The 60,948-nt window shown below is 41.6% G+C and overlaps 3 protein-coding genes across 5 annotated transcripts in view; 2 read left to right on the top strand and 1 right to left on the bottom strand.

Moving 5' to 3' along the window:
• Positions 1 to 2,099: 2,099 nt before the first annotated feature.
• LOC136707126 (zinc finger protein 239-like) lies at positions 2,100 to 6,126 on the top strand. Of its 2 annotated transcripts, XM_066681036.1 has the most exons (3): positions 2,100 to 2,285; positions 2,476 to 2,580; positions 3,508 to 6,126. In XM_066681036.1, exon 3 carries the CDS (start codon positions 3,587 to 3,589, stop codon positions 4,274 to 4,276), a length of 690 nt encoding a protein of 229 aa, XP_066537133.1. In that variant the 5' UTR covers positions 2,100 to 2,285; positions 2,476 to 2,580; positions 3,508 to 3,586; the 3' UTR covers positions 4,277 to 6,126. The 2 variants fall into 2 exon arrangements, with proteins under 2 accessions (XP_066537133.1, XP_066537135.1); XM_066681038.1 differs by lacking the exons at positions 2,100 to 2,285; positions 2,476 to 2,580 and adding an exon at positions 3,046 to 3,137.
• Positions 6,127 to 9,389: 3,263 nt separating this feature from the next.
• Positions 9,390 to 30,841, top strand: LOC136707072 (NACHT, LRR and PYD domains-containing protein 3-like). 2 transcript variants are annotated; one of them, XM_066680947.1, is made up of 8 exons: positions 9,390 to 9,462; positions 11,409 to 12,816; positions 14,446 to 16,749; positions 22,120 to 22,293; positions 22,495 to 22,668; positions 24,580 to 24,753; positions 28,675 to 28,721; positions 28,808 to 30,841. In XM_066680947.1, exons 2-8 carry the CDS (start codon positions 11,576 to 11,578, stop codon positions 29,422 to 29,424), a joined length of 4,731 nt encoding a protein of 1,576 aa, XP_066537044.1. In that variant the 5' UTR covers positions 9,390 to 9,462; positions 11,409 to 11,575; the 3' UTR covers positions 29,425 to 30,841. The 2 variants fall into 2 exon arrangements, with proteins under 2 accessions (XP_066537044.1, XP_066537045.1); XM_066680948.1 differs by having other exon boundaries at positions 9,428 to 9,462; positions 11,412 to 12,816.
• Positions 30,842 to 58,452: 27,611 nt separating this feature from the next.
• LOC136707117 (zinc finger protein 214-like) overlaps positions 58,453 to 60,948 on the bottom strand; it is a 4,107-nt gene continuing 1,611 nt past the window's right edge. Inside the window, exon 2 of the mRNA XM_066681022.1 lies at positions 58,453 to 60,948. This exon is cut by the window's right edge and continues 180 nt beyond it. Within this exon, the coding sequence (XP_066537119.1) occupies positions 60,047 to 60,948 (902 nt within the window). The 3' untranslated portion in view covers positions 58,453 to 60,046.

Here is a 60,948-nt window from a genome sequence, read left to right as displayed (position 1 = left end):
TGACTGTCTGTGAGAAGTGTGGTGTGTTCTCTCTGTGTCTGCGTGGGTTTCCTCCGGGTGACTGTCTGTGAGGAGTGTGGTGTGTTCTCCCAGTGTCTGCGTGGGTTTCCTCCGGGTGACTGTCTGTGAGGAGTGTGGTGTGTTCTCTCTGTGTCTGTGTGGGTTTCCTCCAGGTGCTCCAGTTTCCTCCCATGGTCCAAAAGTGCTTACAGACAATGAATGAATGAAATTTAAATATTCCAAAGTGTTTCTCAAAGATTTTTTGACTTAATTCCTGGAATTCATCTTTTCTTTTTTTGCAGTATCCCAAACAGGGTTTTCTCTAAAATTCTTGTCTCGAGTGGCTTATTGCATTTATAAAACGGCAGTCAACATAGCCAAAATACAATAAAATACACACGTTCAATTCATATACGTATTTATTCATAAACAAACATTCACAAGAAAGTATTCCTCCGCCACACAGTGTAGCCAGTTAATCGCGAGATCTGTTGCTAAGCAACGAGGGCAGTACATAGCTACTCAATTGAACAAAACAATATGTTCACATATATTCAGGGTTTTTAGTCAAGTAGAAATACATCTGTCCTCCCGCGACCCGGTCCCGGATAAGCGGTGGACAATGGTGGCATTAGCTTAACCAAGCACTGTATTCAAATGTTGAGGCGGTCATAGGCGTATATTTACGGTGGTGTATCGTGTACTTTACAATGGCTTCGAACCGACACGGCTCAGCCAATCAGATTTTAGGATCGGAACTATCCGTTTAATATAAGATTTGTTTTGGTAGGTTATAGCTAGTACTATAAAAAGCTATAAACAAAACATTTAGCCATGAGCTATTATTACATTGTCTGGTGCGTGGCTGACGTATTTTTAGTTTTAAGTGCAGGATTTCTAGGATATATTTCTACAAAAAAACCTAACACAGACAGCTTTTTGAGCTGAGTTTGGTGATGGATTGTCTCCAAACCCACACTTTTCCATTCTGTTTTTCATTCTGCAGGTCGGTTTGAATGCAGTTAAGAATTCGGAGTTTTCCAGCGGTGAGAAAAACAAGACCAAACTGTCAGTGATAAACGTTTCCCCCGCTCAGCTAAGTTTCAGTATAAAATCAGAGTGTAAACAGAGACAGGTGCAGATCTTACTCTCAGACCCGCTCCAGCTTCTGTTTCTCCGCTGCATTACACTCGCACAACAGCTGTAGAAGCAGCGCCGCCTCCTGGCCTGCTGTGGGATTTACACTGGATGCAATATTTCCAATCGCACTCGTATTCCGTCAAGACCCGCCTTTGACGCTGATTGGTTGGTGCATATCAGCTGTTCACTCATTGGTCAGAAGAGAACTTATTCATTTCGCCATAGCAACAGCCACACAGGGCAGTGGAGACTCCAGTGAAAAACACTGTAAAAGTTCCGTCCCCATTTTAACCCAATCACATTATATCTTAATAAAATATTACCTGCTATGGAATACCTCCGTTAAATTAATATAATTTAATTATTTAGTCACGAGTTCATAGATATACTTGATAAACACACAGACACACTGAATAAAGCAAAGAGTATAACAAAGTATATCCTCCATTTTGCAACTTGGATACATTCTCAGCCCTGGTCCTGGAGGTCCCTACACATTTTAGTGGTTTACTGGTTAATAATTAACAAATTATTTCAATCAGGTGTGTTGGGGGAAATATGCAGGACAGGGAGTTTCCCCAGTGGAGAAAGGTTTGAATTTACAACACTGACCGTCCATACCAAGTTAAATGTTTTTGTAATATTGTAAATAAATGGGGGGGGGAAAAAAGAACTAAAAACATAAGGTGTTATTAGCAATGTATATCTTGGGACTATATTCTGATTGATTGATCTGTTGAAGGCTTTTTATCTGACCTAGTTGCTTATTAGCTGTAATTACTAGCTTCAGGTGTGGTTTCTGCTTAGCCCTAGATGTGAAAAGGGTGCAAGCATAGGATTGGCCTGATAAATTAGGAAGATGACATTTGTGACTTTCTTCAGTAGTTTTTATCTCAATCTATCTTTATTTAAACTTTCTGGTTTGTTTTAAGTTATTATCTGAGCCACATAAGTACTGAATGTTTGGCGTGACAACCCTCGCATTCTCAGATCCTCACTTTCTCCCTCACCCCACAACCAAATGTTTGCTCCATCCAACACTTTTCTCTTGCTTTTCAATTAACCTTTTGGGCCACATTTGTAAGGAACATGCATTTGTGGATGAGCAGTAGAGCTGAGCACCTATGAAAAAATCTCTTTCAGAAGTTTGTGAATTTATAATGATATTTTTCCCGCATTGGTTTAATAGTCGTGTATCTATTACATTTTATTAAGAATAATAGAAAGTTTACTGCTGAAATGTGTCTTATTTGTTGTATTACATGAACGTAGCTGTGTGTCTTGTGTTGTTTTGAAGCCCATTGGCTGCAGTCTGAGTGCGCAGTGTTTCAGCAGGGGGCGCTAGTGTTCAGTCCGGGGATGTGATCCACAGAAGAAGACTAAAGAACAGCTGCGGCTTCCTTGTTGTTTTTGAGAAAATCAGGAGCGTCACTCTTTAAAGTAAGAGCTTGTAAATGTGCTCGGATTATTTACTGTCTGTTTTACACTGGGCCTGGGAAAACGTGTCGTGTGTGTGTGTGTATCATGAGGGTATTTATAAATGTGTACAGTATGAGACCAGAGACTCGGAGGAAGACCCTTGGGTGAATTCTGTAGTGTCTCTGTGTTTAAATGCTGTCCAGAAACCGGACAGTGCTCCGATTCAATTAAGAATTATAACATTTGTGTAACTTAAAACTTTGCCAGTGATTGTTTCTAAAGCCATACCTGTTCCCAGCCAGCCAACACACCTCAGTGTAGCCCACCTGGGCTGAAGGTGGGCCAGCTGGGTTCAGTGTGGGCCTGGGCTCTGGGGTAAATGTGGACAGCCCAGTAACTCACTCTATAGATATGGCTCCACATGGTCCTGTAGTGGGTTACCTGTGTTTAGAGTGATGCTGTTCTGTCAGGGGGGCTGACCTTGTTGGTTCTATGTCTGACCCGTCCTGGTCCTGTCACTCACCCACGGGAGCATCTTAAACCATGGGCAAATCTTGCTACCTTGCTCATATGTCCAGGTAAAACAAACAGAGGTTTAAAAGTGCCCTCAAATTATTAAAATGTTGATCCCTTACAACACAGCATAGGACACAATGTAGAATCTGAGCTACCGTTCGAGTATTGTTTTAAAACCGTGAATTGTTTTTATGGAAGAGAAATATAGGTTTAAGTGGATACAAAAACTGCTTTGTGAGCTGATTTTTAATTTGTGTTTTTATTTATTTTAATATTTGAATAAACTGTAATGTCTGGATTGATTTACACTGAGTTTCTTGTTTTTTTGAATCATACACTTTATTTTTTGTTACTATCTAATGTAATAATTCTGTTCTCTGATATTGTTCTATTATTCTCTCTCTCTCTCTCTCTCTCTCTCTCTCTCTCTAGGGATGAATTATTTCTAGGTGCAGCATGACTTCTGTAAACCTTCTAATGGAGATGAAAATTATTGCCACAAAAACATTCCATGAATAGAATACACCACACTGCTGAAATAGTGACAGTGATTGGATTTGGGAAAATGGCGTCCGTAAGAGGCTCAAGCCCTCAGCCAGTGTCCTCCAGCACTTACCCCACAATAATATACCGCAGACCAACGCAGAAGAGTGAAAACACGGAGAAAATTCACCACTGCTCCGAGTGCGGAAAGACTTTTAACCAGCTGAGTAATCTCAACTTACACCAGCGCGTTCACACTGGAGAGAAACCGTTTCAGTGCACAGAGTGTGGGAAGAGTTTTAATCAACAGAGCAATCTCAAAGCTCATCAGAGAATTCATACCGGAGAGAAGCCGTACCCCTGCTCGGAGTGCGGGGCGAGTTTTACTCTTCTGAGTAATCTCCAAACCCACCAGCGCATTCACACCGGAGAGAAACCATATCAGTGCTCCGAGTGTGGGAAGAGCTTTAATCAAAAGATCAGTCTCCAAACCCATGAGCGAATTCACACCGGAGAGAAACCATACATCTGCTCAGAGTGTGGAATGAGTTTTAATCAACAGGGCAACCTTCAGCTCCATCAGCGAATTCACACCGGAGAGAAACCGTATTTCTGCTCGGAGTGTGGAAAGAGCTTCAGACATTCGAGCACTTTAAAGAGGCACAAGTGCATTAAGAGTGAGCCTGAACTCTATGACATTTGTGTGCCCATTGTATAAACGTGAGTTATTCTTAACACACATGCCTTTTAAATAGATGCATCAGATATATATATATATATATTCCTCATAATATTCATAACTATGTGATGTTTTCAAGATCTATTTATATTAGTCAGTTTTCATTAATTGAAAGTGTTCAAACGTTGTCAGTCCAATCCTTATATAGACACACCTTATGAGGAGAGATTTCAGCTGCATACACTGTGTGTCAATTAAATTGGACACACTGGAGTACCATGGTCACCAAGGCCAATGCAAAGTCTTTGCTAAAGGGGTATAAAGCCCTCACGCACTGGACTTGTGGAACTGAGTTCTCTGGAGTGATGGGGCTCTATATAGTACCTTGGGAACGAGTTGGACTGCTGTGTGTCCTCCACAACTAATCACCGTCATCAGCACCTGACCTCACAATTGTACTAATGGCTGAATGCCATCAGGTCCTCACAGCAATCTCATTCTGAAATGTTGGACAAACAGTGTGTAGGGGGTGGGACTGTTGATGCAAACACTCTGAGTGTGTCTAATGATTAGTACATTTCCATCTGCCATGTGCCATTTGGAAAAGACCTTTAAGATATTTACGTTGAAATCTTTCAGACATGTCGTGGTTCGGCAGCTGGCCACTCGCCTTCAGAATCATCTGGGAGATTAGTGTTTGAAATGGTTCATTATTGTTTTTTTTTTAAACTCCATACTTTATTCACTGAAAATTTGACAGACAGGAGAATGATGGCCTTCAGTCAGTGCTAAAAAAGACTGATATTTGTTGCTCATGATTGTTTTTGCAGTAGGGAGCAATTTTGAATTCTGGTTCTGTTCATTTCTGAACCATCTTAAGCGACCCTTTTGTAGTTGTGACTAGAGTTGAAAGATGAAGTGTCTACATCAAGATCCCAGTTTAAAAAAGTGCAATTTTCAAAACACAAGGGCTTCAGTTTTCACTCTTATCCATATCAATGTCTTGAACTTTTAGCTCATGTAGCAGAGCAGTCAGAAGCCGCCGAACACTACTTTACATTCAGAGCTCAGAATAACAGCCAGATCTTCTTGGTCTTCGTATAAACACAAATTGGACCTTCACTTAATTTATGAAAAAAGATGAATATAGTTTAGATCACAATCACAAATCATTGCCATTTGATATAATTAATAATATTAATCAATAATTATATAATATTAATATATCATTGTTTAATGAGCTTGTGAAAAACAATTAATCATATCCAGACATATTAATTTTGTTTGTTAATTAAGGTCATCTTTTTTGTTAAGGTGGTGATTTGTGAACTTGGTAAATTTTATATTATTTCATAGCCTTTTTTAAATCAAAGAAATATGTATTGTTATTTAGTACATTGTTGCCTGTCTTTGTTTTTATTGCCTCTTTAAGAGCTGTTTCTTTTTCAAAAATGCTTCCGAGTATAAATGATAATTACCTTAGAAATCCATACTGTATTTTGTTTTATTTAAAGCTATGCCTGTATTAATGCAGTGTAAAGTTGTGGTCAGAGAGCACATGCACAGTGAAGTGGCTCATTAAATATTCCTATTTATAATCTGTGTTTAATTGGCAAAGTGTTTTACCTTTTTCTTTGATAAAATAAAGATGCATTTCATTATTAGTTCACTGATATTGAAATGTGTTTCCTCCTCCACATCAACACTTGTCTAAACAGCTACAATGACTTTGTCCTAAATGTAACCAGTTCAGATGCTGTAGTTTTTTTTAATGAAATGATAGTGGAACCAGTGTGAAACACAGATAGGAAGTAGGGAGTGAATATAGCAAAATATTTTTCAAGCCAAGATGAACTCTTTATTGGTTTACTGTGTAAAGTAAAGGATATTTTTCTGTGAATTAAAATAAGTTCATATTAAACTGGGTCTAATTTATTTTTAATTTGACACTGAAAATGTTTTATTGTACATTAAAAGAATAAACAGAACAATAGCTTTAACTGTCAATTTGGGCTTTGTCCCAAAAGGCTGTGAGGTTTTTAAGGTGGCGCACTATGAGGATTACAATGAAATATAAGCTTCTCCACACAGAGTGCACTGATGTCTGAACACCAAATGATTCTTGTGTGATTCATTATACACAGTGTGTAGGAACTCATTACTTTAAAACCCAAACAGGGCACTATTTAGAGTGGAACTTCCTTTTAGAGAACCTCCCCACCTGTGGCGTGTTTACACTTTTATCACGTTTGTAGATACATCAGGGATTCCTGTTTTTAGTCAGGAATGGAATCCACTGGTTTGGATGGATGAAAGAAGTGTGTATTAAAATGGGTTCAATAATAAAAACCCATGTAGTTCTGTATTTTTAAAAATGTAAAAATATTCATTCAGACTCCTTTCATAAGTTGGTTTATTGTAAAGTGAACGAATGGCCTATTCTTAATTTTCTAAATTTTAAAGAATAATAAAAAACAATGCAAAATATTTTATGATAAATAATATGCAAACACACAGTAACAAGAAATAAATATAACAAGCAAATTAGTGCTTTAATATGTAGAAAAATCTCAGCTATTTTGTAATTAAATTATAAAGCAACAAAAATGTTCCTTCTTTTCAAAGTCTGCTTCAGTTTGACTAAAAACGTCAACAATCTTTGCCTCAACTTACAATAAACATGTTTTTAACTCAACTTTTCTCAGCTCTGAGCTCTGAGCGGTCAATAAACGGAAACTTTTTACACTACTATAACAGTTAAAGAAACCAAAGAGAAAAGCTCTACTCAAATACTGTAAGGTTATATATATATATACTTCTGCTCATTAAAACTCATTGTTTGCAAGAGGTTATACTTTTTTCATTCTGTTAATTTCACTTTACTTCTAACTGCACACTATTTCACCAGATCAGAATCAGTTAATTTACCTGAAGAATACTCTTTCAAATGATTTTGGGAGTTGAAGAGTATGGATGGGAACGGATGGAGAGTGCCCTCAGGGAAATGAGAAGTTTATCTATGCTGCTGATAATTATTAATTCATTCATTCATTGTCTGTAATCGCTTATCCATTTCAGGGTCGCGGTGGGTCCAGAGCCTACATGGAATCATTGGGCGCAAGGCGGGAATACACCCTGGAGGGGGCTAGTAATAATTAATATAAATTAATATAAATATGTATTTTGAAGGCGGCACGGTGGCGCAGCAGGTAGTGTCGCAGTCACACAGCTCCAGGGGCCTGGAGGTTGTGGGTTCGATTCCAGCTCCGGGTGACTGTCTGTGAGGAGTTGGTGTGTTGTCCGCGTGGGTTTCCTCCGGGTGCTCCGGTTTCCTCCCACAGTCCAAAAACACACGTTGCAGGTGGATTGGCGACTCGAAAATGTCCGTAGGTGTGAGTGAATGTGTGTGTGTCTGTGTTGCCCTGTGAAGGACTGGCGTCCCCTCCAGGGTGTATTCCCGCCTTGCGCCCGATGATTCCAGGTAGGCTCTGGACCCCCCGCGACCCATATTGGATAAGCGGTTACAGATAATGGATGGATGGATGTATTTTGACAAGCAGCACTATTGTAAAATTGGTACAGTGTGAGATTAAAGTAGAATTTAACTGCATTTATTTCATGCATCTCACAGAATATTGAAATAAGTGTTTGTAATTTCTATTAAACTACATCACGTTCATTAGCATCTGTGGCTCCAATGAAGTATTCACCTCAGAAATGGAGTTGCAAATGCTTTTAATTTGAAAAGCGGTGTGTGTGCAGCTCATTTCCTGATGCTCAGATAATTGTTTTACCAATTTCACAAAAATTATATTCTCTGAACATTTACAACCAATACGGACACTTTTGAGTCTCCAATCCACCTACCAACGTGTGTTGGGAGCATGGGAGGAAACCAGAGCACCCGGAGGAAACCCACGCAGACACAGGGAGAACACACCACACTCCTGACAGACAGTCACCCGGAGGAAATCCACGCAGACACAGAGAGAACACACCACACTCCTGACAGACAGTCACCCGGAGGAAATCCACGCAGACACAGAGAGAACACACCACACTCCTCACAGACAGTCACCCGGCGGAAACCCACGCAGACACAGGGAGAACACACCACACTCCTCACAGACAGTCACCTGGAGGAAACCCACTCAGAAACATAGAGAACACACCACACTCCTCACAGACCTGCATTTGTGTGATGTCCTGAGATGGACCGGTGCCATGTCCAGTGTGTCCCTTGCCTCCAGCCAAATGATTCTGGATAAGCTCTGGACCCCACTGGGATGAAGAAATGAAAGCATGAATGAACGATAAACAAAGAGGCTGTATTGTGATTTGAGCCACGGTGAGTACATAGTGAAGTGAGACACGTTCCTCCAGGACCATGTCTACACAATGTACACATACAGTGCAAAACAAGACACATATACACATTAGTTTCACTCAGAATAGTTGCTCAACCACAAAATGTTCAGCCGACAGCGTCCTGTGTCCACTGTCAGTGTCATGGGATTAATACCACCACCATAATGAAGCACCTAAAACGAACAGCTATGTGTACAAATAAGATCTGAAGCATTTATCGTGTAATGTATAATGGTGATTCAAAATAAAATATTATCTTGCTCTTTGTCATTTGTTAGTAACTGTTGTGTAGCATTAAAGATGACAAATATAATTTTATTTAAAAAATAAAGAAATAATGGAAAGGCAAAACAAAAACTCAATGCAGAAGCCTGTGATGTGTTTGCTCTGCTCTTGGGGAGTGCTCCTGTGTGATCAGTGGAGCTGAGATAATGGACAGTGAATGAAGTATAAAAGCGGTGTTTTTAATGTTTTGGCTGTGCACGTATTAACACAAAACTCATACAAAGATCTTAAACTCATTTCAGAAACACAGCCACACACTGTAAAGTCCTTAATACACACGTTGTTGATAAATATGTAAAACAAACAAAACCAATAAAACCCCACATTGCTCTGGAATGAAAGTGTGATCTACCAATAAATGATGTAAAAATCTCTATTGGGAAAAAGCTTGTGTAAAGTGTTAAAACTACAAAACACTCATATCTTCCCAAGATACAGACTTTTATTTTGAATTTAACTTGATATTTTCGGTTTACAAATCCCACCCATGTTTTGTGGAATACCACTGGACTCCATCGCTGCAGAAATGGGGAGAATGGGGAAGATGATGACGTAGACATGAGCTGAACACGGTACGTTTGTAACTCGGGAGAAGTTTATAAACTTTTCAAAAATTATGTATGTATGAATTTATTTATTTATTTAATGTATTTATTTTTAAACGCCATTTACTGGTAGATCAATTTCAGTCCAAATCACTTTTCCAGAAAAGCAGAGAAGATTAATGACCAAACAGCTGAAGAACATAGTAATAATTAGATTTACTTATAATTAAGTAGTAAATATTTAGTCGAATTTAGTGCAAAGTGCATTGAAAATGAGTTTCTTATTTTTATACGTTGTCATCAATAGCTTAAAAATGACTAAGATGACCAGTGTATCTCGTGGGAAATAAGATTACTGTCATGGACCAGCTGTGGGGAGAATACAAGTAAGGCCCGACAGACAGACACCACAGAAGTCGTTATTATTTACTGGGGGAAGACGTCGTGTCGCGGACCGTATTCTGGTGACTGAAGGTAAAGCTGGAGGTCCACTGGCGTCTGGCACAGCGTTTTCTGGACGGACCAGCGGTGATTAAACAGAGTTTTAGACAAAAGGCCACATTTTAGAACTTTAAGATTCACAGTCCAATTTACTACTTTCCTTCAGTAGGTTCTTTTGTTATTCTTTATAAATATGATTAGTAAATAATTTTAATCCAGCACAGTGTCAACATTTAATCATTTTATATCCAGCTTATACTCATTATTATATCTCTTATAGTTGTTGGTAATATTTGTATTAGTGTGTTTTCCAGAATAAAAGTCTCTGTGAATGTAAACTCTGTGTGAGGAGATTATAAATGAGTTATATCCGGTACAGGACAGTAATCTGAGTGGTCCGATGGTGGACCAGCAGTGGTCTACAGTCAGTTACTTAAATCAATAAAGTTAATTACTCTAGATTGGATGTGAGGTGCACACAACCCTCCTCGCCCCCTGCTGGTCAAAACCTTTATTGTCATTTCAAACATTTGTGATGGCGTCTTGGTTGCCTTTCAACTTTTGTTTGCATAAGTGACTGCCAAGATTAGAAATAAAAATACCTGGATTTAATTGTAGCATGTATTTATTCATTCACTCATTCATTCATTCATGCATATGTTCTCTGCACAGTGTGTATGAAACAGCAAAAATATAATTACGTTCTTATCATTAAAAAAATGCAAACAGAATACATTAAAAACATTTTTTAATTGGTAATTTTCTTATTGAATATTGCACGTCGTCTGCAGAGAAAACCCTTTTCCACACTTTGATGCACATTTACTCTTTGTTTGCAGTTCAGGAGGAAATAAAAGTCCCCAAAGCTCATTTAAGTATTAAACACAGAAAACAGAATCTGTGCAATAAAAAGCATCAGGGAAAGTCGCAAGAAGTTCTTTTGTTTGTAAGAAGGACCTCATGCACTCAAACTATGAAGCAGAAATGTGTGTGTGCAGAACAATCAAGAAGAAGTGCGTGTCCCTGCGTGTGACTCTCACGAGGATTTAGCTATAGCACACTGGGTCCTTGTTTTATGTCCTTGGTTTATAGAAAAGCTTTTTTCACGTATGGTATTTTTGACATGTTTATATTTGCCAAATGATCATTTTTCATGTGTCAGTGTGGCACAGCTGCAGGGTCCTGGGGTTGTGGGTTTGAGCCCCACGTCTGGTCACTGTCTGTGAGGAGTGTGGTGTGTTCTCAGTGTCTGCCCCAGTTACCTCCCACATTTCAAACACACTGGTAGGTAGGTGGACTAGATATTCAAAAGTGTCTGAGTGCATTGGGCCCTGTGATGGACTGTTGTAGACTCTGGACTGAGACCCTGAACAGAATGAAATGGTTACAGAAAATGAATGAATGAATGAACATTTGTGGTTCAAATTATTTCCTGTTATTCTGAGTTTAACACAAACACCTAGTCTCTATGTGTTCATACTCAATATTTAAGATGTATTTAGTAAAAATCTAGAAATGTATTTATGTTTCAGAAGACAAGACGAGCTCAGTGCTGTGTCTATGAAGTGTGACCAGTCCATGGGGACCCCCACTAAATTCAAGAGACGAGAAGACCTCAGTGCTGTGTCTATGAAGAGTGACCAGTCCATGGGGACCCCCCACTAACTTCAGGAGAGGAGAAGAGCTCAGTGCTGTGTCTATGAAGAGTGACCAGTCCATGGGGACCCCCACTAACTTCAGGAGAGGAGAAGACCTCAGTGCTGTGTCTATGAAGAGTGACCAGTCCATGGGGACCCCCGATAACTTCAGGAGACGAGAAGACCTCAGTGCTGTGTCTATGAAGAGTGACCAGTCCATGGGGACCCCCGATAACTTCAGGAGTCGAGAAGACCTCAGTGCTGTGTCTATGAAGAGTGACCAGTCCATGGGGACCCCCGATAACTTCAGGAGACGAGAAGACCTCAGTGCTGTGTCTATGAAGAGTGACCAGTTCATGGGGATCCCTGATATCTTTAGGAGAGGAGAAGAGCTCAGTGCTGTGTCTATAAAGTGCGACCAGTCCATGGGGACCCCCGATAACTTCAGGAGACGAGAAGACCTCAGTGCTGTGTCTATGAAGTGCGACCAGTTCATGGGGATCCCTGATATCTTTAGGAGAGGAGAAGAGCTCAGTGCTGTGTCTATAAAGTGCGACCAGTCCATGGGGACCCCCGATCACTTCAGGAGACGAGAAGAGCTCAGTGCTGTGTCTATGAAGAGTGACCAGTCCATGGGGACCCCCGATAACTTCAGGAGACGAGAAGACCTCAGTGCTGTGTCTATGAAGAGTGACCAGTTCATGGGGATCCCTGATATCTTTAGGAGAGGAGAAGAGCTCAGTGCTGTGTCTATAAAGTGCGACCAGTCCATGGGGACCCCCGATAACTCCAGGAGACAAGAAGAGCTCAGTGCTGTGTCTATGAAGAGTGACCAGTCCATGGGGACCCCCGGTAACTTCAGGAGAGGAGAAGAGCTCAGTGCTGTGTCTATGAAGAGTGACCAGTCCATGGGGACCCCCGATAACTTCAGGAGACGAGAAGACCTCAGTGCTGTGTCTATGAAGAGTGACCAGTTCATGGGGATCCCTGATATCTTTAGGAGAGGAGAAGAGCTCAGTGCTGTGTCTATAAAGTGCGACCAGTCCATGGGGACCCCCGATAACTCCAGGAGACAAGAAGAGCTCAGTGCTGTGTCTATGAAGGGAGACCAGTCCATGGGGACCCCCGATAACTTCAGGAGAGGAGAAGACCTCAGTGCTGTGTCTATGAAGAGTGACCAGTTCATGGGGATCCCTGATATCTTTAGGAGAGGAGAAGAGCTCAGTGCTGTGTCTATGAAGGGAGACCAGTCCATGGGGAATCCTCCTGAATTCAGTAACGGTTTTGTGCCATCTGACCCAGTGTGAGATACTGTCCTTAGTTTATAATCTGTCACAGTGATGCAGCCTTATTAAGCATAGATCATCAGGTTAGAGAAAAAATAATACAGTTTTGGTGGTGAAGACATGACAGGGTAAACACCCTGTTTTTTTTCTACCACCAAAATATGTCCTGTGTAATTTTAATCCTCCTTTAATCCACACAGGTTCATATAGTTGTTCTGCCTCCTAGAGCCTCAACAGTCTTATTCTGCTCTAGAGAATTCAAAGAAATTTATTAATTCATTGTCTGTAATACTTATCGGAGGAAGGGTTTAGGAATTACAACTCTTTAATACGTAGCTGCCTGTTTCTCAAGGGACCAAAGTAATTGGATAATTATAATCCATCATCACTATCAATTACGAGATACAAGATTTGCTAAATGGAAAAGCAGATGTTTTGAGCTGAGTCAAATAAGGAAAATGCAGTGGAAAATTGTCATTATTGTGGGCCTTTTTACAACTAGTGATGGGGTAGAATTTTGAGCCAAAAATGTGCTTCATTTTTCGGTGTTCAGAGAGACGAGCCTTGAACTGATTTTTAAAAAAAAAAATTTCAGAAGAATAAATTTCTAAGAACTGGTGCCCCCTACAGGGTGTGTTCCTGCCTTGTACCCAGTGATTCTGGGTAGGCTCCAGACCCTGATTTGTTTTTTTTTTTGTTTTTTTTAGGAATATGTGAATACCCTCAAATTAAAGCTGCGAGTCTGCACATGGATTATATAACTGTATCTTGGATATGTTTTGGCAAACAACTAAAATGCCAAAAGGTGTGTCACTGTCCAAGTATTGTTGGGCTTGTATTTTGCATGTGTTTGTGTTGATATTGTGTGGTGTGTTTTAAAACAGATTTTGGTGTCACTCCTGGATTAAGAATAGTCAGTTAAAATAATTCCAGCTGTTGTTCTTTGAAAAATGACTTGCACAATTTGTGTATTGATTAATGCAAATAACTGTTTAATTTTAAGCCAGCAAGATAGAGTAGGTGTGTTTAATGTGATGGGTGTGGTACAGTGGGAACACCATTGGCTTCCATGTGAGAGACCTGGATTAGATTCCAGGTCTGGGCACCAGTCTGTGCTACACCAATAAGGCAAGATTCCTAACACTGCGTTGGCCTATCTGTAACACAAGTAACCTAGTGAGTCACTCTGGATAAGAGCATCTGCCAAAATGCCATAAATGTAAATGAATAAATTGGACAGTCAGTGTACAGTAAAATTTCCAGCAACATCATTGTACACTATACAATTTTACTAGCTCCCACAGAATAATGTGTCACTCCATCAGTTTCATTGTTGTACTGGCATTTTAGCTTTTTATTTGGACAGCAGTGGTTCCATAGCGGCCTTTCCATTGAGGGACTGGTTAGAGAGCAGCTGATAACCTGTGTAGTAGCAAATGAACTACACTGAGTAATTGTCAACTTAAACAGAATGTAGAGAAAGAGTGAGGGTAGCTGCATATTATAAACCCTGACACTCAGAGTTCAGTCAGTGTGACAAAAAATGTCATAAATATTTTCGTTGTAATAAAGGGTTTCATTTTAAGCTGTTCCTCTGTTTTTTTTGCTGGTGTTGATAAAAGTGTTATGTTCTTTGATTATGTCAGGAAAGACTCCTCAAGAGCAGCTCTCCTATCAAACACACAGTTAAACAACACTGGAGACCTGGAGCAGGACTCTTTCCAAACAGAATACGATCTCCTGTACAGATTCATGAAGAGACACAAAACCAGCATGAAGAACAAGTACGAGAGCTTATTTGAGGGAATCAAATCAGAAGAGAATAGAACCCTCCTGAACAGGGTTTACACTCAGCTCTACATCATCCAGGGAGAGAGTGAAGGAGTGAATGAAGAACATGAGGTTTTACAGATGGAGAAAACTCCCAGGAGACAGCTGCAAAACATTGAAATTAACTGCTCAGACATATTTAAAGTCCTTCAAGTTCCTAAAGAAGTAAAAGAGGAAGAAATGACTGAACCTGTGAGGGCTAAACGTGTAAGAACTGAAGAAATAACAGAAATAAAACGATCAAGAACCCAAGAGCTCAGAAGTGTTCTGACTAAAGGCATCGCTGGGATAGGAAAAACTGTCTCTGTGCAGAAGTTCATTCTGGACTGGGCTGAAGGAGCAGCCAATCAGGACGTAGATCTTATGTTTGTGCTTCCGTTCCGGGAGCTGAACTTGATTAAAGATGATCAGTACAGTCTTCATGGACTTCTGTGTAATTTCCATCCTGAGCTCAGAGATTTTAAGAGAGACATATTCACAGAGTGCACAGTAGTGTTCATCTTTGATGGTCTGGATGAAAGCAGAGTTCCACTGAATTTTTTACAGTTTGAAAGGGTTTCTGATGTAAACAGAAAATATGCCGTGGGAGATTTGATGGTAAACCTCATCACAGGACAATTACTTCCCTCTGCTCATATATGGATAACCTGTAGACCAGCAGCTGCCAATCAGATCCCTCCTCAGTACATCCACCGTGTGACAGAAATTCAGGGATTCACCGACCCCCAGAAGAAGGAGTACTTCAGGAAGAGAATCAGGGACCAAGACCAAGCCCAGAAGATCATCTCCCACATTAAGACAGAGAGGAGCCTCCACATCATGTGCCACATTCCCATCTTCTGCTGGATCTCAGCCACTGTTCTTCAGAGAATCATCACACAGAGTCACACAGAGATCCCTAAAACTCTGACTGAAATGTACTCACACTTCCTGCTCACACAGGCAAACATGAAGAAGGAGAAGTATGAGGAGAAAGAGGAGAGAGACCCAAAGAAACTGCTGGAGTCCAACAGAACCGAGCTTCTGAAACTGGCTGAACTGGCTTTCACACAGCTGCTGAAGGGCAATGTGATGTTCTATGAAGAGGACCTGAGAGAGAGCAGCATTGATGTCACTGAGGCTTCAGTGTATTCTGGGATCTTCACTGAGATCTTTAGGGAGGAGTGTGTGATGCACCAGAGGAAGGTCTACTGCTTTGTGCATCTGAGTTTTCAGGAGTTCCTGGCTGCTGTTTTTGTGTTTCACTGCTTTGAGAAAAAGAGAATGGAGTCACTACAGCGTCTTAACCTCAGTTACAGAGAGAAATCTGAGAATGTTGCTCTGAATGATCTGAAACCTTTTGATTTTAGATACAGAGTGAGGTTTGAGAACTTTCCTCTGGATGACCTGAAAACTTTTGATTTAAGTGATGGCTGGAGTGATAGTTTCAGTGATGATGGGGGGTCTGAGAAAGTTCCTCTGGATGATCTGAAACCTTTTCTTCTTAGAGATAATGGATGGTCTGAGAACGTTCCTCTGGATGATCTGAAACCTTTTGATTTCAGTGATGGTAGGAGTGATTGTTTCAGTGATGGGGGGTCTGAGAAAGTTCCTCTGGAGGATCTTAAGCTTTTTGATTTCAGTTACAGAGTGAGGTTTGAGAAAGTTCCTCTGGATGATCTTCTGAAGGCAGCAGTGGATGAAGCTATAAAGAGTCAGAATGGACACCTGGATCTGTTCCTCCGGTTCCTGTTGGGACTCACACTGGAGTCCAATCAGAGACTCTTACATGGTCTACTGACCCACACACACAGCAGCTCAGAGGAAATGACACAGTACATCAAGGTACTGATAAAAGGAGCTGATGATACACAACATCCTATCTCAACTGAGAGATCAATCAATCTGTTCCTGTGTCTGTCTGAAATGAAAGACCAGTCTCTCTCCAGAGAAATTGAGGGATATCTTAATTCAACAAATCACTCAGGAAAGAAGCTCTCTCCTGGACAGTGTTCAGCTCTAGCCTACATGCTTCTGACTTCGGGGGAGGAGCTGGATGAACTGGACCTGAGGAAATACAATACATCTGAGGAAGGTTACAGAAGATTGATCCAAGCTGTGACTGTCTGTAGAAAAGCTCCGTAAGTGTTAAAAGTCTTTTATTTATTGTGTACAGTATATATTGCTTACCAAAATTCCACCAGCACGTGAAGGTTGAAACGAGGGGCGACCATGTGGACCTTGTTTACATTACCAGACGCGTACAGGACAAGGCCACATCCTCATCTCAGATACTCAGATCACACCTGTAACACCCTGTTCACACCAGCAAGTGAAAAGTCATGTTTCTTGTGTTGTGTAGGTGTGTAATTGTACCAGTGTTTTAAACAAGTTTGGACAGGACATAAATAATTAAATTAAAAATGGGCAAATATTTTTCAAAAAACAATAACATTTCCCAATTTCAACATTTAAAACATTGTTCTATATTCAATTAAATACAGGGTTTAAATGATTTGCACTTATCTCATTCTGTTTTTATATACATTTTGCTGAGCATCCACACTTTTCTGGAAATGGGGTGGTATGTTTTTACACTAGTGTCAATGTTTTCATTTCTGCTGCAATATGCACTTATACTTGACATCATCTCAAATGTGAACTGGTCAAGCTCCTCTCCCTATTATTTACAATTCAGTGGTTATTGTTAATGTAAGCTATGTGAGTTTTTTTTTTATTTAGCACCTTGGTCCTGGAGGAACATTATTTTGTTTGTGTGTACTGTACATTATATTTATAATTAGAATTAGAATCACTTTATTGACCACTGTGCTTGCTCACAGAGGAATTGTGAGCACACACGCCCAGAGAGTTAGGCAGCCCTAACCACAACACCCGGCGAGCAGTTGGGGGTTAAGTGCCTTGCTCAAGGGCACTTCGGTCATAATGTGCCAGCTCTGGGGTTTGAACTGGCAGCCTTCCATTTACACACCAAGATCCCTCACCACCAGGTCACAACTGCCCCTATATATAGGTGCATCTCAATAAATCACAATATAATCAAAAAGTTAATTTATTTCAGTAATTCAGTTCAGAAAGTGAAACTTGTATATACATTCATTACAGAGTGATCTATTTCAAGTGTTTTTCTTTTAATGCTGATGATTATGGCTTACAGCCAATGAAAACCGAAAATTTATTATCTCAGAATATTAGAGTAATCAACACAATACACCTGCAAAGGTCTCCTAGGCCTTTTAAATGGTCCCTAGTCTGTAGGCTCCTCAGTCATGGGGAAGACTACTGATTGACAGATGTGTTACTGACACCCTCCTGCTGTATCCAAGCTTATTAATGGAGTGGAAAGTGTAGTGGAAGGAAAATGTGTGGTAGAGAACGGTGAACAAGCAACAGGGAAAACCACAGCTTTGAAAGGATTGTCAAGAAAAGGTTATTCAAAAATGTGGGGGAGGTTCACAAGGAGTGGCCTGTTGTTCATGTCAGTGCTTCAAGAGCCACCACACACAGATGTATCCAGGACATAGGCCAAAACTGTCACATTCATTGTGTAAAGCTGCTCACGACCCAGAGACAAGGACAGAACCATCTCACCTGGTCCCAGGAGGAAAAAGTGAATGGAGGATGAAATTAAATTCTGCATTTCAGTTGGAAATCAAGGTCCCAGAGTCTGGAGGAAGAGTGGAGAGGCACACAATCTAAGCTGCTGGGACATTTTAAAGCACTTCATGCTTCCCTCTGTTGACAAGCTTTGTGGAGATGTGGACTTCTTTTTACAACAGGACTTTGCACCTGTCCACACTGCCAAAAGCACCAATACCTGGTTTAATGACCATTGTATCACTGTATTTGATTGTCCAGCAAATTCGCCACACCTAAGCCCCATAGAGAATCTACAGGGTATTGTCAAGAAGAAGATGAGAAACACCAGACCCAACAATGCAGATGAGCTGAAGGCCCCTATCAACTCAACTCAACTCAACTCAACTCAACTTTATTTATAGAGCACTTTAAAAAACACCAACAGTTAAAACAAAGTGCTGTACAAAAGATGTTTATAAAACAAACTAAAACAAAATAACCAATAATGAAAAATAAATAACTTAAATAAAAACAACACTAATAAAATTAATAAAAGAAAACGTCTCATGCTGAGTTGAAAGCCAAGGAATAAAAATGGGTTTTAAGATAAGTTTTAAAAACCGAAAGTGAAGAAGCCTGCCTAATCTGTAATGGTAGGCTATTCCACAGTTTCGGCGCAGCAATTGAAAAAGCTCTATCTCCTCTGAGCTTACGTTTTGACCTCGGCACCTCCAGGAGCAGCTGATCAGCTGACCTGAGGCACCGAGCAGAGACTTGGGGGTGTAGCAGCTCAGTGAGGTAAGGTGGGGCGAGTCCATTTAAAGATTTGAAAACAAATAAAAGAATCTTAAAATGTACTCTAAAATGCACAGGCAACCAGTGGAGAGAGGCCAGAATGGGAGTGATATGTTCCCTCTTACGTGATCCCGTTAAGAGTCGGGCAGCAGCATTTTGCACCAATTGGAGACGTCTGAGGGAGGACTGGCTGACTCCAAAATACAGTGCATTGCAGTAATCCAATCGGGATGTGATGAAGGCATGGATTACTGTTTGAAAGTGCTCGTAAGAGAGAATTGGCTTCACCTTTGCCAGCTGCCTCAGGTGGAAAAAGCTGGACCTAACTACTGTGCCTATTTGGCGGTCCAATTTAAAATCACTGTCCATCTTAAAACCCAAATTTAAGATAGTTGGCTTCACATACAAAGTCAAGGGGCCCAAATCAACTGGAGGGGCTTCACAGGGACCACTGGGACCAAACACCATCACTTCTGTTTTGTTTTCGTTAAAATGTAAAAAATTTAAAGCCATCCAGTCTTTAATGTCATTGAGACATAACAACAGTGGTTTAATTGAGAAAGCATCTTTCTTCTTTAAAGGGACATATATCTGGCTGTCGTCAGCGTAACAGTGAAATGCAATGCCATGTTTTCTCAAGATAGAGCCCAATGGGAGCAGATAAAGTGAGAAAAGGAGGGGTCCTAAGATTGAGCCCTGTGGAACTCCATATGATAGGGGAGCTGAGGAGGATTCTGAGCCAGCAAAACTCACACACAAAGTTCTGTCCGTCAGATAGGACCTAAACCAGTCCAAAGCACTACCACAAATGCCGACTAGATGCTGCAAGCGGGAAACTAAAATGTTGTGATCCACTGTGTCAAAAGCAGCAGTTAGATCCAGCAGGACAAGAATTGCATGGTCCCCAGAATCATTGGCCAGGAGAATGTCATTAAAAACCCTGAGCAACGCTGACTCTGTACTATGCAAGGTTTTAAAACCAGACTGAAAAACCTCCAGAATATTATGCTCATCCAAAAATAATTTCAGTTGAGCATAAACAACTTTCTCCAAGATCTTTGAAATAAAAGGCAGCTTGGAAATAGGCCTATAATTAGCCAATACTGTATGGTCGAGGCCAGGTTTCTTGAGCAGGGGTTGTACTACAGCATGTTTAAAACTCACAGGAACAACACCAGAAGACAGGCTGCTGTTAATAATGGCCAGAACCTGCTGCCCTAGAGTATGAAAAATCTCTTTAAGAAAGTGAGGAGGCAAAACATCACAAGGAGAACCTGAGGGCTTTAAATGGCCCACCACATCCTCCAAGTGCGACAGAGTCACCGGCTCAAACCTATCAAACACAGCCAAGCAAGGGGCAGAGTCAGAGGGGTCAACAGCAGGAGCTGTGATAAGAGCTCTTGCAGTAACAATCTTATCAATAAAAAAGTGCAGAAAGTCATTACACATGTCAGGAGATGCTTCCAAACAGACGGGCTGAGGGGCCTTAAGAACAGAGTCAATGGTTTTAAAAAACAGACGTGGCTTATGACAATTTGCCATAATAATATTTGACAAGTGTTCTCTCTTAGCCTCTTTGATAGTGCTCTGGTAAGAACGCCAGCAGTCTTTTAACATTTGAAATGAAACCTGCAGCTTATCCTTTTTCCATCGGCGTTCAGCTCTGCGACACTTCTGCTTTGCTGCACGCGCTTGGTCATTGAACCAGGGCTCAGGTTTACATTTGGGCTGTTTAGTTCTTAATGGAGCCACTGAGTCCAGTATGGTTCGGCAGGAGGAGTGAAACCAGAAGCTGAGGTCCTCCGTATTAACAGAGGCTGAGTCAGGAAGAGGACAAAGCTGGTCGAAAGCGCAGGTGAACTGACCGGCAGTGAAAGAGTTAAAACTCCGACCAAGCCGAGCAGGAGCGCAAGGTTTAAAAGCAGCACAGGAGAAAACAACATCAAATAAAACAGGCATGTGATCAGAAAACCCACCATCATGGATCTCTAAATTGAACACAGACAACCCATAAGACAGAACAAGGTCTAAGGTATGTCCATGTTCATGTGTGGGCCCGGACACATACTGCACTAAATTAAAAGGGTCAATGATGTTAACAAAGTCCTTCACCAGCGGTTTATCTGGACAGCAGACGTGAATGTTAAAATCCCCGACGATAAGGATGCGATCATATTTCGGCATATGTCCCGCCAAAAAATCAGAAAAATCATTTAAGGAACCTGGGCTTCCATAACACCTCAGCAGTGCCACAAGCTGATCACCTCCACACCACACTGATGCAGTAATTAATGCAAAAGGAGCCTCAACCAAATATATTTTTCATTAGAACAAAATTTCTGTATTAAAAATAATTTTATAAATTTAGTCTTTCATAATTTTCTGTGATAATGACTTTTGGGTTTTCATTGGTTGTAAGATATAATCATCAACATTAAAAGAAATAAACGCTTGAAATAGATCACTCTGTTTGTAATAAAGGGTCGGCACGCTGGCGCAGCAGGTAGTGGGTTTGATTCCCGCTCCGGGTGACTGAGGAGTTTGGTGTGTTCTCCCCATGTCTGCATGGGTTTCCTTCAGGTGCTCCGGTTTCCTCTCACAGTCCAAAAACGCACATTGGTAAGTGGATTGGCGACTCAAAAGTGTCCGTAGGTGTGAATGTGTGAGTGTGTGTGTGTCGCCCTGTGCAGGACCCTCCAGGGTGTGTTCCCACCTTGCGCCCAATGATTACTGGTAGGCTCTGGACCCATCGCGACCCTGAACTGGATAACTGGTTACAGACAATGAATGAATGAGTGAATGCTTGTAATAAATCTATGTAATATAAGTTTCACTTTTTTAATTGAATTACTGAAATAAATTAACATTTTGATGTTGAGTTGAGTTGGTTTTCCATGGTAGGATATCCCTCTGCACAAATCCCATGCTGAATATGTCTAGCATATATATCTCTTTATTTTTATTATCTATACACTATTGAATAATACAAGCCTTGTCTTGTGGATGTTTGCTTTTAGATAATAAAAGTGAATACTTTTTCCCTGTACATGATAGAGGTACCATTCCCTTAGGTTTCAAATTCTTTTTCTTACATATAATGTGATTAAAATTTTCAGGCTTGCTGGCTGTAATATCACCATGAACTTGTGTAAAGCTCTACACACTGCTCTAAAATCAAGAAAATGTCACCTGAAAGAACTGGACCTCAGTTTCAATAACTTGCAGTATTCAGAAATACAGCTTCTCTCTGATGGACTGAATAATTCAGATTATGAAGTGGAGATACTCAGGTGATCTTTCTCTTTATTGATAGAAAAATGCTGATTTTCTTTTTCCTGTTTTTAAAGCTATGCATTTCTGAGACAATTTATTCCTTAATGTAAAATGACACAAAATACTTTGATTTATTTTCATGATGAACAGGTTTTCTTAGTCCATTGTCCATCTTTCTCTGTTTTCTAAGATTGATTTTAAGTTTTTATTCTTTTCAGACTAGCTGTCTGCAATCTTGGGGAGGAAGCCTGTGAATACCTAGCTTTAATGCTACAAATACCCGTCTACTCCCTGAAAGAACTGGACCTTTGTAACAATGACCTGAAGGATTCGGGAGTGGAACTGCTGTCTGTTGGACTAAAAAATCCCCTCTGTGAACTTGAGATACTCAGGTGATAAACTATATATTAACTGCCTAATGTTATGGTTATTTTGATACAAATATATGTAATTAGAATAACCCTCTTAATTTAAAATGCAATGATGCAATCCTTAAATCATGTTGTAGCTCTTACAAGTTAAAATCTGCAGTCTTTATTGGTTTTGATTTAATTGTATTAATCAGCCTTCATGGATTGGGGCCTTGTCCTGGCAGAAGGGCTTGAGTGGTCTAATAACTTCCAGGACTATGTCATCGGGAGCTATTAACTCCCAATAGGGTCTCCCATGGTGAACAGGTCTGTAGTGAAGATCCAGACAAACACTATCCAAGAATCATCCTTATGAGCACAACATATAAAACTAAGTGTACCCTAACTGGGAGAGGGTTACCGGGACCTACCCCTGGAGCCAGAGCACAGGGTAGTGTCAGACGACGACCAACTGGTGGCCAGGCAGCCCATGTGACCCGGCCTAGCTCAGCCTAAAAAGGCAACATGGGAGGATCATGTGGGCTCACCACCTGCAAGATCCAGAGAAGGTGCTTTTCAATAATGAGGCTTTTCAAGCTTGGCTGGCTCGGGGAACTTTTTTTCCACAGATGGGCACCCGCAGGCAAAAAAGGCTGCAGCTGTGGCAGTTACAGAAGCAAAGTGCAGAGCATGGGAGGAGTTTGGAGAGGTCATATAGAATGACTTCCAGGCGAAGTCAAAAAGGTTCGGGAAAACACTAACAGCTCAGGAGGGGGAGGGGGGACACTGTCCAAGCTGTGCTCAGCAAGGATGGTGAAACTCTGAACTTGTTAGGCATTGGAAGGAGCACTATAAGGACTTCCTACTCCCAAGAGACATGCCTTCTGGATGAGAGTTAGGGACAGAAGTGTCTGGGGTGTCAGATTCCTTTTCCTTGGTTGAAGTTACTGAGGTGGTGAAAAATCTTCGCAGTGGCAAAACCCCTGGAGTGGATGAGATTCGCCCACAGTTAATGAAGGCACTTGATATTGTGCAAAAGCTCTCAATTTACTAGTCAGTCTACGTACTTACTTCCACCTATGGTCATGAGTTCTGGGTAATGACTGAAAGTACAGGATCGCAGATAGAAGTGGCCGAAATGAGCTTTCTCCAATGGGTTGCTGCGTGTACTCTCCATGATTAGATGCGGAGCTCAAAGTATAGTGGCTGCTCCTTCGTGTTGAGAGGAGTCTTCTGAGGTGGTTCAGGCATCTGATAAGGATGTCTCCTGGATGCCTCTCACTGGAGACCCAGGACATGCTCGGGGGATTATATATTCTGGCTGTCCTGGGAATTCCTGGGGATCCCCCAGGATTAGTTGGTGGAAGTTGTGGTGAACAGAGATGTCTGGGCTTCTTTGCTTGCCCTGTTGCTAACATGACCCTAAAATGAATAAGTGGAAGAGATGATGATGATGATGATGATAAATTACTTCCTTGGTATAATAATCTGATTACTATTATCCTTATCCTTATTCATTGCCCACTGTTACCAAACTTCATTTTCTGTGAAAACTCTTTTGTGGACAGTTTATGTAGGAGAGTTTGAGTATGTGTATGGAATCAAGGAAGTCTATGGGTCTTGTTCAAAACATTAATATTTAATACTGATTTAACTCCCAAAGAAAGCAAATCTGACCAATGCTTTTGACATCTGACATAGCCATTTTGAATTTCAGTACAACCTCTGTGTGAGCAAGGCATGTCAAGAGAATGCATACTAGTTTAGGATAATTCAATTAATTATTCATTAATTCATTTATATTCTGTAATAATACTGTTCAGAATCAACAGGCTACCTGGAATCATTTTGTGCATGGCAAGATTAGAAAACCCTCTCAGAACCTACAACAGAGTGTTTCTTTAGGTAAATGTTGACTGTTCTGGAGCTCCTTGTTTTCTTTTTTTTCTGCAGATTGTCTGGTTGTATGGTTACGGATGAAGGCTGTTCTTCTCTGGCATCAGCTCTGAAATCAAACCCCTATCACCTGCGAGAATTGGACCTGAGCTATAATCATCCAGGAGAGTCTGGAGTGAAGCTTCTCTCTGAACTACGTAAGGATCCACATTATAGACTTGACAAACTCAGGTATGTAGCTCTGTTTGTGTTTGTTTAGGCTTTTCACATGATATCTTAATGGACTTGAACTGAAATATTAGAATGCAGACTGGTGTTCAATTTTCAGCACTGTATCTCACAAACACCAGCTTTTTTTTCAGAACGATCAACTATGTCAGTAACAGAATACATTATAATGTCTTTGGAAAATTTTTAAATATTAACTGCTTCTAAAAAGTTAATAATTATCCACAGGTCAGCCGTATGACAGTTAATTTCATTCATTCTGTAACCGCTTATCCAGTTCAGGGTCACGGTGGGTCCAGAGCCTACCTGGAATCATTGGGCGCAAGTCAGGAATACACCCTGGAGGGGGTGCCAGTCCTTCACAGGGCAACACAGACACACACACGCACACATTCATTCACACCTACGGACACTTTTGAGTCGCCAATCCACCTACCAATGTGTCTTTTTGGACTGTGGGAGGAATGACATTTAATTTACACCAATTAATTACATTTCATGAAACATGCCCAAATCCAAACTGAAAATGTTCACACAGACACAAAATCAGAATCACTTTATTCACCAGTGTTACATATACAGGACATTTGTTTTGGTGAGAGCACACATGTATGACATGTAACATACTAACAGACTGGAAAAGCGCACACAATTAAATATTAAATAGAAACAAAATCCAATAAATAAATAAAGAACAATAAAAAACATGGAGAGGAAAATGTGTGAATATGTACATGAATCGGTAATGTAGTAAAATAATTATGCCCATGTTGTGGCAGCATAAATACTATATAGTGAAGTCAGTGAAAGATTATTATTGGATTAATAATTAATTTTTTAATTAATTTTGGTAAAATTCATGTTTGGGAGCCATTATATAATATGTAGTGTCTTTACCTGTCCAATTTTAGCTTGAGCATATCATGAGAATGAGTTTATATATAATATAGCAGAATTAGCTAGAATTAATTAATATTAATGAATTATGCTCATTGACCTGCTGTAGGTTCTTGGCTCCGAAATTGAATCTGAGCTAAAAGTAATAATTTTTTACAAGAAAAGTGCACATACAAATAAATAACCACAGGTTGGTTTTATCACACTGGTTTATTAAATGTAATATCAAATAAAGAACATTGATTATACATTTATATAATGAAATGGATTACAGCGATACATGAGGGAGCAGGGATATTAATATATGAGGGAATTTCTCTAGGATAATTGCCCTGAATTCTAGAAAGGGTATAGTTTATCCCAGCAAGCATTCAGTACCAATGAATATGCTATGAGCTATGATATAAATGAAACCATTTGTCCTTATGCATCTTCCAAAACTTCTGGTTGGAAGTTCTAGGCTCTCTTAGCTGAGCTTCTGGGCTGGAAGTGAATTCTCCTTCATTCCACCACCCCTCTTTTCTCCTCTCTTTACATTTTCTTTCTATGTTCTGGATTTGTCTATATTCAGGGTCTATCGGTCTGGACCCTGCTTGAGAAGCACATGTTTTTAGAGAGAGCCATTAGAGAGTCTGGAAATCTTCTGAAAAAGCCTGAAGAGAGCTGTAGAGCTGAACTCCGAAGAGCTGAACTCTGAACGAAGAGCTCTTGAGAGAGCCAGGGCTCTCCTTTAACTGGGAAGTCTCCCTGAACTCTAACTGAGTCTAACTGACCGAAAAAAAATGCTTATCAATCTCTTCTTGTTCTCTCTGTTCTGTTCTGAGTGAGTTTTTTTTTTCATGCCACTGGGTTTTAACCAGATATTAGGAAACCTGCCTTAAATGCCTGATTGGTCTTCAGAGATTGGGGATTGGAGCATCTCTTGCTTCTGATTGGATGTGTCCTGTACCCAATTTATGACCCTTGACAAGACAACGACTTAAGGAAGATTCCTGTTGAATGAATATCCCAGGATTCTGAACCATACTTTTGCAATATAAAACATTGTATGTTAACACAATTTAATATAATTCAGACAAAACTATGTTTTACATAATTCTTAAACAAATAACACACAGAGTATGTGGCTTCCTTGGTTCTTACATAAGCTCATATAAAAAAAGGTGATTTTAAACACTTGTAAATTAATTCCACCCGTTTCGATTATCTAAATGGAATTAATTTCATGCAGTGGTACACACATGTAACTTCAAACCGTTTTAAACCAATGGGAATTAAGGTTTAATTCTATAGTTTGAGAAGTTCTTAATTAAGCAGTTTTACACAGAGCATAGTGTCTTTGCTATCAACATAGATTCCACTCTTGACCCTACAAGACCTTGGGTCATACACCGTCCTGGAGTGTGGTTTATGATCCTTCTCTGCATGATTATCTAAAATTCCAATCTGGGCTGTGTGAAGAAGAGTGACTGAGAGTGAAGATAGGCCTTTCGACTTAATAAGATATAATAAGATAACTTTCTGCATATTAACTCCCAAAAAGTCAAATTTCTTATTAGAAATTAATACACATTCATCATACCATGCCACAGTAAGAATATCTATAGGAGAACTACTGTATGCAGAATATTAAAGAATGATATGAATTTAGCATAATTTAAACACCTGTACCACTGTACAAAGAGCATTACATTACAGAGTCAGTGTAATAAAGTATGGGAGTTTGGTGGTGCAGTTTATTTTTACTACCATGGAAAAATAAAGGATGCAGGTAAACAATATTTTTTTTCTTTTTTAATTTCAAACAAACTAATATTGTTTTTCTGCAGTTCAAGCTTAAGTTCAGCAGTCTGAAACTCAGTGTTGTGTTCTGTGTGATGCTTCTTCTGAAGCTAAAGGTTGTTTAATAATTTCTGAACTCTGAGAAAATTTCTGAGAAAGCTACTCTCAGCCACAGATGAAGAAGCTGGCCTCACTGTCAGAATTCTGCCAGTTACATTCTGATTAACTGTCTGTACATCTGTGTTTATGCACTTTGGTGTATTCTTTTTTTACTGGCTCCATTGTGAAAGACTGCCTCCACACATCATGCTGAATGTAGCAGACCTGTGATTGGTCTTTTGAGTGTCATTCAGGTTTCTTTTCCTGCAGTAGGTGATTATTGACCATGTTAAGTGGTGAATCAGACTCTCCCTAGAGTGTCTGGCAATGTGAAACTATGAGAAAGTGAATACCTGGCAAAACGTGACAAAGCCTGACTTTTCAACATTATCAAATAGCTTTTTGGGTAATCTTGTTGTTTTTCTACTATTAGGGCTAAAACATTACAAGATTCTTCTTCTTTGTCTTTCGGGTACTCCCGTCCGGGGTTGCCACAGCAGAAAAACTGTGATCCGCATAGTTGATCGGCAACTGAACTGTCAGTTTTCTCATGGTTAATGAGCAAGATTCTAATCCAGGATAGTTTAGAATCTGATGAGTTCTTTTGATGTTTCTAAGAATTTAGCTTATAAACTTGTACACTTTCCCTTCAGACAGCAAGTGGTAGAAGTACTTGAAATTTGAAGCAGAGCAGCTAATAATTTACTTTCAGAATTGCTGCCTTTGTTAGAATGAGACCTTACATGCTACTGAGTTAACATTCTGGCCAATACTTTTGAAAGGCATAGAGAAGATTGACAAAGTTGTTTAGAGATATAATAATAATAATAATAATAATTAGTTACTATCTATTTATAACTGCAGTCCTGTAGTTAAGAGACTGGATACCTGCATCTTTATCATAAACACTTAAGTCATCTTCCTGTAATCATATGGTTCAATATATCAACGTCTTGTTTGTGATTGATTCTTCATGCACTCAGTATAGTATGTTCTCCTCTAAATTGTCACATTGTTTCAAGAGCTTCAAGACATTCAAGGAGTCTTTCTTTTGTTGATACTGTGGATGATCTAAATTTATCTGGGGAGGACAGATTGAACGTCATCTCAGGGTGCCAATTTAATTTTTATTTTATTTTACTTTAGTGTGGAGCCTGGAGGGAACTACTGGATGAAACTAGGACTAAAGAAATGTAAGTGTTACCATCACAAGTAATATGTTTACTCCCCGACACACACACCCCTAAAGTAGTTGCTGACATTGTTTCTTTATGTGCAGATGAGCATGAGCTCACACTGGACCCAAACACAGCACACACAAGTCTTGTTCTGTCTAAGGAGAATAGAAAGGTGAACTGTGTGTGGAGGTCCCAAAAGTATCCTGATCATCCAGACAGATTTGACTACTACAATCAAGTACTTTGTGTGGAGAGTCTGACTGGACGCTGTTACTGGGAGGTTGAGTGGAGCGGGAAAGTTGACATAGCAGTGACATATAAAGGCATCACCAGAAAAGGACGCAGTAAGGAGTGTTGGCTTGGATTTAATAAACATTCTTGGGTTCTGGACTGTTCTAATGACACATACATTATCAGACACAATAAAAAGGGCATTATCATACATGACACCAGCTCCTCCAATGCCTCAACGTCACCTAATTCTTCACCCTCCTCTACACCTCCCCCTTCTCCCACTCCTGAACGTCCTCTCCATCACACCCGTTTTCACAGAGTAGCAGTGTATCTGGACTGGGAAGCTGGCACACTGTCCTTCTACACTGTTTCTCCAAAACATGCATTAACCCACCTACACACAGTGCACACCACATTTACTGAGCCTCTCTATGCTGGGTTCTGGGTTGCTGATAACTCTTCAGTGTCTGTAATGTATGAGTAATTTCATTTTATGTATGCGCCTTGGTACACGTGTTCAGGTGTGTACACACAAATTCTATAGAAATATTCTAAAATGTTACAAATCTGCAGTGACCCAAAAACCCATTGATAGGTGGATTGGAGACTCAAAAGTTTTCTCTGTGTGTGTGTGTGTCACCCTGTGAAGGACAAGAGCTCCCTTCAGGGTGTGATCCTGCCTTGTGCCCAGTGATTCTGGGTAGGCTTCCGAACCCAGAAGCTATAGCCTGTATAAACAAAAACAAAAAAACAAAAACACATACCTACTTAACTTACTTGGACTCCTCAGGTTAGTGTAGGCTTGGATGTCTAGAAACAGTTAACTAAGTACAAAATTATGAATATGTACAAAAACTAATACTAATGTACTACAAAAAGAAAAAAAACACCCTACAAACAAAACGTGCTATTTTCTGGGCTCCTCCCATGAAGGTAATGTGGACTTCCAAACCTCAGAGACACATACATACAGACACCCAAACTGAACACACCCAGCACCCCAACAGTGACAGATCTGCACTTAACACTAGTCTTGGTCTTGTCCAGTCTTGTGTGTAGAAGCACCATGCCAAACTTTTCATATTAAATTTCATATTGTTAGAGTATTCACTGGCTCTGCTCCCTTCTACCTCAATAGACTCTTAAAACCATATGTTAGCGCCCCCCCTCTCCGTTCCTCAAAGGAGCGCCAACTAACATGGCCAACCCTCCGTACAGGTCAGTCGAGGCTATTCTCATCTCTGGTGCCATGCTGGTGGAACGAGCTTCCAAGCACTATCAGAGCAACAGGAACCCTCCCCGCATTCAAGAAATCCTTGAAGACCCAGCTCTTCCGAGAGTACCTCTTGCACTAAAAGTCTTTCTTTAATGCACTTATTACTTCCTGGCATATTGCACTTAATGTAAGGTAATTTGTATAAATTTTGCTGTAGTTTGAATGTTAGATCCTCTTTTGTAAGTCGCTTTGGATAAAGCGAAGTAATAAGTCTTTAATAAGTGTAAGTCTGCCAAATGCATAAATGTAATGTAAATATTCAACAAAGAGGAACTGGACAAAATGAAAATCCCTTTACTCACTATTACACTGGAAGATATGTATTGATTTAAATATTTGCAATTGTTTAGTTCTGTTTAAGGAAACCAGGATGTTCAGATTTTAAAACATTGTTTTGTGTCATATATGTAAATTTCTACCCAGTAAAAAAGCAGGGTAAACATCTAATCTCTGTGGTGCTTCCATACCTTTTGTCAGGATGTGATAATAAATATAATTTTTCACAATTAGCCTTTTTATTTATTTTGTTGTTATGTTTAAAGTCTTTAATTTGAAAAGAAGTACAGTGGTGTGAAAGTATTTTGATAATTTCTTAATTATTAATTTCTTAATACTTGTTCACACAGGACCATGTAGCTTTGGATTTTTTTCTCCCTTAATAATAAAATCCAATTCATTTAAAAACTGCATTTTGGTTTACTTGTGTTGTCTTTGAGTAATATTTAATTTTTTTTTATCTGAAAAAGCTCTTAAAGAGTGATAAAAAAAAAAGAAATCAAAAAAACTTTCACACCATGTGTACAAGTGCTGGTCATAAAATTAGAATATCATGAAAAAGTTGATTTATTTCAGTAATTACATTAAAAAAGTGAAACTTGTATATTACACTCATTCATTACACACAGTCTGATATATTTAATTTATATTTAATTTGATTATTATTGCTGACAACTATTGAAAACCCCAAATTCAGTTTCTCAGAAAATTAGAAAAATGTGAAAATGTTCAATATTGAAGACACCTGGTACCACACTCTAATCAGCGAATTAACTCAAAACACCTGCAAAAGCCTTTAAATTGTCAGAAGCATCTCGCCCCTGGGCTAAAGACAAAAAGGATTGGACTGCTGCTGAGTGGTCCAAAGTTATGTTCTCTAATAAAAGTAAATTTAGCATTTTCTTTGGAAATCAAGGTCCCAGAGTCTGGAGGAAGAGAGGAGAGGCACAGAATCCATGTTGCTTGAGGTCCTGTTTAAAGTTTCCACAGTCAGTGATGGTTTGGGGCACAAGGTCATCTGCTGGTGTTGGTCCACTGTGTTTTCTGAGGTCCAGGGACAAAGCAGCCGTCTACCAGGAAGTTTTAGAGCACTTCATGCTTCCTGCTGCTGACCAACTTTATGGCGATGCAGATTTCATTTTCCAACAGGACTTGACACCTGCACACAGTGCCAAAGCTACCAGTACCTGGTTTAAGGACCATGCTATCCCTATTCTTAATTGGCCAGCAAACTCGTCTGACCTTATTCCCATTGAAAATCTATGGGGTATTGTGAAGAGGAAGATACAATACGCTAGACCCAACAATGCAGAAGAGCTGAAGGCCACTATCATAGCCATCTGGGCTCTCATAAAACACCTGAGCAGTTTCACAGACTGATCGACTGTACATGCTCATACTATTCATGTTCATACTTTTCAGTTGGCCAGCATTTCTAAAATTTCTTTTTTTGTATTGGTCTTAAGTAATATTCTAATTTTCTGAGATACTGAATTTGGGGTTTTCATTAGTTGTCAGTTATAATCATCAAATTAAAAGAAATAAACACTTGAAATATATCCATCTGTGTGTAATGAATGAGTATAATATACAAGTAATTATATTCATTTTTTTCAATGTAATTACTAAAATAAATTGACTTTTTCATGATATTCTAATTTTATGACCACCACCTGTTGTCACGTCCCCGCCATGTGCTTTATCTGCACATGGCTTTGTCTGTTATTGTCCTTGTCTCCGCCCTTGTTCCTCCTCATCGTCTGTGTCATTTGGTAACCTGCCCCCTCGTTAGCTGTCCAGGTGTATCGTGTCTGTGTTCAGTATTTAAGTCCCCTTGTATCTCTGCCTGTTATCGGTCATTTGTTATTTTGCTCTTTCCTAGTTTAGTCATGTGGTTTCCCAGTCCTGTTGTGTAGTTACCTTCTCAGTCAAGTCATGTCGTGTTGTTTCTTTCTCTCTCCCAGTCATGTCGTTTTGTATTGTTCTCATTCGTTCTCCTTTCACTGTTTCGGTCCATGTTGTTGCCTCTGTCGTGTTCTCAAGTCTGTCCGTCTCCGATGTTTCTAGGTCATAGTTTTTCACGTCCTCGTTTTGTTTCCTTTGTTTTTTAAGTCATCGTGTTTCCTTTCTGTTGAAGTCTGTTCAGTATTATTTTGTTTAATTTGATTAAAAGTTTATTGTGTTTTAGCAAGTGCGTCCGCCTCCTTCAGTCCGCCCCGTGATTCGTGACACCTGTATGTGTAGTTAAAGCTATTCATTAGTTTTAATGTGAAATATTTTTTTTTTTTAAATTACTTTTTGCTGGTAATTTTCTAAAAGTAAATATCTTATAGACATAGAGACATTCTTTTGACACCTGAGTTTGATGTGACATCTAGGGTATAGGACAAAATATATTGTTCATTCATTCATTCTGTGTAACATCTTAATCCAGAATTAAGAGCTGCAGTGGGTCCAGAACCCTCCCGGGGTCACTGGGCATAATGCAGGAACATGCCTTGGAGGTTGTGTCCAGAAACAAAGTAATAATTTTATTTAGTTGCTTATTTCATTATTTTTATGAACACAAAAACACACAATTTTTTTTTTTTATTTTAAAACAAAAGGCATATTGATGCTCTCAAAACAAACATTAATATATAAAACAAGAAATTTATTAGAAAAGGAAAAAATAATTATTTAATCTTTTAACGGAACTCAGTGTAAAAATATATTTTATGTAGTCTTGTAGCATTTCTATTCATCCATTAATGTGAAGGACAGCTTCTGTGTTCAAATGTAAACTAAATATCTACAAAAATGGAGATGCATGATTTTCTTTGGGAAGCGACAACAGTTTCTGTTACTTTATAAATGGCATGTTCAGAGTACAGCAGACATATGTAATATTTAGATGTCAGGTCTCTCACATTTCTCATTATGTGATTAAAGGTGTAACTACTCTTGCAAATGTTTACATTCCCCTTGGTTTATCTGTATATTATGTACCTCGATTTTACCTCTACTATATACTTTTTATAAACATTCTATACTATGCAAAGGAGTTATTTCTTTGAAAAAACGTATTTAAAAAAAGTATTAAAAATGAATTGTCTGAGTTTTAAAACTCAAAACCAGCACGTAATACATCAGCTGTGATTAGGCTTGCAGTTTAAATTTGCAGTTTACATTTAGAGTTTAATTAAATTTTTCTTCATGATAAATCTCTTCCAGTTTGCTAAGAGCAATGATGATGGGATCAGGAAAACAGCTCTCAGAAACCACAAAAATTGGTTGTTTGCATTCTACTACATCTGTACAGCTATGAAAAGGCCATTTAAGTCATCACAGACCCCTCTGCACAGTCAGCAGCCAGTGCATTTAAACAACTAATCAGGCTAAGAGGTAAAATAGTGACAAATTAAGGTGGCAGATTAAGTCTTCAAATTAAGGTACTATACTATGTGCAATGATCCAGAATAAACCCTAAACCCAGCGTAGAGGGGCTCACTGAATGTGGAGGTGAATGTGTGTAGGTGTGTGAATGTGTGTGTGTTTGGTAAGACTGTGTAGAAGGACAGAGTGCTGGACCCACAGTCCAGAAACACTCCGATTCTCTTTGAGTGAGAGCGGGGGGCTTGTATTTTAGTTTCTATCTTATTGTGTTTGACAGAGTAACTGTTACCAATGCAGCTCAATCTCCATGAGAATTTATTGTTTCCAAAGCTACAATCCTAACTCTCTCTTTTCCTCCAGATGCCTGAGTGATAAAAACTTGCTGGATGATCTTGATATGGTTGATTCTCCCAGGTACTCTGCACCTTTCTGTTTCTTGTTTGAAGATCACGTTGGGATCAAGATGGCGCCGGTGTGTGTGGCTGGCCGTCTGCTGCTCTCACTTTGCCTTGTGTTGTTAGTGTTGCTAAGCTTTGGCACTTCACATGTGAAGTCTCTACTGGTGTATGATCGCCAGTTTCTCCTGGATCTTAGATATAATACCTGTGATGTAGGTGTTTTTAATCACAGTGGACAGAATCCTCTGCCCCCGCACCTATCGGGTATTCCGAATCACCTGCGCCGGGCCTCGGCCCAAACAATTCAGCGAAAGCGTCGCCGCCGCCGCGGTAAACGTGGCGGTCGGCTAGTGAAACTAAAGGTCTACCTCTCACAATCGTCATCCAGTTCCCGGCCACGACGTGGATTATCCCCCCAATTCGTGGTGTCCTGGCGTTTCCTGGAGCCCATCAGCATCTCCCTGGTACCTGTCATCGGCCTGGATGAGGGATCCCGTCCCCGCCGCCCCTGCTTTTCCCGGCTCCGCGAGCGTGGGGTGAATCCCCGCAACCTGAGGACGCCGCTTCGTGCTCCTAATCTGTCTAAAGCACAGGCCTCAGCTCCTGCCAGGATCGGCCTTGTGAACGCCAGATCACTGGCAAATAAAACTTTTATCCTGAGGGACTTCTTCTCTTCTCAAAGCCTGGATTTTCTTTTTGTGACAGAGACTTGGATTGGTGCTGGTGAGTACAGTGCTCTCGTTGAACTTCTGCCGGCTGGCTGTGGTTATTTCAATACCCCGCGGACGTCAGGCCGGGGAGGAGGAACGGCGACTGTTTTTAAAAATAATTTTAAATGTAAACAGCGCACTGTATCACCCTCATTTTCCAGTTTTGAAGTCACTTTATTTGAGGTGGGCCGCTCTGACCCGGTGCTGTGTGCTGTCATCTATCGACCCCCTAAATACAATAAGGATTTCATAAATGATTTTTCTGATTTTTTGGCGGGACATATGCCGAAATATGATCGCATCCTTATCGTCGGGGACTTTAACATTCACGTGTGCTGTCCAGATAAACCGCTGGTGAAGGACTTGGTTAACATCATTGACTCTTTTAATTTAGTGCAGTATGTGTCCGGGCCCACACATGAACATGGACACACCTTAGACCTTGTTCTGTCTTATGGGCTGTCTGTGTTAAATTTAGAGATCCATGATGGTGGGTTTTCTGATCACATGCCTGTTTTATTTGATGTTGTTTTCTCCTGTGCTGCTTTTAAACCTTGCGCTCCTGCTCGGCTTGGTCGGAGTTTTAACTCTTTCACTGCCGGACAGTTCACCTGCGCTTTCGACCAGCTTTGTCCTCCTCCTGACTCAGCCTCTGTTAATACGGAGGAGCTCAGCTCCTGGTTTCACTCCTCCTGCCGAACCATACTGGACTCAGTGGCTCCATTAAGAACTAAACAGCCCAAAGTTAAACCTGAGCCCTGGTTCAATGACCAAGCGCGTGCAGCAAAGCAGAAGTGTCGCAGAGCTGAACGCCGATGGAAAAAGGATAAGCTGCAGGTTTCATTTCAAATGTTAAAAGACTGCTGGCGTTCTTACCAGAGCACCATCAAAGAGGCTAAGAGAGAACACTTGTCAAATATTATTATGGCAAATTGTCATAAGCCACGTGTGTTATTTAAAACCATTGACTCTGTTCTTAAGGCCCCTCAGCCTGTCTGTTTGGAAGCATCTCCTGACATGTGTAATGACTTTCTGCACTTTTTTATTGATAAGATTGTTACTGCAAGAGCTCTTATCACAGCTCCTGCTGTTGACCCCTCTGACTCTGCCCCTTGCTTGGCTGTGTTTGATAGGTTTGAGCCGGTGACTCTGTCGCACTTGGAGGATGTGGTGGGCCATTTAAAGCCCTCAGGTTCTCCTTGTGATGTTTTGCCTCCTCACTTTCTTAAAGAGATTTTTCATACTCTAGGGCAGCAGGTTCTGGCCATTATTAACAGCAGCCTGTCTTCTGGTGTTGTTCCTGTGAGTTTTAAACATGCTGTAGTACAACCCCTGCTCAAGAAACCTAGCCTCGACCATACAGTATTGGCTAATTATAGGCCTATTTCCAAGCTGCCTTTTATTTCAAAGATCTTGGAGAAAGTTGTTTATGCTCAACTGAAATTATTTTTGGATGAGCATAATATTCTGGAGGTTTTTCAGTCTGGTTTTAAAACCTTGCATAGTACAGAGTCAGCGTTGCTCAGGGTTTTTAATGACATTCTCCTGGCCAATGATTCTGGGGACCATGCAATTCTTGTCCTGCTGGATCTAACTGCTGCTTTTGACACAGTGGATCACAACATTTTAGTTTCCCGCTTGCAGCATCTAGTCGGCATTTGTGGTAGTGCTTTGGACTGGTTTAGGTCCTATCTGACGGACAGAACTTTGTGTGTGAGTTTTGCTGGCTCAGAATCCTCCTCAGCTCCCCTATCATATGGAGTTCCACAGGGCTCAATCTTAGGACCCCTCCTTTTCTCACTTTATCTGCTCCCATTGGGCTCTATCTTGAGAAAACATGGCATTGCATTTCACTGTTACGCTGACGACAGCCAGATATATGTCCCTTTAAAGAAGAAAGATGCTTTCTCAATTAAACCACTGTTGTTATGTCTCAATGACATTAAAGACTGGATGGCTTTAAATTTTTTACATTTTAACGAAAACAAAACAGAAGTGATGGTGTTTGGTCCCAGTGGTCCCTGTGAAGCCCCTCCAGTTGATTTGGGCCCCTTGACTTTGTATGTGAAGCCAACTATCTTAAATTTGGGTTTTAAGATGGACAGTGATTTTAAATTGGACCGCCAAATAGGCACAGTAGTTAGGTCCAGCTTTTTCCACCTGAGGCAGCTGGCAAAGGTGAAGCCAATTCTCTCTTACGAGCACTTTCAAACAGTAATCCATGCCTTCATCACATCCCGATTGGATTACTGCAATGCACTGTATTTTGGAGTCAGCCAGTCCTCCCTCAGACGTCTCCAATTGGTGCAAAATGCTGCTGCCCGACTCTTAACGGGATCACGTAAGAGGGAACATATCACTCCCATTCTGGCCTCTCTCCACTGGTTGCCTGTGCATTTTAGAGTACATTTTAAGATTCTTTTATTTGTTTTCAAATCTTTAAATGGACTCGCCCCACCTTACCTCACTGAGCTGCTACACCCCCACGTCTCTGCTCGGTGCCTCAGGTCAGCTGATCAGCTGCTCCTGGAGGTGCCGAGGTCAAAACGTAAGCTCAGAGGAGATAGAGCTTTTTCAATTGCTGCGCCGAAACTGTGGAATAGCCTGCCATTACAGATTAGGCAGGCTTCTTCACTTTCGGTTTTTAAAACTTATCTTAAAACCCATTTTTATTCCTTGGCTTTCAACTCAGCATGAGACGTTTGTTTTCTTTTATTAATTTTATTAGTGTTGTTTTTATTTAAGTTATTTATTTTTCATTATTGGTTATTTTATTTTGTTTTAGTTTGTTTTATAAACATCTTTTGTACAGCACTTTGTTTTAACTGTTGGTGTTTTTTAAAGTGCTCTATAAATAAAGTTGAGTTGAGTTGAGTTGAGTTGAGTTCTCTCTGACAGCAAGAGACGAGTGTTTGCTGTATTTGGATCCAACGTGATGTAACAGGTATCTGTACAAAGACTGTACACACACACACACTCCCAAACACAAACAAGAGATAATGTAATAGTAATGCAAAAGTTATTACTATTTGTGTGATTTTTAATGATTGATGTGTATTTCCAATGATTGATATCTATAGATGTGTATTTATGTGTCCATGTGTGTGTGTGTATTTCTTACATTTCTTTAGTCCTGTTTCATCCAGATGTTCCTTCCATGTTGCAGTCTTACACACACAAATATATACACAGTTGTAAGTAAGTTAGTAAAGTCCAACACAAGTAAAGTATCTGAATTGCAAAGAAAATGAACACAATCTAGTCTCTTCAGGGAACAGTGGGGGTCCTGCAGCAAATCTGAGAGCAGCTTCACTCCAGACTCTCCTGGGTGATTGTACGTCAGGTCCAGTTGTCGCAGGTGGGATGAGTTTGATTTCAGAGCTGATGACAGAGAAGAACAGCCTTCTTCTGTAACCATACAACCAGACAATCTGCAGAAAGAGAAGGAGACAAGACGGTGGCAGTTATGTAGATAAAATTGTATTTGCTATAGAGTACAAATGCAACAAGCAGCAAATAATGTGTAAGTAACAGCAATAAGCTGATATCAAACTGGCATTGTTTCCAAAATCTGTCTAACTGTTATGGCCTAACGTCCAGCTAGGCCTGAGTAATGGGGACAAAAACATTGTTATCAAACATTGTTTGTGTACTGACCATATATTATATTGACTTTTTATCTGGAAAAGTTTTTACATGTTTACATTTTTTAGGATTTTCTTTTAAGTCAGTAGAGTCCACCAATGTCAAGAATAAATTCATAAAACATTAACATCTCCACAGTTCAGTGCAGAGTAACAATGTGACATTTATATCTAATCACACGCAGAGCCATTTCAACACCAGTATGTCTTGAGCTGTAAATATACAGATATATGTGTATGTCAGAAAACTATAGAATCACATATAATTCCATGTTTATGTTCTTTGTATTGCCTGGTGTTAACTGCCTAGTAGCTCATTGGCTACTCAAATTGAACTCACAATCACTCCATTGTGCTCAGCTTGGCCAGTTACAAACACTTGAATGACATTATTTAGCACATAGCACTGTACAACAGCCACTGCATGACATGTCATTTTTTATATTTTGCTTACCACTACATTAGTCTGAAGGCTAAAACACACCAGTATTCCACATTGTATTCATGAACCAGTGTACAACAGTATATTTCTGCTTAAAAACTGCAAATAAGTTGATGTGAGATGACTAGCCCTTTATCCCTAATGGTCTGTTCAAGAGGAAACTGAATGCTACAGGCGAATGTCTGTTTGAATGTCACTCATAGCATAGACAAGAAGATTTTTATTCTGAACATTTAATATGTCTTATATACTGGACTTAATGAACATCTTTTTCGATGTTTGGGATTTTATTTATTTATGTGTAATTTGAAGAACAAAATAAAACTTTTATTTTACCTGAGTGTCTCCAGTTTGCAGAATTGACTCTTTAGTACATCAGAGAGCAGCTCCACCCCTGAATCCTGCAGGTCATTGTTGCTGAGGTCCAGTTCTTTCAGGGGGCAGTTTGCTGATTGTAGAACTGACCTGAGAGTTTCACAGCCTTTGTTGCCAATATTACAGATGGTTAGTCTGCAATAATACACAGCGCATAGCACAATTTACAGTGGGTGTGAAATTAACTGTCAAGAAATTCAAAGATTCTATTGTTTTTTGTGAAACTCAATGCACATCCTTGCATTCTGTTACTTCCCAAACTTAACAGATATATATATCAAAAATTATATTTATATATATATATATATATATATATATATATATATATATATATATATATATATATAAATGCAATGTAGCATCCTCAGTCCAGGAGAATCTCCGTTCCTGAATTCTGCAGGTCAATGTTACTAACATTTAAACGTTCTTTCAGGGGGAAATTTACTAACTGTAGAGATAAACACTGAGATTTAGAAAATGATTTGAAAATAGAACAACACTTAATAAAAATATGGTTAAAATAACTCATTACATCGAAGGGAAAAGATTCAATTTATTATTGTACATATGTAAGTCAAGGTATGCCTGGTATTCATTCATTCACTCATTGTCTCTAACCACTTATCCAGTCCAGGGTCTTAGTGGAACAGGAGCCTACCTGGAATCACTGGGCACAAGACAGGGCAACACACACTCACTTACAAACTGACACTTATGGACAATTTAGAATGGCCATTAAACCCACCAACATGTGTTATTGGACTGTGGGAGGGAAAGCACTCAAAGTAAACCCACACAAACACAGGGAGAACACATGCCCAGTTTTTCTTTAACATTTTCACTGTGGCTATTCCTTGATTTTCTGATTGAGTTCTGATATAGTTTACTGATATAGTGAGGGGTGTTGAACAAATACATTATTGATCATTTGGTCAATTCAAAATGGCGCCGACGACAGTGGCAGCATCTCGAGGTAGCTCCGTCTTCGCTTGTTTTTTCTAAGTCTTTGTTTACTTTTTTATCTTGAAACTTTTTGGTTACACACCTTGAGGAGTGTTTTATTATATCCTATGGATATGGACCGATCACAACGACCCAGCGACAGCAAACTTGTGTACACAAGGAATCAGCTGATTGCACTACGGGAGAACGCTGGCAGAGTTAACGTAAACATCCCGGAGGAGCTATGGCGCTTTAGAGGGTGCCGTGCGGGGATTAAAGTGAAGACAAGGCGGCGGGAGAAGAAGTGGAGATACAAGCCCGCAGTTCCTTCGATGGTTATGGGAAACGTGAACTCTCTGGCTAACAAGTCTGACGAACTGGCTGCCTTGGTAAGAAACCAAAAGTTATACAGAGAGTGTAGCCTGCTATGCTTTACGGAGACATGGCTAACTAGCCAAATCCCCACTGTTAACGTTGAGCTGCCCGGCTTCAGTGTGGCTCGCTTGGACAGAGACTGTAAACTTTCTGGCAAAAAGAAGGGAGGTGGACTGGTGATGTACATTAACAACAGATGGTGCAATCCCAGACACGTTACAGTGAAGGAGACTGTATGCTGTGAGGATGTGGAGTTACTGGCGGTCAGTCTCAGACCGTACTACATGCCGAGAGAATTCTCGCACGCCATTGTGGTGTGTGTTTATGTTCCGCCGCGTGCTCTTCCGGACAGAGCGTGTGACGTCATCCACTCAATAATCGCTAGGCTGCAAACTCAACACACTGATGCATTTTTTGCAATCTCGGGCGACTTCAATCACATAACATTGGACTCCACTCTCACGAATTTCTACCAGTTTGTTAACTGCCCTACTCGAAAAAACAGAACAATAGACCTCATGTACGCAAATTTGAGGGATGCATACAGTGCCACGCCACTCCCCCCGCTGGGGAAGTCAGACCACAACCTCATTCATCTACAGCCAATGTACAAGCCCAAAGTACAGAGGCTACCAGCCACCACACGCACCTTCAGGAAATGGACACCTGAAGCAGGTGAGGTTCTGAGAGACTGCTTCAGATCCACAGACTGGAGTGTGCTGCAGAGTGGGGAGGACTTAGAGGAGGTCACACACTGCACTACGGACTACCTGAACTTCTGTATGGACATTGTTGTTCCCACGAGAACTGTACGCTGCTTTCCCAACAACAAGCCTTGGATTACCAGCAATGTCAAGGCCCTTCTCAATAGGAAGAAAAAGGCGTTTAGAGAGGGAGACATGGCAGAGCTGAGGCGCGTACAAGGGGAACTCAAAGTTAAGCTGAAAGAGGCTAAGGAGGACTACAGAAAGAAGGTGGAACAGAAGCTGCAGGAGAACAACATGAGGGAGGTTTGGGATGGTATGAAGACCATCACTGGCCTCAAAAAGAGCAGCAGTTCTGTGGAGGGGGATCTGGACATGGCGAATCAGCTGAACCAGTTCTACTGCAGGTTTGACCGCCCTGATCCGGATCCAGCTCCGATGGCAGTGGTATGCCAGCCACCCCTTACTGACTCGGACACTGCTCTTGTGTGCTTGCCCGACCAACCAACACCTCCTTCACACTCTAGGCGACCCCCATCACATGCTATCACACCTCTCCCCCACACGGTGTCAACGGCTGCAGTCAACAGCCATCAGTCTCCAGCCATCCAACTACCCCCCGAGGCAATCACCTCCCCTGCCCCCATCCCCCTTCCCCCCATCGTCACGGCTGATCAGGTCAGAGGACAGCTGAGGAGACTACAACCTGGTAAGGCTGCCGGGCCAGACAGACTGTGTCCAAGGCTGCTCAAGGCCTGTGCTGCTGAACTGGGTGAGCCACTGAAGCACATCTTCAACCTGAGTCTCCGTCTTGGTCGAGTTCCAACACTGTGGAAGACATCATGTCTCACCCCTGTCCCTAAGAAGCCACACCCGAGTGAATTTAACGACTACAGGCCTGTGGCTCTAACATCACATGTGATGAAGACAATGGAGAGACTGGTCTTATGCATACTGAGACCCCAGGTACGCCATGCACTGGACCCACTACAGTTTGCATACCAGGAGAAAGTGGGCGTGGAGGATGCCATCACTTATCTCCTACACAGGACACATTCACACCTGGACAAGGGGAACAGTGCTGTGAGAATCATGTTCTTTGACTTCTCAAGCGCTTTCAACACCATCCAACCTCTCAGACTGGGAGACAAGCTCCAACAGATGGGTGTGGACGCTCACCTGGTAACCTGGATTACAGATTATCTGTTAGAGCGGCCACAGTACGTGAGATTGAAGAACTGTCTCTCCGACACCATGATCTGCAGCACAGGAGCTCCACAAGGTACTGTGCTCTCACCAGTCCTGTTCACCCTGTACACATCTGACTTCTGCTACAACACTGAGTCGTGCCACATGCAGAAGTTCTCTGATGATACTGCAATTGTGGGGTGTATCAGGAACGAGCAGGAGGAGGAGTACAGGAGCCTGGTGGAGGTCTTTGTGCAATGGTGCAAACTGAACCACCTCCAACTGAACACTTCAAAGACCAAGGAGATGGTGGTGGACTTCCGCAGGTCAAAGCCTGTCCTGCTACCAGTCACCATTGATGGGGTCGACGTGGAGGTGGTGGACACCTATAAGTATCTGGGCTTACACCTAGACAATAAACTGGACTGGTCAGCCAACACTGAAGCACTCTACAAGAAAGGGCAGAGCAGGCTGTACTTCCTGAGGAGGTTGGGGTCCTTCAATGTCTGCAGTAAGCTCCTCAGGATGTTTTACCAGACTGTTGTTGCCAGTGTCCTCTTTTATGCTGTGGTATGCTGGGGAGGAAGCATAAAGAAGAGGGATGCTGGGCGACTAGACAGGCTGGTTAAGAAAGCTGGCTCTGTGGTGGGGGCTGAACTGGAGTGCATCACTTCCATATCAAACAAGAGGACCCTGAACAAACTGATTAGCATCTTGGACAATGAGTGCCATCCACTCCACAGTATCATAACCAAGCAGAAGAGCTTGATCAGCTGGAGACTTCGCTCACTGCCAGGCTCAACTGACAGACTGAGGAAGTCATTTGTCCCCAGGGCTATTGAGCTGTTCAATGCTTCACTAAAGGGGAGAGGAGAGTTGGACTTCTCTGCATAGTCTGTCTGTCCATCCAACACCACCACCACCTCCACCTCCTCCATATTGCACATGTGTACCTAACTGGACAATAGACAGGTCAACCACTGGACAAGTCAACCAACTCATCTACCTCATGTGTACCTTAATCTGACAGCTACAATAGTAGGTGTATACTTAATACAGGTACATTGCACTAAATTGCCTTGCACTAGTTTATTTAATATATTTATTTCTAATTCTGAAACTGCACTGTTATTGCACTGTACTTATATTGCACATTCCATACCCATTGCATTATCCACACCTTTTCAACTTTTAAATCATATGCTGCACAAAAGAGATCATCCCCAGCTGCTCACAGTATCACAGATTCTTGCCAGGCTATGTTTGATTACTCTGACGATTGATTGATTATTCTTAAGCACACTGTCAGCTTCTTGGGTATTTGATTTTTTTTTTTTTTTTTTTTTTTTTAAAACTCTATTAGTCCATTGCTGTTTAGTGATTCGTGTATGTGATGTCTAAGTCTGTAAGCTACTGAGACCTTTAATTTCCCCTGGGGATCAATAAAGTATCTATCTATCTATCTATCTATCTATCTTGATCTGCATGTTTGACACTGAGCTGGTAAGAACAGTATAAATACACAATAATAGTTGTATAAGAGGTTTTCAGATACATTTTGGAGGCAGTGTAACATAAGAAATTGGGTTGAGTTTTCATTTTTCTTTCACTATATTAGAGTACTTGTACATACCCAGGAAATAATAACACTATCACCATGTTTTGTGAGCACCACAAGTAAACTAATGACATTGAGTGCAAAATATGTTCTTTAATATGATACTGAATGATTTCAGATTCAGATAAATCTCACCTGAGTATCTCCAGTTTACAGAGAGAACTCTTTAGTCCAGCAGAGAGCAACTCCACACCTGAGTCCTGGAGGTCATTGTTACTGAGGTCCAGTTCTTTCAAGCAGTTTACTCATTGCAGAGTTGAGCTTAGAGTTTCACAGGAGTCCTTGGTAAGTTTACAGCCAGCCAGTCTGTAAAGGAATAACACACTTTATGAATTCACAATTAAATTTCTGGGCTGCACAGTGGTGCAACAGGTAGTGTCACAGTCACACAGCTCCAGGGACCTGGAGGTTGTGGGTTAAAGTCCCACTCCAGGTAACTGTCTTTGAGGAGTGTGGTGTGTTCTCTCTGTGTCTGCGTGGGTTTCCTCCGGGTGACTGTCTGTGAGGAGTGTGGTGTGTTCTCTCTGAGTCCGCATGGGTTTCCTCCGGGTGACTGTGAGGAGTGTGGAATGTTCTTTCTGTGTCTGCGTGGGTTTCCTCCAGTTGACTGTCTGTGAGGAGTGTGGTGTGTTCTCCCTGTGTCTGCGTGGGTTTCCTCCAGGTGACTGTCTGTGAGGAGTGTGGTGTGTTCTCTCTGTGTCTGTGTGGGTTTCCTCCAGGTGACTGTCTGTAAGAAGTGTGGTGTGTTCACTGTGTCTGTGTGGGTTTCCTCAGGGTGACTGTCTGTGAGGAGTGTGGTGTGTTCTCCGTGTTTGCGTGGGTTTCGTCTGGGTGTGATTGACTGTGTGTGTGTGTTGCCCTGTGAAGGCCTGGCACCCCCTCCAGGGTGTATTCTCATCTTACGCATAGTGATTCCGGGTAGGCTCTGGACCCACCGCGACCCTGAACTGGATAAGGGTTACAGACAATGAATGAATGAATGAATTAAATTTATTTAAATGTAAAAAGAAAAAAACCCTTCTGTGATAATAATTTTACAACGTGTGCCCAAATTGTCAATAAATTGAACAATGAATAAAATGATAGTAAACTATTCTACTTTTAGGCAGTTTGCCAGGTGCTATTAAATGAAATATTATTTGTATAATAGTTTTAAAAAATCTATTTTGTTTGGATGCCCAACCTCACTGTGAATCAAAGCAACTGTCAAATTAATAATAAAAAAATTGGCTATCATTACCTGTACCCCACTATACACACTTTTGTGATGTTCTATTGGTGCTCACTTTCTCTTTACTCTGTATTATACTGTTCAGTTTTTTTGACAGTTGTTGAACGATAAGCTACTGATGTTTTAAGCAGTCTTATTTTTATTAGTACTGTTATTACCTTTAAAATGTATAGCACCTGCATCACAATGAAAACAGACTAAATTATCTTTAAAAACGGTTCTTTTTTACTGCTTTAAACTTGTCAATGTTATGTCTGATTCTTATTTCATTCATTCATTCATTATCTGTAACCGCTTATCCAGTTCAGGGTCGCGGTGGGTCCAGAGCCTACCTGGAATCATTGGGCACAAGGCAGGAATACACCCTGGGTGGGGCGTCAGTCCTTCACAGGGCAACACAGACACACATGCACTCACACACACACCTACGGACACTTTTGAGTCGCCAATCCACCTACCAACGTCTGTTTTTGGACTGTGGGAGGAAACCGGAGCACATGGAGCACCGGAGCGGACACGGGGAGAATACACCAACTCCTCACAGACAGTCACCCGGAGTGGGAATCGAACCCACAACCTCCAGGCCCCTGGAGCTCTGTGACTGCAACACTACCTGCTGCGCCACCATGCCGCCGTGATTCTTATTGAATATTGAATATCACTTCTAACATAACACTATAGAATCCCATCCATCCATCCATTATCCACCGCTTATCCGGGTCCGGGTCGCGGGGGAAGCAGTCGGAGCAAAGAAACCCAGACCTCCCTCTCCCCAGCCACCGACGCCAGCTCCTCCGGGGGTATACCGAGGTGTTCCCAGGCCAGTCGAGACATATAGTCTCTCCAGCGTGTTCTTGGTTTGCCCCGGGGCCTTGGACATTGGACATGCCCGGAACATCTCTCCAGGAAGGCGTCCAGGAGGCATCCGAACCAGATGCCCGAACCACCTCAACTGGCTCCTCTCGACGTGGAGGAGCAGCGGCTCTACTCCGAGTCTCTCCCGGATGTCCGAGCTCCTAACCCTGTCTCTAAGGGAGAGTCCAGACATCCTGCGGAGAAAACTCATTTCAGCCGCTTGTACCCGCGATCTCGTTCTTTCGGTCACTACCCAAAGCTCGTGACCATAGGTGAGGGTTGGGACGTAGATTGAACGGTAAATCGAGAGCTTTGCTTTTCTGCTCAGCTCTTTCTTCACCACAATGGACCGGTACAGAGCCCGCATTACTGCTGACGCTGCACCGATCCGTCTGTCAATCTCACGCTCCATTTTTCCCTCACTCATGAACAAGACCCCGAGGTATTTAAACTCCTCCACTTGAGGCAGGATCTCACTTCCAACCTGGAGAGAGCACTCCACCCTTTTCCGACTGAGTACCATGGACTCGGACTTGGAGGTACTGATCCTCATCCCTACCGCTTCACACTCGGCTGCAAACTGGTCCAGCAAGAGCTGGAGGTCCCGGCTCGATGAAGCCAACAAGACCACATCATCTGCAAAAAGCAGACATGGGATCCTGAGACCACCAAACCGGACACCCTCCGCCACTTGGCTACGCCGAGAAATTCTGTCCATAAAAATTGTAAACAGAACCGGTGACAACGGGCAGCCCTGACGGAGTCCAACTCCGACTGGAAACCAGTCGGACTTACTGCCAGCCATACAAACCAGACTCCTGCTCTGTTTGTACAGGGACTGGATAGCTCGTAACAAAGAGCCCAGTACCCCATACTCCCTGAGCACCCCCCACAGAATACCCCGAGGGACACGGTCGAATGCCTTCTCCAGATCCACAAAACACATGTAGACTGGTTGAGCAAACTCCCATGCACCCTCCAGGATCCTAGCGAGGGTAAAGAGCTGGTCCTGTGTTCCACGACCGGGGCGGAATCCGCATTGTTCCTCCTGGATCCGAGGTTCAACTATCGGTCGGACTCTCTTCTCCAGTACCCCCACATAGACCTTACCAGGGAGGCTGAGGAGTGTGATCCCCCTATAGTTGGAACACACCCTCCGATCCCCCTTTATAAAAAGGGGAACCACCACCCCAGTCTGCCAGTCCAGAGGCACTGCCCCTGATGTCTACGCGATGTTGCAAAGACGTGTCAACCAGGACAGCCCCACAACATCCAGAGCCTTGAGGAACCCGGGGTGAACCTCATCCACCCCCGGGGCCCTACCGCCAAGGAGTTTCACTACCACCTTGGCCACTTCAGCCCCAGTGATAGACGAGCCCCCCCCCGGGGTCCCCAAGCTCTGCTTCCTCTGCGGAAGACGTGCTGGTGGGATTGAGAAGATCCTCGAAGTATTCCTTCCACCGTCTGGTGACGTCCCCAGTCGAGGTCAACAGTTCCCCACCCCCACCATATACAGTGTTGGTGGAAAACCGCTTTCCCCTCCTGAGTCGCCTGACGGTTTGCCAGAAACTTGCCGACCGAAAGTCGTTTTCCATGTTCTCACCGAACTCCTCCCACACCCGAGTTTTTGCCTCAGGGACTGCCGAGGCTGCGAGCCGCTTGGCTCCTCGGTACCTGTCGGCTGCCTCCGGAGTCCCCTGAGCCAACCAGGCTCGATAGGACTCTTTCTTCAGCTTGACAACCCCCCTCACCCGGGGTGTCCACCACCGAATGCGGGGATTGCCACCCCGACAGGCACCGACAACCTTGCAGCCACAGCTCCGTTCAGCCGCCTCAACAATGGAGGTCCGGAACATGGCCCACTTGGACTCAATGTCACCGGCCTCCCCCGGGATGCAGTCAAAGCTCTGCCGGATGTGGGAGTTGAAGATCTTTCTGACAGGTTCCTCTGCCAAACCTTCCCAGCAAACCCTCAGCACACGTTTGGGCCTGCCAGGTCTGTCCGGCATCCTCCCCCGCCATCTGATCCAACACACCACAAGGTGTTGATCAGTTGACAGCTCAGCGCCCCTCTTCACCCGAGTGTCCAGAACATATGGCCGCAGGTCAGATGATATGACTATAAAATCGATCATCGAAATGCGGCCTAGGGTGTCCTGATGCCAGGTGTACTTGTGGACACCCTTATGTTCGAACATGGTGTTCGTAATGGACAAAATGTGACGAGCACAGAAATCCAATAACTGAACACCACTCGGGTTCAGATCAGCGGGGCCGTTCCTCCCAATCACGCCCCTCCAGGTCTCACTGTCATTACCCACGTGAGCGTTGAAGTCCCCCAGCAGAACAATGGAGTCCCCAGAATGAGTGTTCTCCAGCACTCCCTCTAGGGTCCCCAAGAAGGCATGATACTCTGAACTGCTGTTTTGGTGCATAAGCACAAACAACAGTCAGAGCCCTTTCCCCAACCCGAAGGCGCAGGGAAATTACCCTCTCGTCCACTGGGGTAAACCCCAACGTACAGGCGCTAAGCCGGGGGGCTATGAGTAAGCCCACACCTGCCTTACGCCTCTCACCCTGGGCAACTCCAGAGTGAAAGAGCATCCAGCCCCTCTCGAGGAGATTGGTTCCAGAGCCCATACTGTGTGTCGAGGTGAGCCCAACTATATCTAGTCGGTACCTCTCAACCTCGCGCACCAGCTCAGGCTCTTTTCCCACCAGAGAGGTTACGTTCCATGTTCCAAAAGCCAGTTTCAGTAACCGAGGATCGGAACGCCAGGGCCCCCGACCCCGACCACCACCCGATCCACAATGCACCAGACCCGGATTACTACCTCTCCCACAGGTGGTGGGCCCATGGGAGAGTGGACCCATGTATCCCCTTCGGGCTAAGCCCGGCCGGACTCCATAGGTGAAAGTCCGGCCACCAGGCGCTCGCCAAGGAGCCCCTCCCCCAGGCCTGGCTCCAGGGTGAGGCCCCGGTAAGCCTGCTCCGGGCAAGGGAGGCTGTGTCCTCGTTATTATATTTTTCATTCGTGTCTTTATGGATCACTCTTTGTCTGGCCCATCACCTATAGAATCCCATGGGATCTAATTTCTGTCTATTTTCCTATATATCCAAGTAGCAGTACTGTGGAAGAATGACTTTATCTATTGAAAACCTACAAATTGAAATTGAAAATGTATTATTATTTTTTTAATACTTTCACAATGTGATCCACCTTCTATATTCAAATATTTACATTATGCAAATTTACATATATCACTTACTGAGCTTTTCTACAGAGAGTCACAGCTGGGATCAGTCTCCTATAACCCTCCTCAGATGTGTTGTATTTCCTCAGGTCCAGTTCATCCAGCTCCTCCCCTGAGGTCAGAAGCATATAGGCTAGAGCTGAACACTGTCTAGGAGAGAGCTCCCCTTCTGAGTGTCTGTCTGTTTTTAGATACTCCTCAATTTCTCTGGAGAGAGACTTGTCCTTCATTTCAGACAGACACAGGAAGAGATTGGGTAAAGCCTGTAAAAGTCTTTGATTGGACTCCAGTGAGAGTCCCAACAGGAACCGGAGGAACAGATCCAGGCATCCATTCTGACTCTTTACACTGCTGCCTTCAGAAGATCATCCAGAGGAACTTTCTCAGACCTCAGTCTGTAACTGAAATCAAAAAGCTTCGGATCATCCAGAGGAACTTTCTCAGATTTCACTCTGTAATTGGGGTTAAGACGCTGTAGTGACTCCATTCTCTCATTCTCAAAGCAGTGAAACACAAAGACAGCAGCCAGGAACTCCTGAAATCTCAGATGAACAAAGCAGTAGACCTTCCCCTGGTGCATCACACACTCCTCCCTAAAGATCTCTGTGAAGATCCCAGAATACACTGAGGCCTCAGTGACATCAATGCTGCTCTCTCTCAGGTCCTCTTCATAGAACATCACATTGCCCTTCAGCAGCTGTGTGTAAGCCAGTTCAGCCAATTTCAGAAGCTCGGTTCTGTTGGACTCCAGCAGTTTCTTTGGGTCTCTCTCATCTTTCTCCTCATACTTCTCCTTCCTCATGTTTGTCTGAGTGCGCAGGAAGTGTGAGTACATTCCAGTCCGAGTTTTAGGGATCTCTGTGTGACTCTGTATGAAGATTCTCTGAAGAACAGTGGCTGAGATCCAGCAGAAGATGGGAATGTGGCACATGATGTGGAGGCTCCTCGCTGTCTTAATGTGGGAGATGATCTTCTGGGCTTGGTCTTGGTCCCTGATTCTCTTCCTGAAGTACTCCTCCTTCTGGGGGTCGGTGAATCCCTGAATCTCTGTCACACGGTGGATGTACTGAGGAGGGATCTGATTGGCTGCTGCTGGTCAGGAGGTGATCCAGATTAGAGCAGAAGGAAGCAGATCTCCTCTGATGAGGTTTGTCATTAACACACCCACTGATGATATCACGGTGATGTCAGAGACTTTCTCACACTGTTTAAAGTCCAGTGGAACTCTGCTTTCATCCAGACCATCAAATATAAACACAGGTCTGAGTTGGTCATATATCTCTGGGTCCAGATCGCTGAGCTCAGGATGGAAGGCACACAGAAGTATGTAGGGTTGTCCATGGACCATTCACTCTTCACAGACTCACTGCTGGGATCAGGAGAAGCTGATCTCTGTGTCTGCAATCTTGAAACACAAACATTTTCCTGCACATTTAGTTGTTAGAAGCATAAAATTAACTTGTATATGAAATAAACATTTCTACACCATAATATTTGAATATTTTAAAAATGCTTATTATTTTTCAACCAATCTGTTATATGCTTCATAATCCTGAGACAATTTGTCATGCCTGCTTCCCAGGACTCCATATCCCAGAATACCCCAGACAGTCACATGACTCTACACCATTCTCACTCAACGGAATTATAATCACACACACCTGTCTATCCCCTTATATAAACCTCATTCACTTACCAGTCCTTTCTCAGTATTGCTGTGATTCTTTCCTTCATACAAAGCGGTCTCTAGTAGCCTGTTTATACGGATATCCGGTTATCTATCTCTTGTTTGTCTTTACGGTTTTCGTCTTTTGTAGCGCCCTTTTGGTCTTGTTTCTACTCTCCGGTTATTGGACTCTGCCTGTTTTTGACTACACTTTTGATTCTTCTCTGAGGTACTGTTTGCTCCTGGTTTGACCATTGCTTGTTTTTTGTCTTCTCCTTATAACTTGATTAATAAACTATTTTGACTGTGATCCGCAAGTGTCGGCTCTGTCCGGTCATGACACAATTACATGATTACCAATTTAAAATATTTTAAAACATTAAACTTAATTGTACTTTATACCCACTTTCAAACACTAAAAACAAAAAGGTTTTGTCATGTAGTAATTTTGTTATCCCAGGTTGTTGCTAAGTGGTTGCTGGTGTGTTGCTAATTGTTTGCTATAGTATTGTTGTTTTGAAGGTGTGAGGAGGGGGTTGCAATGATTGGCATAATGGTTGCTAGAGTGTTATTAAAATGTTAGTGGCATCCCAGGTGGTTGCTAGGAAGTTTCTAAGGAATTGATATGGTATTGTTGCTAAGGCATTTCTTGGTTGTTGGAACAGTATCCCAGGATATCGCTATGGTAGTAGATAAGTGGTTGCTAGGGTTTTGATGATTAGTTTCAGTTGTATTCTGGTTGGTTACTAGGATTTTGCTAAGTTGTAGCTGTAGTATGTTGCTTATACTATTAGTGTTTTGTTAAGTGTGCACCCCTCAGTCTTGTCTTTCCAGTAGGAAAAAATGTCCTGATCAGAACATTCCAGAATTGTAACAATGTTGATATCTCAAAAAACAGTGGAGATGGGGGATAGTATTTGGCAGGAAAATGAAGTAAATTGAAAAGAAAAAACTGGTTTACAATGGATTTGTCCATTGCTTTGCCTTTATCAGTCACTAATAAATATCAATATTTTGCACAGTATTCATTGTTTTTTTTTGTAGTAATGGTTAGAATATGTTGACTGACTTTAGAAAATGTTCCATTCTTCAGTTTATTTATTTTTTGTAAGGTAAATCATAATCATAGTCACTGTCCAAAATAATAAAAACATGTATCTCCCAAAAACTTAACTTTACAGAAGGAAAACCTTTTTAACTTTCAATGGAAATCAATATAAAAAAGATTTTACTTCATATACATACTTTTATATATTACTTCAAAAAATATAGTGCATTTCTATTGGTCCGTTCATCATGGAATTCTCACACAATGCTGTGTTCAAATGAAAATCCACTAAAATCAGAGATGCATGTTTTTGATTGGACAGTGTTGACATGTATTGAAGTAAAGATATGGTGCTTCACTCCTAATGAGCTCTGATAAAAGTTTCTCACTGTTGATCAAATGTTCCTCCTCCCCCACTGGTGTCCTGAGGCTCCATTGTTCACACAACGTCCTTCTGCTCCCTGTGTATTCAAAAAATACATTTAATATTTCTAATATAGCTTCATTCAAAAATTATTCTTAAGATATTCACAAACGATTTTATCATAGACCTTACACACACTATAATAATCTGAATTAAATTTACATTATTTGAGTACAAAGTAATATTAATATATATTATTGGGCAGTGCCAACTAAAATCAGATTTCTTCTGATTCAGATTTAATCGAGTATTCATTCAGTGATCTATTTTGTTAGCCATTGCTAATGTATTTTTGATTGGTACAGTATTCCTTGTGTTTGCTACGACGTTGTCAGATGTTTATTACTGTTACAGGAGGCACTTAGCCCCTAGAAGCTTGGTTAAATATAATGGTAAAATATAGTTTAAAACATAAGTTTAGGTTTTATTTATTTCTTCTCTCTTTAGTTGTTAGAAATTATTTTACATTTACATTTTTAAAAACGTGTTATTTTCATGCTACAAATGTAATAAAAACGTGCTAAAATGAAAGCAGATTTAATTAATTCCAGACATTCCTGCCTCTACATTTATTTAGGACTACACCCCTGACTGTGGTGTATAGAGAACTAGGACACGACTTGGAGTGGGGTTTACGATCCAGAACTCATCATCCAACAGACAGTGACACTATCCCAACATCTGTCATTTCAGAAGAACAGGTATGAAGAAACACCTGGCCCTATAGTGTATAACCCACTATACAACTGCAGCACATTACATTTACATATCCAGGGTTGATAGCCTTGTTATATTTGTCATTCACTCATTGACCTCATATTTCCAGTGACTACACCACTGTAAATACTAAGCCCTTAAACACAAATACAGAAGAATACTGTGTACTGTGAACATGTTTACAGAGTACTGATGATAGTAGCATTTCTGCACGATGAAGACGCTTAGTGAGATCAGATTTCACTGCTGGAGCTTTAAATGCAGCTCTGTAGCGCTCCTCTCTCCACACACTTCCGCCATTTGACTCTCGGCGGTCATAACTCTTTCACATTCACCGCCGTTTCTAACTCCGCCTCCAGGTTTAACTCAGCACTGAGTTTAGTTTAACACTAAACTAAAGTGAATTCATCTGCATTTCCCTCAGGTGTAAACTCAGTGTGGAGGAAAACGCTGCTTTTGTGGAAATCTGTTTCCTCTGCCTCAGCTCCAGTTGGGCTACACTTTCGCTTCTGATCCAGGAAATAGATAGTAAACGTTTGTTGTATTGTTCTTTAAAGGCAATAGGTGGCGCTCAAATGCATCTCAGCGAAAAACTGCAACGTTAAGATCAATGACAGTGAAACCCAAATTGGATGCAGAAGGAAATATGATTTGGTGATGAATCCTGTGTTCTGCTTTGACTTGTCTATTAGAAGTCTCCTATTAGAAGTTAGAAGTCTCTATTAGTGTTTAGTTACAATCAGTCTGTGACATCACCGGTCGCTTAAATAACATTAATCAATAAAGTTTAATTGGCAATGCACAGCATGAGACTGAGACGCACACACGCATGAGCAGTGAAGACTCTGGCAGGGTTAAAAGGCCATTGGTGATGTTTTTCAATGCTGGTTTATATCAATGAATATCCATGTAAACTCCCTGGGTTGTGGTGTGGTGTCAGCTAACATGCTGTTTGATTGTGGAAAGGGATTTAAAGAGCAGAGTTGACTCATCAGCATGTTCACACAGGAGGAAAAACTTACCCCTGTTCTATAAATAGTTTTAGAAACCAAGAAGACAACATTCACACAGGACACAGTATTAGTGCTCTGAATGTGGGAAATAATTATAATCATACACAATGGTATGCCAATCGATTAGAGCTTCACATAGGGTCCACTACACTCTCTTCCAACCTGCAGCCACAAAATTCCTACACTTCAACAATAAGGATGCTGTGGCTGTTTATGATCTGATCAGCAACCAGCTACTCTTAACATCTACAGTTACTCATTGAGCCCATCACATGAGTACACAAACCACCCGCTGTATCACTAGCTCTTCACATGGGTCATCAGGCAGGCAACTCCCCTCGTCTGTGTTTCACTGAATTAAGCCCACAACACCCCCAGAAGACTCAACAGTGAAGTCTGGCGTCCCAGACCCATCTCCTTCCAAGCCAGCTTTACAATCCTTAACCCTTAACCATCAACAACCGTAAATCCACACTGGACTCCCTGGTGACTAAGGCTGTACCTAGCCCCACTGGCACCATTAATGCGTGCTCAGTGCAACCAGTTCCATGTGATCTTTACGTGGTACTTCACCAACCACCACAACAGCACCTCTACAGTGCATTTCCCCAACTAGTCTGTGCTCACTTCATCCACAACCAGTCACTACACCTTTCAGCTGTTTCTGACAACTCCTTCACATCCATCACATTCTAAAACCCCTATCACTTGAAGGGTTTTACTCAACACACTGTTCTCCAAACTCACCGACATGTTCGCAGTGATACGGCCTCTTTCCTGTGTGAACATGTCAATGTGAATTATTTAGAACTACACTAATGCATTCACACTGGCGAGCGCTCAGTGAAACTCTTGCCAAATAAAAAAAAAAAAAAAATAGAGACCAAGTTCACCTCGGATTTGTACTGATGAGAATCAATATTACTGCACAGGATGTGCAACCTATGTGTCATGTGTCTCCCACATAACATCATTATTATTATTATTATTACACAGTGTTTTGGTATTTTTTTTACATATTCCAATGAAAATAGTGGTTAAGGATCAACAAACACCAGGTTCCACTTCTGCTTTGAATGAGTTTTATTTGTCTTTAGTTCCTCAGTATTATCCAAACCTGTAATGTCTTGTTCTCCTTTAGTTTGTACATGACTCTGTCGTTTCCACGACTCTTTGATCTCATAGCTAGTCTAAAGAAATGCGTGAAGACCACCTCTTGGAAGATACAGCAGGTGCAGTTTTTATTTTCTTAAAACACTGGAGAGCAATCAGAAGCCTTCAGAGCACTCACGCCTGATACAAGAAGAAACACAGTTTATATACGTAACTTTTGAGTGAGATCATCTCGCCCCTCCTATTTTTAACAATGTTGTTTACTAAGTGTTTTCTACCTCAACGAAATGCTACCAGGCTGTCTCATATTATTCCACACACCATTCTCTTCGCTACAGAGTTCATGCCTGAGTCATGAATTCAAGTGTCTTTCTATACATAAGACTCTTTTGTTTAAATCAAGCACATGTTTCTATATTATTTGTTTGTGACAGTCATATGTCTCTTTATTCTTTGTTTCTCACAGCCACGTCTCTATATTATGTGTGTGAGGAAAATCCCATGCCTGACCTATGAATAAGTGGATTCATATGTTATTCACATGCTCAATCTCCAACTCCATCAACTCCTCTGTACACTAAAAAACAGGCAGAGCTTTTCTTCTCAAAGATGACCAGTGTCATGTCATACATAGTATAAAAACTTCAGTAAGAATTTATGCTGTCACTTGAGAAGCATCATGCCAAAAACAAAAGAAATCAGTGCAGAATTGAGAAAAAGAATCATTGATTACAAAGCAGGAGAAGGATATATAACGTTATCAAAACGTTTCCAAGTGTCTCCAACAGGAGTGAGAGCTATTATCAAGAAATTCATAAAGAGCCACACAATACAGAACAAGCCTGGCAGAGGTAGGAAGTGCAAGATTTTAAAGACCCTGGAAAGAAAATTAGTCAGAAATGTGTCTAAAGACCCCAGAACAACTGCCAAGACACTAGAGAATGACTTAGCCAGGTCAGGAACTGTTGTCTCAAAAAAGACAATCATTAGAGCCCTGCACAGGAATGAATTGTGAGGTTGCAGACCAAGAAAAACTTCACTTCTGCAGAAAAGGCACCTTCAAGACAGATGGAGAACAACCTGGAGAAAGATTATGCAAACTGGAAGCATGTCCTTTGGTCAGATGAGACAAAACTAGAGCTCTTTGGCCATAGTGATATTGCTTGTTTTTGGAGGAAAAAAGAAAGGCTTAAAACCCAAACAAAACTGGCCCCACACTGAAACATGGTGGTGGGAGAATTATGCTCTGGGGAAGAGATGTGCCAAAGAAGAATGGGCTGGGATTCCTCAGGAGATGTGTCAGAGACTTGTTGAAAGCTACAGCAAACGACGGCAGGCTCTGGGATCTGGGATGTTTGAAAAAGCAGTGTTAAACGATATTTGCTCTATTTAACAGCACTTGGGAAATACATTTAAAATGATTAATTTTTCACTCTGGGGCTAATGATTTTATCCGCAAGTGAAAATATTTTCTATACAGTACATATTTACATGAGTAGGCATGCATTACACCACATATACTTAAAGTATCACTGAATCTTCTATTATTATGACACCTTCATCCACATTGTGAACTTTAGACTGAAAGTATTGCTAGAAATCTTGATAATAATCACCTACCTACCTGCAATACCTACTGATGCTTTTTTTATAAATATCAGGTGGGTTCCTTTGTGTGTGTGTATTTGTTTTTGACATATTATGTCTATATTTACTGTAGTGCCTTTGTAAATCTCAGGAGTCCCGTATATTCCCTCTGAATAATCAAAGCGCTCTCTCCATCTATCTAACAATTTAACCGTGTTCCTACCTACATGCTTTCCTGCATACAATTCCCATGTTGAGTGATCTCCCTGTGTCTGCATGTGTTTCCTCTGTATGCTCCCTTTCTCCGTTTGCCTCCCACAGTCCAAATTTACATCAGTAGATAAGGGGTTATATGAAACTGTCCACACTTGTGAGTGTATGAGAATGCTGCCATCCAGACATCTTTTTCAAAGGCCTTGTTTATTTCAGTGAGACAAGGCCATTCCACGTTCTGCATGGATAACAACATCATGGTTACTTAGCAAAAGAGCCCAGATCTAAACTAGTCACATCCTGAGGAAAAAAAAAATAAAAAAACTAACAGAGTCCCAGGGGCGGCACAGCAGGTAGTGTCGCAGTCACACAGCTCCAGGGACCTGGAGGTTGTTGGTTCGATTCCTGCTCCGGGTGACTGTCTGTGAGGAGTGTGGTGTGCTCTCTCCGTGTCTGCGTGGGTTTCCTCCGGGTGACTGTGAGGAGTGTGGTGTGTTCTCCCTGTGTCTGCGTGGGTTTCCTCCAGGTGACTGTCTGTGAGGAGTGTGGTGTGTTCTCTCTGTGTCTGTGTGGGTTTCCTCCGGGTGACTGCCTGTGAGGAGCGTGGTGTGTTCTCCCCGTGTCTGCGTGGGTTTCCTCCGGGTGACTGTCTGTGAGGAGTGTCGTTTGTTCTCCCTGTGTCTGTGTGGGTTTCCTCTGGGTGACTGTCTGTGAAGAGTGTGGTGTGTTCTCTCTGTGTCTGTGTGGGTTTCCTCCGGGTGACTGTCTGTGAGGAGTGTGGTGTGTTCTCTCTGTGTCTGTGTGGGTTTCCTCCGGGTGACTGTCTGTGAGGAGAGTGGTGTGTTCTCCCTGTACTGGATAAGCGGTTACAGATAATGAATGAATGAACTATTAAAACTTGGCCCAATTATTTGGCACATGGGTAATCTATAACTATAACTAAAATAATTTGTAAATGAAACCATAAAATACTAAGCCTTTGATGTTTCTACAGTTTATTTGCTTGAGTAAACATATTAGCACTAAATTTTGTGACCATGTAGAATAATAATAATAATAATAATAAACAATAATAAATACTGGTGTAGGTAACAACTCACAGGAATGAAATTCAAACCTCTTTCATTATTATTAACAACTTTCTTCATTAGAACTGTTTAACTTTGAACTGTGTCGAAAGGTTTATTGGCATCACTTCCATTAAGTGAATTCATCTACTGTAAGGTGCACTCAGTGTGGAAGCCAATATTCAGTTACACATACACACACCTTTTATTCTTATCCACAAAAAAATTAAATGGGTCCTGCACACAGCACCATGCAATGAGTCCTTTAGAGGGATATAAAGCCCCCCAGCACTGGGCTACGGGTCAGTTTCAGTAGTGATCTCTGGTGTGACGAAGCTCCATCAAATACCACACGTACAGAAGGAAGGGTCCACCATCAGTAAATGATCTCATTAGTGCTAACAGTAATGTTCCCATACATAGTGCAGGGTTTTTCAAACCCTTGGTTCTAACCCTTGGGTGGGCTGTGAACCCAAAAACATTTGCAAAGGAAAATTATAATAATTAAATAACTGAAATATAACAGGCCCGTAAAAGCAAAATAAACATATAAACAATGCTCCCACGCTGCAATCGAGCTGCTGCTTTCCCAAATTTAAGGGTGAATCCCATTTCTTATTTTTACCCCTACCTCTTGTTTCCAAGCATCCTCTTGGCCCTTGGAGTTGAGCTGCAGTGTGTAGTGGTTTAAATCTCCCCCTACAAAAAAGGACAACCCTAAAAGTGCCTGATGCATCATAAGAACAAAAATAAAAACAGCAACGCTTCATTCCCAGGCGACTAGCAGTGCTCTGAATGTAATGTTAGCTGTGCACTAATCTGCAGCAATATCACTGGAGCACTCCTGGACTTTAAGTAAATTTAAGGCATCGACAGTGTTCCACAATTACACGTTCTCACCCATTCCTAAGTCTTCTATGATATGAAGCTGAATTCAGATTCTTCCAGTTCCACCTTAAATGTTGCAGTAAGGTCAGGTGGTAAGTAATTGACTGACTATTAAAGGTGGAACTGGAAGTTTACTAGCTACCTACCAAGACATCAGCGTACTACTAGTGATGTTTTATTTTTCTTTCACTTGCTGTGAAGACAATGATCATAATACATTAAAACAACATTAAACCGTGATAATACAATTGTTGCACCTTTCTAAAATTCATAGTTTTTAAAAGAGAAAACACTGACCTTTGTGAGTTTATTTCCCAACAATGACTGACCCCTTACCCCTAGGCAAAATGGAGAAACAGGATTCACCCTAATTCTGAGCAGTGTTAATAGTGATGTGGGGAAACAAACAGGGCCGGTTATCTTTTGTTGTATAACGTAGTAAACATTCAGATTTTGCGTTGCCAGTGTGGCAATATAAATCACTGGGTCACTTGAAAAAATGATTGAAAAACCCTCATCTACTGTAAAGTCTTCCAAGAAAAGTAGAAGCTATTAATGCAGGAAAAAAACTGATAAACCACTCAACACCCTACATTTCAGAAGACCTTGAAGAAACTCTGGGCCAAATAGTGCATAAAGTTTATGAGATCACAGCCCACCAGAGCACGACTGCTGATGCCTTTCTTGTGAACATTAATAATGATTCTCATGTGTGAACGCGCTGGTGCAGCTGGAGGTTCTGCATACTGGTAAAACTCTTGCCACACTCTGAACAGTGATACGGTTTCTCTCCAGTGTGAACGTGCTGGTGGCGTTGAAGGTTGAACTGTCTGGTGAAGCTCTCCCCACACTCAGAGCAGCGGTACGGTTTGTCTCCGGTGTGAATCCGCTGGTGGATGTGAAGACTGTACTGAAGAGTGAAACTCTTCCCACACTCGGAGCACTGATACGGCCTCTCCCCGGTGTGAACTCGCTGGTGCCTCTGAAGACTTCCCTGTGTGCTGAAGCTGTTTCCACACTCAGGGCAGTGATAGGGCTTCTCGCCAGTGTGAATTCGCTGGTGTGTTTGGAGATGACCCTTTTCTCTAAAGCTTCTCCCGCAGTCCGAGCACTGATAGGGTTTCTCTCCTGTGTGAATGGGCATATGTCTTTGGAGATTTGACCGTCGACTAAAGCTCTCTCCGCACTCAGAGCAGTGATACAGTTTCTCTCCAGTGTGAGTGCGAAGGTGTGTGTGGAGGTTACTCCGCTGTGTAAAACTCTTCCCACATTCAGGGCAGGAAAAGGGCTTCTCTCCAGTGTGGATCCTCTGGTGCGTCTGGAGGTGACCCCTCTCTTTAAAGCTCTTCCCACACTCCAAGCAGCAATGAGGCTTCTCTCCTGCGTGAATGCCCTGGTGTATTTGGAAATAATTCTGGACAGTTAAACTCTCCCCAAACTCCAAGAAATAATATGGTTTCTCTTCTGTGTGAACGCACGGGTGGAGCTGGAAGTCACTGAGGAGAGTAAAACTCTTTCCACACTCAGAACATTGGTAAGTTCTCTCATTATATTCGTCTGTCTCAGTGTCACTAAGAGGGGGGTTGCTGTTAGTGTGGATGAGAGCAG

This window comes from Hoplias malabaricus, chromosome 9, assembly GCF_029633855.1.
Source record: "Hoplias malabaricus isolate fHopMal1 chromosome 9, fHopMal1.hap1, whole genome shotgun sequence".
NCBI lineage: Eukaryota > Metazoa > Chordata > Actinopteri > Characiformes > Erythrinidae > Hoplias > Hoplias malabaricus.
This window is presented reverse-complemented; position numbering and strand designations above follow the sequence as displayed.

Coding starts and splice junctions, on each gene's coding strand:
- LOC136707126 (XM_066681036.1), top strand. CDS start 3,587: ATGAATAGAATACACCACACTGCTGAAATAGTGACAGTGATTGGATTT.
- LOC136707072 (XM_066680947.1), top strand. CDS start 11,576: ATGAAGAGTGACCAGTCCATGGGGACCCCCACTAACTTCAGGAGAGGA. Junction 16,750..22,119: donor ACTGTCTGTAGAAAAGCTCC/GTAAGTGTTAAA, acceptor TAAAATTTTCAG/GCTTGCTGGCTGTAATATCA. Junction 28,722..28,807: donor GAAACTAGGACTAAAGAAAT/GTAAGTGTTACC, acceptor CTTTATGTGCAG/ATGAGCATGAGCTCACACTG.